Here is a 71,673-nt window from a genome sequence, read left to right on the forward strand (position 1 = left end):
ATCACAGGAGACCAAGTCTCATCTAATACAACCTGCCTACATCAAATACAACAATCACAACAAGTGCTACAACTTACAGTCATTAGATATGTCCCAGAAATTAAAAGTACAAAGCTGATATAAATAAATTTTAAAACAAACAAACGAAAACCAACACAGCCGTGGGGAAATTACCTACTTCCCAAGGGCTCTTTTGACAGCTGAGGACAAACTATTCAGATCCTGAAATGGAACCTCATTTCCATCCCAGTACTCTGTCCTCATGAGAGCTTGGGAGAAGGGGGGCAAGGGGAAGAAACTGAAAAATGACACTCACACAGGGGGGTAACCTTCCAGAGATAATCAATGGCTCTGTAATGAGCAGCAGAATCTGCTGAATATTGATTAGCCAGTGCTGGCAAGGCTCTGCGCTGGGGAGTCAGCACTCCTGCCAGCTGCCTTGTGTGAACACAAAGGAGGCCTCAGCAAAAGGCAAATCGTAAATGGCACGTTTTGTATGAGAGGCACCATTCAGGCCCTAAACAGAGGAAAAAAAAAAAAAAAAAACAAGAAGTATGGCCAAAGCACTAGCAAGCACAAAGCATCAGCAGTCCTTGTAACTTCTGTTACTGCACTGTTCTATGAAGTGCATTCCCAGGTGTGCCCTAATAAACTTGTTTTAAAGATTACCACTTGCGAATATGGCTGATCCCATGAGTTGCCACAGGTTCCTCTTCCCTAAAGTTTCTAGGAAATAGGGTGCTTCCTTAGACACCCCCTAGAAACTCTGTCCAATGTTACACCTGAGCACATGCGTGGTATATTTATACATTTTAAGTTAATACTATATGCTGATACCTAGGCTAGCTCTAAGCAGATTTCATACCCTTGGAGCAGCACAGCTGTGCGTTAGTACTCCAACCCTCTCACAATGCTTTTTGTTGCTCCTGTCCCACTCAAAAATTAGATTTTAGGATTTTAGTATCTTTTTTCTCTATGTAGTTAGCTATTAATTTTTTGATTACAGACACTGGTAGGTACGCACTGTTTACTGCTGAGCAAATTAGCTATTAGTGACTAAAAGGTTATCCTACCTTTTCAGAAGCAGAGAGTCTTTTCTCACAGGCTTTCTGTGGAAAGAGAAATTGTGACAGTCAGGGGAAAGAGATCTGGCAACTGTATTCTTTAAAAAAGAAGAAGAAAAAGGAAAAAAGCAAAAAGTTCCAGTTCCTGCCTGGTGTAACTCATCTGACTTCAGCAGGGCTGTCCCAGGGTAGACTCGTCCCTCTGTCTTTGCCAAAAAGAGAACAAGAGGAGCCAGCCAAAGGCATCTGCTTTTGCATTTCCTTACTGAATCTGTTCATTATACTCTCGTGATAGAGAAGCTGTAAATAAAGGCGCTTCATGATGTTGCATTGTGCTATCCATAATTACATTGTATGTGCTTCATCAGTATACATGCTTCAGGGCACATTGCAAAAGCTTTTTATGTATTCAGGACTCTCCAGGAGGGTGGGTTAAATGAAGAGGGGGAAAAGCCAGCAGTTAGAAAAAGGAAGTTGAGCAGTTACCTAGAGAGGAGCTCTGCGTAAGAGGGAGGAGTGGAGGCTTTGTAGACACACCCTACAAAAAGACACTAGAAGTCCCTGCGCAGCAGTATCCCAGTTAGTTTGCATGTTGTAAGCCTTTCGCTTACCCTTTCTCTTTAAGATTATGAGCCCTCTAAAAGAGCAATCATGTTTATACAGTGCTACCACATCAAAACCTCAGTCTGGATGGGGACTCAGAAGAATTTTTGTAACACAAGAAGTTCAGTTTGGAAGCTCTCTGAGGCAAATTTTATATAACCATAAAGTACACAAACTTCAGCAGATTCATGCAAGAACGTCCCAAAATGTCCCAACTATTCCCTGATTTCAGAGTGATTTGAGTCAGGCGTAACTCCCTTATTTGGAACCAGCATTAGAAAAATCTAGTGTCAGATTAGAAGTGAATCCTAAATTCTTTAATGTTTTGCAGATTAGTTTAGAGTGATTGGCAGTGTATGGTGCAATCTGTTTTGCCTCTGTGAATAAACTCTGTTATCCTGCAAACATTTAATGCTCCCACTGATACTCTTAGTTTGGATGTAATAAAGCCTTGTGGAAATATAGTGCTTCTGGTAAGAGCTTTGCTTTCACAGGTTGAGAATCTGCCTCTGGATTCATGTGTATAATCTACGCCCTTTTAATATTTGTGTTTGAAAATAACTTGGAAAAAATCCTTAGTTTAACCAACACCCAGATGGGGTGGGGAGGGAGGCATTTGACAGCCAGAAGCTGAGATTGGTCTGGGAAGAGAAGCACAAACAGAGGTAGGATGAAGACAAGGGTTGGTGGGAACACAGATTTTAGTGGCAAATTTTCCCTTGCATTACCTGCAGGCACATACAGCCTACTCTGCTGCAAAATCACAAGCCCAGGTTGTCTGTTCTTTAGTAGAAATAATTATTTGGGTTACCGTACTAGTAAAAGGCACTATTCAAAGTGAAAAGAGATTACAGAATGCAGCCTATGTCCAAATACACTAAAAAGTGGCACTCCACAATGTTAAATTGTTTTTAATGCTAGATTTGATTGTGGAGTGTAGAACAAAAGATGTTCAAAATGCATACATCAAGGTAGCAGTGTTTGGATAGTTTACAACAATCTGAAAGATGGCTGTGCAACCCCACTTCAAAAATAAAATGAAATAAAATGAAATAAAGTAAAATAAAATGAAATAAAATGAAATAAAATAAAACAAAATAAAATAAAATAAAATAAAATAAAATAAAATAAAATAAAATAAAATAAAATAAAATAAAATAGCAGAGATAAAAACTGCCTCACCTGGGCCCCAGGGTTCCTACGCAGATAGCATATCCCAGGAATTCTCTAACAGGAGCTGGCTCGGAAGGAAGTGATTATATGACATCGCTTTAAGCCCTTGCCAGAAGAGTTCTAGACTTATTCCTAGTGCCATGACTTAACAGGTTCTTGCATTTACTTCCCAGTCATTTTATTTACAGGCTTGCCCTTCACAGACAGGAAAGCAAGCCAGCAAAGGATGTGAACAAAAATTACCATGTCAGAAACCTCCCAGCCAAGGCATAATTATCCCATGCAAATTCAGAAAAGTTTCAAAGAGTTTCAAAGCTGTGCAATACAGCTGTAACAAAGAAGGCAGGATACACAATGTAGTAAAATAATAATATATTACTACTATTTTACAGCAAAAAAGTCACTCCATAACAGTTTTTGTAAAAGTCTTCCCATCATTTAGAATAATTATTACATTAATAATTATTAATGAATAACATCTTGTTTAGCTCTTCAACTCAACAAACATCAAGGCCTTTTACATAGAAAGGCCCATGATTTGCTCACTTTGCGTTACCTAAGATGCAACCCTGCCATCAAGGCACATGGCTTTACTGTGACTGCTGGCACAAAGACATCTCAGAGCTGCAGGAGCCAACACAGGGCTTCTTCGAGAAATTTCCCCACCCTACACACTACGCAGAGAACTGAGAAACCTGTCACACGTATGTGGAGAAATCTACTCCCATAGGGCCAGAAAGTATGTAAGGGATTCATTCCTTGAAAATCCCTTTCAATTAATTAAATCAGAAGCAATGCTGAGGGAGAGTGCAACGCACACCATCTGGAAGCAGCTCAGCCTGTCCTAGACCTTTCTCCCCAGCCTTAGTGTAGCACCAGGGGTGAGTTCTGAATAAAACTATCTGTGGAAAGCTGGATGAGGCCCACACATCACCTCATCAGCATCAATGTTCAGACATATGGACATGTCCATGTTGACCATCCAGCTCAACTGAGGATGTATTCTCTAGGTGCTAAGGCAGCAAGGAGCACAGCAGGCTCCGCTCACAGGGCTTTAAGCAAAAGCTTCATTCTGGGCAGCTCTAGGTCTGGACTGCAATGAAGACTGAAATACAAAGCTGCACACAGCCAAAAGTGTTGTGTTTCAGGCAGCTCGGGATCAAAACCATCCTGATTTGCACCCAAAACCATATACCATTTCAGGCTTGTTTGAAACTTATCCAGCTGCTGCTGAAGGGTTCACAAACTTTACTGCACTTGCCCTGAACTTTGCATTGGAAATGAAAAAGCAAAATAAAGCTCTCAAGTTGAAGGTTTTGCTTTTTTTTTTTTTTTTTTTTTTTTTTTTTTTGACATTTTGGCAATGCTGATACCTTAAATAAAAATGGTATCCTGTTCTAAGCAGTGATCCCAAACCCCATTCCTTATATGTATTTTCCCAGATATTTTTCCTATATGTCTAAGGACTCCGTTCACTCATCAGCTTCACAGAAACTGTGTTCTTTAAGATGAGAAAGATCAACAGTTACAGAAACATGGTAGGTTATGCGTATTTTTTTCACTCCCTCCATCCCCAAAAAACTTAGCTAGGTAAGTAATGATAACACCTTAATGGCGTTCCAAAAACCAAATGATTTTTTTTCTTATTTAAAAAAAAAAAAAAAAGTCCTAAAATAATATAGAAGAACTTTGCAAATTGATCTTGGTCCTGTCAGTGGTAGTACCTCTAAGATCAGATTCACAGATTGTGAATTCATACAGTTTGTGAATTGTCTGTGATTCACACAGTTACGTGTCTTTATTTATTAACCTGTTGTACATAAAGCCCTTTGCTATCCACTGTAAGTTATGGTGGCTTTGAATCTTTTCAGAAGCAAGTGCCCCACTGTTTTTCTGGATGAATTCATGTTTTTCTTGATCAGGTACTTCCCCTCCCTTGTAACATCCATTTTTTAAATACTCACTTAAAATCTCTGTCTTAAAATGAACACTGCAGACCTGGGGAGCTTTAAGATAAATTGCAAAGCAGTTTAAGATGAGAAGGGAGAGTGAACCATCTGTCAGCATATACAAGTCTCAAAGCTCCAACTGTTTACATAAATAGCATTCCATTTAAAGCAAAATCAGCTTATCCTTGAACAATGAAGCATACAAAAACTTCTCCTAGAATAGCTTTTAAAACTACTCATTTTTCTTCCATGCTCATTTTTAACCTGTTCTAATTATCAGCTCTTTTTTGAGATAACTCCCTATTTTTTACAAGGAATTACCATTTTTGTAGTGACAGTATTGAACCATTTCAAAGGTCTGTTTACACAGATTTCACTGATAGTGTGAAAACAAAAAAAAAAACTTTAAAAGCCAAACACGGTTGTAAAAGCTTCTTAGAATGTTCTACCATTTTTTATTATACAGCTCTAAAATAAACCTGAAAACCCAAAATATTCCAATAACTTTTGATGCTTTTTAAAATACAAGTTGTAGATGTCATTCAAATTTCAATTCTTCTTTCCAGCTAACAAGTAATCCTGCTCTTCACCTTCTACTTGTCCATACTGCAGTGATAGTTACTGTCAACTTCCCAGACTGCAGACTTGCTAGCCAGCAAGCCAACATCCTTTCTCCAGAAAAGCTATAAACTTCCAGGTGGGAATATGCCAGTATTTCCTCTAAGATAAAGAGCTGACACAGAGATGAAGTGTTTCTCCAAAGCCCTATAGGAAGTTTCAAGCAGAAATAGGAATGAACAGAGATCTTCAGTGCTTTCACAGAGCGTTGTGCAAATTTCTCAGTCTGGAAAGAATGAAATCTACCATACTGGAAGCATAGAGCTGGTTTGAGCACTTCCAGTAATATAATGCTGTTGGGATGTGTGTAAAACACCAGTGCAGGGCTCTGGAGAACAGGGTTTGCGCACACTGGTTCCAGCCAGCCTGCTGTGTCCCTGCGGATCCACCTAAGTGGTCTCCAACACAAGCAAATGTCACTCCCAACAGGATCTCCAGGCACACGACAAGCAAGTCAGGGGTGCCTGGGCTGGCTGACACCTTGAAGAAAGCTGGATGAAATTGAGCACATGTCCACAGAAAACAAGATGTATGCAGAGCCCTAGTTTCAGCAAGATCAGAAATGTCAAGAGATCACATTGAGATCACTTTCGTTTATTGTTTTTTCCACGTGCTGTCTCCCTTACCTCTCTAACAAAGAGGTACTCCAGCCAGGACATTTTCTGAAGTGCACTGGTGTGCTGTAAGAAAAAGGGGCAATTCAATAGGCAGCTGTCCTCTCCCCAGGAGAGAGTGGTGTATCCAGGACTTCTGGACAATGTGAAACATTCTACCATTTATGGCTGCCAAAGTTCCCAGGATGTCTTTAGTGCAGCCTTTGCCTGTTTCCAGCAGCAGCTTACGTTCTTTTTTTCTTTCTTTTTTTTTTTTTTTTCTTTTTGGAATCTTTTCCATGCTTTCAATGCATTTTGCTGATGTCAGTCCCCCTACACTCACTGCTGGGCATCCTAGCTGGTTATTTATGTGGGCTGGGAAATGAAAGGCTGCACTTTTCAAATGAACACTTGCAGTACTTATGCCATTTACAATTTTTATCTGGGCTAAGCAAAGCACAAAAGTCAAACCAGCAGCTATTATAATCAGCATTTGTTACAAGCTGATCCAAGCTCTAAAACACTTGCAAGATGACTGACATTTCCAAGCATGAAATATTCATAGCTTGATAACTTTCCATTGTAAACTAATATTTCAGTTTTCCTCTGCAGTTACAACACTTTGTTTTTTTAAAAAAAGACCCCCATTCAGCTACTTGCTTCCAAGAGTTGAGACTTTCAGGGAAAGAAATCCAGTTTGAAAACTTTTACTGACAACATGATGAAAGCTATTTTCTCCTGAGTATTGCCATTAATATTTACTTCACATTCTAGTCTATCTCCCCCACGCTTCTCACCACACCTTAAGGGCCTGCTCTCTTTTTAGGCAGGGAGAGACTGGCTACCACACTGCACTGTGGTTACTCATTTTGCTAATAGGATTATAGCAAATAATACCCCTTAAAAAAAAAAAAAAGAAAAAAATATGGAAACAGTATTAATCCCTTTTGCCTGCCCCACCCCATAACTTTCTGCCTGCACACAAAAACTATCTGTCTGCTTTGGCAGCAAAGAAACATTTTTGAATGTTTCCAAATACTAGGAGGTGAGGTTTATTTCTGCATTCTTTTTTTTTTTTTTTTTTTTAGTTCTGCAGGAAAATACAGACAAGAAGTAGAACAAAGACTATGACATTCTCTCTTGTGTAATTAATGCAGGGCATTTATATTCCTTTCTGGAGAATAATATCACATACAATTACAAGGAAAAGATAAAGTCAATACAGAAGGAGCTGTAAATAAAGCTGTACCTTTTATGCTGTTCAGTGTCTCATGCAATGCCACCATGGTGTGTTACTAAGCAATATATAAGATTTTAGTAGCTAAGAGTGGAACACAACATACTATCCCATTTTTCCAGATGATGTCCAAGTGACAGATTCATATCACCTGTATAATATAAGTGGATGCAATACTGACCTTGTTTGATTTAAAGAGTTTCACTTACATTAACACAGAGAGTTAGCTGTAATGGTTAAAGAAAGCAGCGATGCTGGAAACTGGTTCAGGTGGCAGATTCACATCCTACTACATTGCCGCTGTAGCAATGGCAGTATCCCCTGGCAGAGTGTCAACAGGAGAATTCGGAGTGGTAAACCTAGACAGACACCTCTTGGAAATCTGCCTGTGAATTGGCTTCTCTGCCCACAGTTTGCACCAGTACCAAAAAATGTTACTGTCTCGATTCCTCTGTTACCAGGAAGTTCTCTGAACACCAACACTACGATCACATCTCGTGCACAAGGAGTTACTAAGGTTTATCCCATCCTTTTGTTTTTCTAGAATCAAAATGATGGTCCACATGTAGTCATCACAATCAGAATTACACAATTTTCTCTAATCTATGAATAAATTCACTGATTCCATCCAAATGCAAAGCTGAGACTTAAAGGAGAGTAAAACCTGTTTTTCTCCAAGGAAAAAAATTGACATATCTATTAAAACTCGAAGCAAAGGGACAGCTTGTATTTGTTTGTCTGGTTGGTTGTTGTTTTGTTTTAAATTATCCGTATTAGTGTTCATTATTTTTACGGGAAGTGGGGAAGTGTGTTTGAAGGGCAAATAGCCTTAAAAAAGGAGCTTTTCCACACTGAGACACATTCTTCCTCAGCACAAATGCAAGTTTCCAAATAAATCAGAGAGGAGTGTCTGGAAAGGATACATTTGCTGATATTTAGAAGCTCAAATTTGATCTTGTTCCTTGTTACAAAATGGTAGAGTGATCTAGCTAACTTTTAATGCTGTCCTGCCCAAGCATTTTTGTGGTTACCTAGATATTGTGCTAGCTGGCAACATCTTGTTCAGGGCTTGCTTTTATTGTGCAGTTGTCACACCTCCAATTCTGCAATCTTTGCCAATTTTCATCTAGTTCTGTAAATTATCATAGTGCATTTGGAGCACTGTACTTGAAACCTTTTTTGTTTTGTTTTGTCCAACACCTACTCTGCTTTTATTCCAGCAGAAAATACCAGGAGGAGAGAAAAAAACACAGCACTTTCTTAGATGATTATAATCACGAGAAACTTTCTAGGAAGAGCTTAAAATATTTTGGCATGCACAGGAAGGAATCACTCGTTCTCAGTCATCAATTCACAGGTACTCAGTCCGCCTTGTGTACTGTACTAGACACTCAGGATTTCAGTCATTTTTTCTTACATGATTAGAAAGTAATAAGTGAGAAAGAAAATTTTCATAGAATGGCTTGGGTTAATAGGGACCTCAAAGACCATTCAGTTCTAACCCCCCTGCCATGGGTTCCTCCGCTGTTTTCCATTTTCATTGCTTTGTCTTTCTACAGCACTAGGTCCCACCCAGCACTGCACATACCATTTCAGGATAAGACAGGCTGTTTAAATATTTCTAGCCCAAATGAACCCCAAATATTTGGGCATAAATGAAAGGAAAACTGCATCAAATAAGGTGAGAAATATTTCCCTTGAACAGAGTAAGTCCCATAGAACTATTCATGATGTTTTAGGAGTTAAGAGTGTGTCTGATCAGACTGCTCACCCTAACAGCCTGTGACCCTAAACAAAATATTGGCAGTTTTGATCAAATACGTGAAAGGAGATGGAGCATTCCCACTGACACCTCTGAGAGAGCTTAAGAATCCAGCATTCCAAGGGGGTCAGAGAGAATGTTTAGGGCTTCCTGAAATATATCCCTCTTCAGTTGTCTCAAGTTGCACTTCTTAAAACACTTGGCTTTCAGTCTGAGGGCTGAAGGCTAACAGTAAGCTTCAGTGGAGTTCCATTAACAGCCAAATAAAAAACGTTTTACAAGGAAAACACATATTTCTGCAAGCAGCTGAACCAACACAGTCTGGTTTTCTATGGATCTGCAGTTCTCCACAGTGGAGATGGAATCATTTACCTTTCCTTCAGGAGGGGCATTAGTTAAGTCTCTGCTTCCAGTCCCTGCCTACCTACTTCTGCATCCCTGATATGAACTCTGCAGCTTCTACCTCAATCAAATTCTGCTGAAATTGGCCACTATTCAAAAGTTAAAGGAGTTACAGACACAGCAAGGTCATGTAAATCCATGAAATAACTAAAAAAATAATAAAAAAAATCTTACTGTTTCCAACAAACACTTATGTTAAAACAGTTGGAAAATAACTATGAAGGGCCTCAGCCAGGTCCCACTGCCGTGTTTTTGGTATCAGACTGCAACCTACCAGGACAGGGCAGGAAGCACAGTCCACTGGCTAAGCACTACAAGGAAAAGTGAAGTGGAAGAAAGTGTCTGTATCTGCCCCCTAAAGCAAGGAATTGGTACCACGTGGTAAACCCTACCAGCAGGCACAGGCACTACAAATATGGAATACATATGGAAGCAAAGCTATCTAACAATCTAACAGATAAAACTGTTAGCACTGTTCAGTTTACATTTATAACAGTTTTGCATAGCTATGCTGGAAAAAATGATGCAACTGCTGACACAAAACTGCCACACAGTAGAGGAGCCTGTAGGAGAAGGTTTGCTGCTGCTGAGGCACCAAGTGGTCCCACACCTGTGCTCTGTGCCACATCATCATCATGTATTTCCTGTCTGCCACATAATTCTGAAACAAGCAAACAAACAAACAAACAAACAAATAGGAAACGTCGCTTTGACATTTATTTTGGCCTATCTGGTGATCTTTCCATTGACTAAATACCTACAACAGTAAGTCTTGAATGCAACAACACAGAAGACAAAGGAAGAAATAATACACATTCCAAATTTGTTCATATAGCATTGCTACACATAAAAACACCAACATGTTATGTCCAGGGACTCAAGTGTAAAGTCCTTCTCTGATTTAATCTAAAACCTTAAACCTATCACATGGGTAGGAGTGAATGTTTCATATGTAGGTCTGCAAATCCAAGCAGCTTTCTGCAAAGTGAAATGGCCTAAACTATAGCATTTATAATTGGTTTGATGCCTTATTTTTTCCTTAGTGAGCAGCATAATAAGCAAAAGCATTTTAATTAGATGTGCTCAGATCACACTTAAAATAAGTCCCACCACAGCCTCTACACTAATTCCCCATTATAACTGACAAAATATTCCAACTCCCCATTTTCTGACTTTTATAATGCTTACATTTTCAGGCCTGAAATACGTTCTGTTGTATTCAAAACAAGAGGTGAATGTAAGCCAATGAAGATCACCACAGGAAATTTACACTTAGAAAAAAAGCCAAATTAATATCAAATCCTTTGCAAGCAAGTAATAGAATATAGAGATAACCTGGTTAGCAGTTACTAGTGTATTGCTTTGTATACTACTGCACTAGTAGTCCCTACAAGTTTTCCCTTGTTAGATGACCTATTTCTGGGTACAGCGTCAATATTTACATGCTCCTTTTACAATAAAGAGTGAAGACAATTCTGTGGTACAGTTGTCAAAACTGTATGGTTCATATTAACAAACTATCAAATACTTTAGCAGAGACTTTGCTCAATTTGCCTTTTAAGCACATACACAGTTAACTAAAATATCATGCATTTGCACTAAAATCTCTTACCTTGTAGAGTTCCAGCAATAACCAGCACATCAAGTATGCTGCCCCGGTGAATTTTGCTTTCATGTATCTTTCAGGCAAACAGGTAAGGTACATTTGTACCAAATCCAGCTCTTCATGGACAACACTACTGCCAGCATTGTTAATATCATTGTCCCCACCCTCTGTTCTTCCTTCTGCTGCTGCTGCTGATGCACCCAAACATCTGTTGAATTCCATTTTAAGAATGTTTTTCCCCCTTCTAACAAAGCCCTGATCTTTCCAGAGACATCTCAGTAAAGTTTTTATCTCCTATCAGTAACAATATTCCTTACTCCTCTGAAACTATGTAGCCCCCAATCCAAAAAGTTAGCTTATGGTAGAACAAAGTTTCTTTACACTGCATTGGCTCTTCGCCTTTCTCTTATTGAACAATCTCCTGCAAGCCTGCATACAGCTGCAAGATAAATATAGCCCCAGCTAGCCTTGTCATACAGCACAAGAATACTCCTGCTGTTGCCAAGAGAGAAAAGAAATATTCCATTTATTTAAAGAGCAAGTCCGTAGCACCACTACTTCCTCATTCATTTGGGATGGGAGTGGGGGAGAAGATGAAAAATATGTTTTTTCTTTTTTTCTTTTTTTTGCCAACTGTGGCAAAAAAAAATAAAAAATAAAAAATGTGCACAACAAATTAAAATTCTGTTAAAAAAAAAAAAAGTTCTTATGGAAGAGGGTTTTCTTTCTTTCTTCTTTTAATTCTAGGGACTTCTAGTCACAGTAGTTCATTGTTTGTGATGCTGTAGATGCCAAGTTTGTGAAGGCTACAAATTTCAAAAGGATAAATGAGGTCTTGCAGATATACTAGGGCCAAGACATTTTGAAATAACAAATAGCCCTTCCAAAGGCTAAAATATGAAGAAAATATGCAGGAGATCAACTAAGCAATTTTTTAGCTAAACATTATGCAGCTCATTTGTGCTTTGTGGCAGCTCGGATTTGTATGTTAAGAACAATTCTAGCCTACTCTTGATGACAGATAGAAAAGACCTAAAGGTTTCAGCTTAATTGTATCAGTTTTGAGAATTCAACACCATCAACAACTAAGTCCTTCATTTTAATCAACAATGTTAATTTTCCAGATAATTTCATGTAGCAAACTATACTTTCTGCCAACTTTTTTTTTTTTTTTTTTTTTTTTTTTTTTTTTTTTTTTTGGCACTGTGCAAGCACTGTTCAAATAAAGGAAGAAATTGTTGTGGTTTGCAGAAAATCTAGTCAAGTGGCCTGGTATCTAGGAACATAGCCCTATTTAACATATTGAAGATCAGATACCCAAAGCTTCCATTGCCTTGAACCATTCCTAAGCAACAGCCATAGCAGTTATTAATGCTTAATACTGAATTTTATAGCTTTCAATCATATAAAATACAACCTTAATCTAATCTCAATGATTTTTACAGGACTACCTGTGATTTTTACATTGTTTTAACATTAGAATGGGTGTTTCAGAACATAAAAGGTAAAGGCAGTTACTACACAGCCATATACAGTGTGTCCATAATGAATGGCAAATGAAATGCAGAAAACCTAACACATTTCTTCTGTCTGAGACATTCTGTGAGGTATCCAGCTCACCTGGTTCACCTGATGGGTTCAGCTGCCACTATTTCCCTTTCTTTTCATATTCACGCCAATCTGAGAAAGAGAAAATACACTGAATTCCGAAGCCAAACCTTGCTGTGATTGCTTGCTGTTATAATGCAGAACACCATTTCTACTCCCGCAGTACAGAAGTTGAAGGCAAGCTGGTTCTAGCAACCACAGAGGAGTTGGATAGCATCCCAGCGTTCACTCCTCCTAGCCATATCCCTATGCTGCCAACAACATGTGCCTGCAATTCCCACATGATGCTCACTCAGATATAACACAACGTTTGAAATATCCTCAACAGCAGTGCCTATCTTTTCCTACCTGCATCTGCCTAGGGTGCTGCTCATGGAGCTACAGATGTCAGCAGGCAGCGACCACAGCCTTCATGGTAGTCTTCTCTGCACAGCAAGCTAGCACTCCTCTCTCCTGATTGTGAGAGCAAACTAGTTCATGCAGAGGAAAGTTTCACAACTTTGCTTGCTTGCTTGTCTCTAGAGGTGAATAAGTCTATTATCTTTGTTTGAAAGTAATTGTGTTCATGCCAAAAGCCTGTATCTCCACTGCTGCCAATTTTACACGTAGTTAAGGCACACTTGACAGACTATGACAGGAAAGAAGTCAAACCAAAGAAATGTCAAGAAGCAAATAGTTAAGCTAGCTTTCAAATTTCAGCACACACTGACAACTGAGCTTGAAATTACAATAGTGTATGCAGATTTGTTTTTAAAATTAAAAATGATTCAAAGCAGAAGCATGATGTTACACTCCAGAAGGGTGCATGTAAGCTCCTGGCAGGTCATACCCAGCTCCCGGTTCCCTGTTCAGTTCTGCCCAGTCTGAAGTACAGCTGCTCACAAGAGCTCTAGATAGGACTATGCTTCCTAATCCCAAGATTTAAAAAATAAAAACTATTTCAATTACCCTCCCCTCCACCTCATTTTTTCGTGTTTTTCTAAGCATATTGCAAGACTTTCTGCAAATTGGAATCAGAAAGTAGCTGATATTCTTCAAATCAGTATTTTGCTGGTATACTTAGACAATCCATCCCTGACCTGTTAATAACATTAAGTAGCTCTGAGGTATTTAAGAGGTGAACAATGTTTGACATCACAAGTATTGCATGTCCATCCTCAAAAGTAACGAGAGGCTGTATAGAGGAAGACAAGGAATTTCAGAGGAATGGGATTTTTGAAGGGCAAGCAGCTAGGAGCTAATGAATTAAAATACCAGGTAATGACAAAGAATTTACAGAGACAACATAATGAGACATAATGCAGTTGATAAGCTGTTCCAGTTAGGAAGGACATATTGGCAACACTACTGTGATGACTTAAATTAGGTGGTGAGATAAACTGATCTCATACAATGAGTGAATGGAGCTGTTTAAATCTCACTCTTTGCTTGCCAGATTCTACACTGATATATTTCTGAAGCACGGAGAACTCTTAGCTCAAAGGCTCCAACAATTTTATCTAACTAAATTTAAAGCCCCAGGAATGCAGTTAACCTTGACTTAAACAATAAGACTGCTCAACCCTGATATTTTCCCAGAAGGCTTATATAGCTAAAACAGGTATCCTGTCTTTGTGTATCAAATTAAAGCTCCAGTTCAGAGAGATTTCTATCAAATATCTAGTTGCATACAAAGTACAATCTGAGTATATACATAAGTTAAGGAGTATATACATAAGTTAAGTATATACATAAGTTGAGTATATACATAAGTTAAGGAGTGTAAATTTGTATGTAGCTGATATAATCAGGTTTTAGATGAGCAATTGATGGTCATGGGCTCTAGTAATGCACAGTTGAATGGTCCACTGAAATGGCAATAAAGAGCATTTTAAACTCCTACAAAATGCTGACAATCTATATAAATAAAATTTTTAAATGATGTATAGCCCGTATCAGTCCTATCATGACTGATTACTTCTTTTATCAGACTTAGTTGTAGCAGTGACAGTAGTAAAGATACTTGTAAGCTGGCACTAATATTGATGGTACCTAGAATGTTTACAAAAAATAACTGGTTAAATCATGCTACCTTTAGTTACTCCATGACAGCACAATAGTCATTTTCTACTGTTTTGCTTTCTTTGTTTAAAAAAACAGAAGAAGCTTTTGATTTAATTGCTGTGATAGGTGTACAGGGAAAGACAGGAGTAAATCCTTCCAGGATGAGACAACTCAAGATCTGAAACAGATGGAGATTTCACTTCTTTACTAAACACCAGAATATTGCCCTTTCCCATCCAGAGTCAGTGGCCAGGTACCTAGCAATTACGAACCAAGCTTCAGCACTGGGAGAGTAAGGCTTCTCACTCTCCACCTACCACAAGAAGAGAGTTTCTTGCATCCATACTTCAGAGCAGTTTTTCTCCGGGGTTCTGATGGTTAGAAATCTGTTTAAAATGAGAGTCCTAGTTCCTTATAAATTACTTGACTATGAATAGGATGGGAGTAATATCCCTTGACTCTTAACAGATTCTGGGACCAGCCATCCTCCAGTCTTGTCCTCTCTACCTTTTCATTAAGGGAACTTAACATGCCTTAAGGAGAAAGGATGAAGCTAACTTTCTAGAGAGCTATCTTCTTCACTGCCCTTTTCACTGCCTTTTGCTAAAAACAAAAGGTTTGTTGCATGTCTTACTCCAGACTGTTGTGATTCTAGCATCTTGGCTACCAGAAATCCTAAAAGAAGCTACAGTATTCTTCAATACTTATGATTGTTTTGAACCTGCTGGCAGTCCTGCATTAGTGCACAAAGATTTACTCAGCATATAACTCTGAAAAGTCTCTCTAATCTGCAGTGACCGAGTGATGCACTCTAAGTGCGTTTCTTGTCGTATCCAATGGACTGTTTCCATCTGGTTGGACTATTTCTCAGCATATTTCTCTGAGCTTTTTAACACTTCATACTTATTTGCAAAAGTACAGTAGAATCAAAACTTAGTTTTTTTTTTTTTGTTTGTTTGTTTGTTTTTCCCCACGAGTGAGTCATTGACGAACTGCCATCCATTGAAACCTCCACTGAGATATACACAGCATGTAATTGCACTGGAACTGAAGGTATGAGTACAGCACGTGTAAATGCTCCCAGGCTAGTGCTAGTTAACTGGTTTGCGTACCAATAGCAGTAAAGCAATTTCAGCATAGGTTGTACAAAAAACACTGAGGAGCTTTGGAATTAATCTAATCACGCAGTGAACTCAGCATCAGTAACAGGAAAGACAGGATGGGCAGATCTCTACACACTGTCTTCTGGGGAGTATGCAGCCTTTGTGCTTGGTAAAGCAGCATTTTACCTCATATAAGGCATGAAACTGGATCATATGAAAAATATGAGGCTTTCTCACATAAATGCCTAGATTTGGAAGAATTCAGGACTTGGTTTAGCTAAACTTAGAAAGCCAAAAAACATAGTGTTTATATGAACCCCACAGACCACCCAAGCATCAGAAAAAAAAAAAAAAAAAATCTTTTGAGAAAGCATCCTTTTTTAACATACTCTCTGATGCTTGCTGCTTGGGATTGGGTCAGCAGTGTCCCAGGAACATGAGTTTGCTGTATTCTGGTACATCTGGTCCTTGTCCCAGCCAGCTGGAAAGGTGTGAAAGTGAAAACTGTCTGTTTCCAAAGTTAATGGAGCTCCTCTGATCAGCAAGTAAGTTCAGCTGAGGTTTCAACCAGCAGCTTGTGGTCTGGCATGAAATAAGCTCATAGTTTACAGCAGGATGTAAACACCCCGTGCAAGCGTTACTCTTCCTTGGGAGAGCTCTGGCCACCTGCTTGAGCACTCATCTTTACTCCTAGCTTATTAGAAGTGCCCTGGGATTCGGTGCGGAGGAGTGGCAGTAAATGCATGTTTTGTTCTGTTTCTGAATCTCTGCAATATCCCAGGAGAAAGGGGAAAAACATTCAGGATTCTACAGACACACACAGACACAGACACACAGACACTTACCTGAGGCTTTGCCCAAAAGCCTCGCCCCCCTTTTTACCTCAGAGATCTCCCAGCCTGCACCACCGCGGGCTGCACCATGCAGCCTTCCCGCCCCGACCCTGAGCATGTTGGAGCAGGGCCCTGCAGGCTGCCATCAGCTTCCTAGGCCTCTGAACAGCCATGCCCTGCTCATACCGCTTGCACCTTACCCCAGCCTGGCTGTTGCATCCTCCACATACATTCTAGAAGGAACCCCCAGGCATGCCCAACACCCCCCGGAGGGATCTCCCAGCAGATGTCCGATCTTCCCCTCCGAAGGGGTGGCCACCGGGGCCTGCTTCTCCTCAGCACGATGGGAGGTTGAACAGCTCGGCTGCGGCCTCCGTGACGCCTCCATTTCGGGGCTGCAGCCTCTCGAGGGCTGGGCAGGAAGAGCAGGTCAGTGCCCTCAGGCACTCCCACAGCCCCCCACCAGCCAAGGGGATGCAGTTGCCGTTTTGCCCTCGTTTTTGTGCAGGGCCAGCATGAGAAAATCATAAGGTCTTGGGGGTTGTCCCTGCCACACAGCTGTCCGCAGACTTTAAGGCCTTGACGTTGTTCTCCACAGCCTGGTGAAATGCTTCTAGTTGCAAGCTTTACGCCAAACCAGGGTAAGGCCTGCCTGAGAGCCACTTAATAGCTACCTGTACAGTGACAAACACTAAAATCAGAGGTACAAGGTAACTGAAAATATTTGAGGCTTTTGGTTTGTTTATACTTTAAGAAACAAAGTGTGTGCCTGAAATTGTGTCACTCACTGGTGTTAATTGTGCCTGTCATTATCTTGTTTTTGATAAGGGTTCTCTGCTTCTATTGAAGGCCCACTCATAGGAATATGTGGTTTGGTACTTTCTAGATTTGGTTTATTACTTTGGTGTTTCAAGTTATACCAGCTTTTGTTGTATTGGTGTTCCATCATAGAAAGATGAGCTTCTTCCTTCCCTTTCTGCAATTTTCTTCATATTAGAATTAATACATGGCTATAATTATGTTAGCGTTAAGCAAATTGTTGCTTCAAAAAGCCCTTGTAAATGAAAGATGCTTGTGTCTAAATCCATTTTAATACTCAATATGAACCAAGTGAGTACTCAGCTTAGCATCCTGAGTACTCACCGACTTCAAGGGGAAATGCGGTACTCTGCACCACACAGCTGGTTTGGAGTTCCCTGGTTAGCAAATATAGTTCGAATCAGCAAATGCTGTGGAAGTTCAGACGGCACCTGCACAATGTGTGTCGAGGTGTAAATGAATCTGAAGCTAGGGTGGAATATAGATTGACAATAGTTTAATAGTAGTGTAACAATTTTATTTTAAATAGTCTGTTTGCAGTAACAATTAAAGGAATGTATCTGCTAGGTCTCATTGTATTGTTCTGAAGTATTTAGAAACTATGAGAGTTGTACAGATGTATTTAAAATACTACTACAGAAATTAAACTGATAAAAGCAGTTTTTCAGCTTAACAAAATGAGGCATCTTCAACTTGCTGAAATTCTGAAATGTTTGTAAATATACTTAAATGGTTTCCCACTGTTAGAAAGACAAGTAAATATAACATGCATATATACTTAGTTTGTGTTAAGTTTTAAACTCCAGTCTGTGCTCTCTTGTGACAGATTTAACCCTTAATTTATTTTCCTTATTTCTTCAGACAGTTAAGGCTTATGAAGATGGGACACTTAAAGATGCACCTGGAAATAAGTAGTTCCTTCCAGGAGTCAACCAAGTAATTTGTAAAGCATGTCATAGAAGGTAAGGGTGATTCTTTGTTAAACAGTTAGATCGGGAGTAATTTCTCAGAGAGGCCAGAACTTCCATTCCTCTTAAACATGACTATTCTTAAAGCAGTAGCTGGCTAAGTTTAGAAACTAATCCACTTTCCAAATGACTTCCTCAGGATAAGATTAGAGTACATAGTATTCTGATCTTAGTGTTCTGATTCTACCAATGGTGATTGACCTGGCATATTATGCCAGGTTATTCTGTACAGAGGAGAAGAATTAGAGGGCTAGTGCCTCTATAAGCCTCTGTTATAGGCTATAGGTATAAACTCTTCATAAGCAGTAGATTTTTTTCCAAGTGGTGAATTTTCAGTGCTGGAAAATAGCGATTCATTAATGTCATGTAAAACAATGCAATTATGTTGATTGGAGACCAACTGTAACATAGAATTCAAGTGACTTTAATACCTTTAATACATAATGTAGAATATGGTAACTAAAATATAATACATGAAGCATATATATATATATATCAAATATGACATATTTAAAAAATAGTTAACAAAATATGTTAAACATAACATATAAATGCATGTAAGTATCATAATTACATAATAAATAATACGTGCATGGTAAATTTTATTAATCTGCTAGTTGGATTTTTTTAAATGGTACATGCTTCCGATTTCTTCCCTATTCTTGAACTCAACAAGTTTGCATGAACCCTCTTTTTCGGTGTGTATAAATATATAGTATGCATGCGTATTTCAGCCTCCAAGAGTACCACAGGTCTATATTCTTTTAATTGAGTAAAAGTCAGAATATGCAACATTGTTCCCTCCTGAATATCCCTTAGTTGACCTACAACATCATTGTGCTTCTTGTGCCTTTCCTGCACAGTGTAAGCATTTACAGTATCTTCCACCAAACACTCTAACTTACTTAGGAGAATGAAACATTTTAAGTGAAGCAAAAAAATGAATCTTGAACTTTTTGCTAATTTCACATCACTCATCTTTGACTGGAATACCCAAACTTCATTTTAGTAGTCTGCTTTTGGAAGGCATGCTTACTTACCCGACAGTGCATGTATGTTTGAGATCTCTTCATACATTTTTTTCTGGATGCTTTTACCTGTATAAGATTATTTACACTCTGGTTCTCTAAAGTGGTAAGTGTTCTGTCCCTTCACAGCAGTAGGTAGTGTTTTATTAAGGGTACTCAAGTACCTGATACTTCATATCTTAAATTTAGGTCTATGTGCTGGAAGTTCCCAAAACATTTCTGAAACTCAAATGAATGCTGCATTAAAAGAAGGAATGTCAAAGCTTGATGTCCTTAACAGAAAAAAGCTTTTTAAAAATATTATTTTTCAGAATATTCTTCTACATTTTAGTGATCCTTGAGAGGGAAAAACCTTCTTTTCCTCTTTCAAGGTTGTCCTTAGCATGTGTCCTTAACACATTTTTAAATTATTATTCTGATCTTACTTGTGCATTTAACTATTCACTACTTCCATTCATGTAGAAATAGGACAGGAAACAGATGAGCAGTTTCATAGAAACTTATCTGAAATTCTGTAGTTACAAGTCTGCGCAACTTTTTCATCATTTATCTTAATTTTCTGTATTATCTATTTTAAAGTTTTAAGTATTTTTAAAGACTTTTAATTCTGAAGGGGCATAGTACTATGTTAGGCTCTTAAGCAGCCTGAGGGAACTTGTTCTCACAGCTACACCCCATATATGAAATTGAATATTCCCATTTATGGGTTCATTTCACCAGCATCTCTTTCTTTCCTAAGATGTTGTTCATCTTACTTTAAAGTAGTTTGCAGCCAATCCCAGTAAACACATGACTCAGTATGATCTCAAGGAAGTGGATTTTCTGTTTGTTCTTCAACTGGAGAATGATTAAGCCATGAAGATTTTGTGCTTTCCCCCAGCATTGCACTGGCATTCATGCAGCTCCGTGGGGAGAATTAGAATAGACTACCCACAGGCATTTTTTTCCATGGTATATAATGCAGTTCCACAGTTGTTCATTTGGTAGCATGGACCGAACCCAGGACCTTTGAATTTCAGAGAGCAATATGCTTTCTGCTACAGCTAGATGTGCCCATAAACTCAAAGGAGGAGGAAAAGCAAATCTTTCCTGTCTGCACTTGTAATATCGCAAGGGATCAGTGGCCAAGCATGTGCCACACAGCCCAGCTTTAAAGTGGGGAGAGCAGAAGCACTCACTTCCCTCTGCAGTAAGGGCAGAGATCACAAGAGAGGAGATGTGAGTACTTTTAATGTGAGCAGCAGCAGGGATTGGGAAGATCTGACAGATGATCAGGCCTTGCAAGGCGAAGAGCAGAGAAAAGAAGATGCCAATTTCAGGGAGAAATAACGTTAGGCAAATCTTTTGTTGTCCTGTTGTCAAGTGTGTGAAGTTGTCAGGAACTCCTGACTGTATTGGTTAGTTAGACAGGCTGGCATGACCTGCTTCTGCGAGACCTCAAGTGGGATCTCTGGAGAGAAATCCTTGCTGAATCTGACATCAGTGTAGTGTTGTGGTAGCCTGTCATGCTATATAATGTGTGGAAGGGGGGCAGCATCCAGGTCTAGAAGTGGATTCTTCAGCGTTGCACCTGCAATATAAACAAAAATAGCCTAAGTTCACATTTATGTGTGATTTTTTTATTTAACAATATATTTTTGAAAGAATGAACAAAGAAATAAATAAAAATGGGAATAACTCAAAATGTCACATCTCTGTCTCTGCTGCTGGCTTTCACAGTAGTAACACTAAAACACATCAAATAGGCTTGGATGGATCCAGTTGTTTTCCTCTGGAGTCATTCATGTGTCTTCTTTCAGAAAGCCAGGGCAGGCTTAGCAGAGTCCTTTGCAAAGGCTCAGCAAGGTGACTTGCTTCATGTGTGGGAAAGCACTAACATAAAGAAGGCCGGGGTTAGATGCAGCTTGAGGGAATTGAGTGTAGCAATACTCCAAGCCACAATTCCTAAGTCTCTGTATACCAGTGAAGTCCATCCCGACTGTTTAAAAAAAAATAATAATAATAAAAAAATGGCTGGCCAGCACAGGAATTTGGGATATTCATAAGCTTTCTGCAGTTTATTTTCCTTGACCTAGGGGTGTGTTTCCATGGTTTAAGTGACCGATGAACCAATTTCTTATCTACCACTGTGCAATACAGCCCTGACACCTAGTGGCTGATCTTTTAGCTTCAAGACCCTGGGAGGTAATCTCTGTGTGTCTGCTGTAGCAGCCTCAAGCAGAGGGGCCCTTGCTGCACAATTTTTATGTAATGAACGTTTCAACTGTTGGGCTTCCTACGCCCAGATTGATGAGGCCAGATCGGCTGCAGTTAGGAATTTACTGGGTATCCTCCCAGGTTCTATCACTCCTAAGATTTTTTGCTAACAAGTACATTTTCTTTTCTGTGCCCCAGTCATTCAGAGTGCTTACCAAGGATGAGAGGGTTTTGGCACTTGAAAATCCTCACATAACCTGAACGTTGGCAGTCTCTGAAAAATAGGGAGGTTTAACATGTGTCTGTAAAACTGACCTGAAAAGCTACTAAATGCAAAGGCATTCTTCATCTGTTTGGATTCCTGTGATTTCTTTTGGTTAAATGTACTCTGCTGAGCTCCCAGTGCATGGACTATCTTCAGGGAGGTGTTTTTGTCAGCTTGCAAGTAGTGTGGTTTGCAGATCTCAAAAGCATCTTCTGCTCTGAAAAATCTCACCAAAGCCCTGATGCCCTGGTGAAATAAATGTCATATCCATTTTACAGTGAGGTATGTAAGTCTCAGGGTGGTGATGTGCTTGTTCTAAATACTACAAGTCAGCCTCAGATATGTTAATGGGATTAATGTGTGTCCCCTGCTTGGACATGCTTCTTGAAAGCCCAGAAGGTGAGGACAGAGAATAATACAAAGCCTCTAGTAGCAACAGTGAGAAGTGTACACCGTGCAGATTTTTCTTGATGATCTGACTTGCAATGAACTCAAAACTATGCCAGTAATCACTGAAAAATCTGAAAACGTCCATTGTGGCCTTGTCAAGAATACAGAAAGGATTTTGCTGGTACAGCATTCCAGTACTCATGTTTCCTGTTTATAGGTGCATCATATGGCACAGACTGGCTAATGCATTATTATAGACTCCAGCTTTAAGCCAGCAGGACTGTAATGATCCAATTGGGCAGCTAACTCATTCCGTGAAGCAGTGTATTGGCAGTTGGCGAGCACAAGGTGGCACAGCAAAGCAGGAATACCAGCCGGGTGAGCAAGGGCCGCAGATCAGACAAGCTGGGTTTTCAGGACCCGGCCGCAGCCTGGCAGTGCAGGAAGGCTCTGCAGCCTGCCATTTCTGAGGCTGCCATCTTTACTGCTAAGTCCAGTTCTGTGTCAGAGTGTTGGCTTCTTAATGTTCCCTTGGCAGTTTAGTCATTTCATCTGCAGATGCACATTCCCTAGAGTAATGGGTAAATATCAGCCCAGCCTTTATTGGCACCTAATTAATCAGCTCCTCCTAGCAACTCCCTTTTTGTGTTGCAGGTTTTGTGGTATCTCAGCTGTACCAGCAAGTTAAAACTGTGGGATAGTCTCAGTGATGCCCTGACTCTCAGTCCTGCCTCCAACAAGCACATTTGAAAATTTTTCTTAATTCTCTTGTGATTTCTAAGCCTCATTGTATGTACTTGGATTTTTGTAATTATTTTTCTTTTCACATCGTATAGTTTTCTAGAGGTTTGCTAAGAAACATAACATGTTCTAATCTTTTGTTTAATGCAACAGAATACTGTCCCTTTAAGGCCAGAGGGGATGTTTTGCAAGACTGGTTGTTCAGGTGCCTAAGCAAATCTGTTTAAAAACATGTGATGTATCCTTTGCTAGAGAGAAGAGTGTCTTGGGAGCTATTCATGTCAGGGCAAGTTAGACTGGAGGGTCACTGATCCCTTAAGGGCATGGAATTAAGCATCTTGTAGTAGGGCAATATAAAGTTTCTCTTTTTCTCATCTGGGACAAAGATATGCCAGCATTATGAGCCTCAGAACTCAGGTTAGATGAGTGAAGAGTTAACCATACATCTGAAGGAAGATTGGGCTAATGTGTACTCCCCAAGCTAGGAGAAAAGCCCGCTGATAATAGTTGAAGGGGAACAAGAGGGTGAGATTCTAAATCAAAGTCAGGATTGGAATACTAATAACAGAATCAGTTAAGAGATCAGTAGAGACCCCAATGCCTCCCCTCCACCCTTAAAAAAAAATAGCTGATGAACTTAATTTAAGAAGATGCTGGAAAGGGAAATTGAAGCAGGCCCTTTGCAGGAGTTGTTTCTACCATGAGGGAATGCCCTGAAGCACTCTTTGTCTAGCCTTGCCATTTGAATTGCTGTAACCTTGATGTCAAGGTTATTTAATAGCTCTGCTTTAGCGTTATCACACAGAGCTCATTGCTCCAGCTGGTGATGTAGATTAGAAGTTAGCTGGGAATACTTTGGATGGAATGATTTGCAGATGGAGAATGCATTACTTTTCAAAAGTTTTGAATTTTGTGAGAATTCAGATTTACTGGAACAACAACAAAAAATCCTTCCAGGAAAATCTGAAAAATGCATCATTGCCTAGAATTGCCTAGAATGCCTAGAATCATTTGCCCATTAATAGTTCAGAATTGATTAAAAGCAGCAGATCCAAATCACACAGGGAAACTATTCCAACAGACTGCCATGGAGATATTCAGAAGCTCCTCTTCAATGAAAGATATGGTTTTAAAATATGTAATCACAAATTGGCCCATTTTTTGCAGGAAGAGCTTTCATCTCCCACTCATCTCGCTTCCTCTGGGCATGCACCATTTCTGAATAGTACCTTGAGCACACTATTGCACAATAACAAAAATAAGTACAGTGATTTCTATTCAGAAGCACATTTTCTAGGAAACTTCCAATACTATTGGTAATACTAGGTTGGATTTCAGTCTTGCTGAAGACTCACCATCCAAATAGAAACAGCCCACAGCCATCCTGGCACCCCATGAGTTAAGAGAAACTCTGCATAAGAGTCTAGAGGTATTGATGATGTCAATCAGTCCTTTATATAATGTTATAGCGCTGAACACTGCATTTTTGTTTCCTTGTAGACCTCAAATTCTCAACTTGAGTTAGAATGAGCTTTATGACAGGAAAGAAATAGAGTGCAAGCTCTGCTCCCTTTTTTTCTCAAACCTTTAATATGTTCCTCCAGGGGTCTTAAAAAGTGTTTTCTAGGTAGAAGAGTAATTCATCTATAGCTCAAAGGCCAGGATTGTACTACAGATTTTGCCATGACACAGCTGGGCAGAGATAAACACGCTGGGGTGTGACCTGTCGGTAATGTTGCCAGAAGCAACCTTTGTAAGAAAGCTGATCTGTCACTCCCAAGGAATCAAGAAGCTATACTGTAAAAACATTTTCTGCTGTTACAAGCTACATCTTCCTGAGAATGCTGTGCCAGCATAATATACTGCATATTATAAAGCATAATACCTATGCTGACAAAGCACTCCCAGTCTGGACCTCACCTAACCTGCTAGGAACAGCTTCCTGTTCCCCAAGCTACACAACAGAAAAGGCACAGAAAGGAAAAAAGAAAAAAAAAAAAAAGAAAAAAAAAAAAAAAGAAAAAAAAAACCACCAGCCTCTTTAACTGTTTCTTGTTGGAGAAACATAGTAATGTAGCAGTAATGTGGTCCCTGGTTGTGCTGCTGGGAATCAGGTCAGTTTCTATCTGTGCCCATAAGTCAGTGACAGACTTCAAATGTTAAGCAGCCACTCTTCATTTTCCTTGCTTTTCTTAACTCTATCACATGTAGTTTCCCTGAGGTCAGTAATTTTCTCTACCTTCATGACTGTATTCCTCCTTTGAATCTTTTATTTTCTGCAGACACATCCTAAAAAATTTCGGACTAGAAGGTGAATTAGTAGAAGTATTCCATGAGCAAGTAAACAAATGTGATTATCACAATGTGATAACGTAATTGATATATTGCCTAGAAATCTCTGTCCATCCATGTGTCCGTGTCCCTCCCCACCCCACACACACACACGCCACCCCTTTCTTACCACGAGTGACTCAAATGACATCCTTGTAAAGTGTTATCCCTGGGAGGAATAGTGTCTGAACTCAGTTGTGCTTTCATAGGTACCCAACTGTCCCTGTAAGTTAAAGTATTGTCACATGCTTAGTGCACATGATTTCATGGGCAGGATCAGGCTGTCAGAATTTGTGTCTGTAATCTCTGGTTCCAAAGGAAGTCTGCAGTTTTGCTGTCTGCAGCTTGTTCCCATCCTCATTGTCTGCTTCACAGCTCACATTCAGCCTCTGAGTCAAGGTCACAGGCAGTCTGAAAATCAATTTCCCTCCATTCCACCTTCCTCAACCTTATTTCTTTTCTTATCTCTCTCTATGAAAGAGCTGCCTGCACAGACCTATATCTGATGCACTGGGACAAGTTCACATGTGCAAAATCTTTGCCAAATAGGAGGCCTGTAATAAAATTGCCTGTAAATAATCTCTTCTCCTAGCTATCATGAGCCTTTCAGATTATTTATAGTGAATACTCATTCAAATCTTGTCAGTGCTGCATTTTGCTGCAGTTGATTGAAATGGTAATGAAGGCAAGAACAGCCTCCCAGATTGTTCAGTTTTTCAAAAATATATTTACAGGCAGTTAGCAGTGTTACAATTGCATCTGGCTCATCGACTGTTAAGAGCAAGCTAGCTGTGTCTGCAGGGCACAGTCGGCGTGGATCACAGTGAATGCTCTATCATCTTTGCCTTGCAGCTCTGCAGTATGCTTGCTGATTCGCTTAAGTTAAGATCACCGAAAAAGCCCCTCGCAATTATTGCAGCGGGTACCAAGCTGTACTAAGTGTGTTTGCAATTAATTTTCCTAAGCCAACTCCTTTTCTTTTGCTGGGCATAGCCCACTATCCTGCCTGTCACCGCAGTGCGCTGATACTTTTTTTGGTAGGAAACAGCCGTGGTATAGGCTGTTTATGTGGGCTTTTACAAGTTTCATTGGAATGGAAATCTACATGAAATAGTGATGTGACACACAGAGGAACTAGCTTAATTTCACATGTGGAACAATTCCAGATTTAAAATGGATGCTTACACTTTCAGGAACAAATGAATTTCGCTCTATCTTATTGAAGAAGGTCAAACACAAGGAAATAGAGCTACAGAGAAATTGCCAAGAGTTACATATAATTGTAGTGGCTTCATTTTGAGCTATGATAAATAAAGGCAAATCTATCACTACTTCTTTCTAAAAAGTGTTGGGTCATGTCAAGTTTTCAAAGAGCAAAAAATAAAAAGAGGTCATTTCCAGTTCAGAACTTCAGCTAATTTGTAGAACCTTCAGCAGAAGGTTGAATCTCCCTGGGGCAGCCTGTTATACTGGGAGACAAATGTTTTATTCCAGGAACACTGGGGAAAAGGTCCCATCTTGTGTACCAGAACCTCCATGTTCCACAAAATGGGAAGGCATGCAAAGATAATAGCAGCTCCTTAATGCCATGTTCATGTGCACTGTTTCATGGAAGAGGTCTGCAAGTTCACAGATTTCTCTGGTGTCAGTTCCAAGGAGCTTTTTGTGCCACCCTTGAGAGGAGATGGTGCCTGTTTGAGCTGAGGTTGTGCAGCCCTCATGAAGAGATCTCATGGCATACTAAACTTTTCCACAGGAGATAACATTTATCAGAGAAAATTACACCCTCAAGGGAGATTATCAGCTGATGAAAATGCCTTGCAAACAAATTTATTGTTCAGCTTGCAATTATCTGATTTACGTGTTACAGGAAAAGTAGAATGAGGAAGCCATGTATATTTCTAGAGCTTCAAAAACTGTTCCGGTGTTTAAAGAGCAATTGTCTTCAAATGTCCCTCAAACCATAGAGCTAAAGTTACGACTATAAAGCCATAAATGCCAAGATCTAGGACTGCCACCACAGCACAGGCAGTTTAGGATTCTCTGAACTTTATCTTTCTGGTCTCCAGCAAAATCAGGCATTGAGGACCCTACTGTGTGGTCTTCCTTTCCATTCCTAAATTCTAGTTTGTTTCGTTGGCAACAGGAATATTTTCTTCAGCTGACCTTCCCACACCTGATAACTGTGTTTCTAATCACAATCCACACATTTGACCTCCTAACAAACAACCTAAGCATTAAAAATGTATGAGACTAGTAAAGGGGGGATAGCTGAATGGCTACATTAGCACTAAAGCTATGGTGGGCCTGAATTATTGATAGAAAGGGCGATTTATACTTTTCTTTTAGCTATTGAATAATAGATTAAAAGCTGCACAATAAGATTATTTTCATTACTCACATAAATAATTTGTTCAGTTAAAAAGAATGAGGAGAACAAATGAAAAGTGCGCTGGGGTGGCAAATAGATTTGGCTTTAAAATGTTATGTTCTAGAGCATATATTCATTTTGGACTTATTTTCTAATAAATGTTTTGATTTAACAGATAGATTAGGGAATGCTTTCTCTAATTTAGGATTTATGAATAGAATTTGTTTTCCCTGAGTGTAACTGTGATACTACCGATGAAGTTTATCAACAGAGAAAAAAATGATGTATTCTGTATTAGTGGGTGCACCTGCTAACCCAAATAAAACATGTTATTTAGCAGTTAAAATTACCAGACTTATTCATTCCTGCATATCTGGTCTTTATAATTGTTATGTTTTTGAATCCCTCATTCTTGCTATGTGCTGTATGCCACACTGAGAGGTCACTATCTAGCCTGATTGCAGTAAAAATAACCCTTATGTAAGTGTTTCCAGGGATTAATGGTCTGTTTGGCTTTCTAGATTGCCTTTGGCTATTAGATCTCCTGTCTGGTTATTAATGTACCCAGCAAGAGTCCTGTTGCAGATTTCTGTTAATCAGCAGCATTCTTACTGCAGGTATTAGATGTCATGGTTGCCCTGAATTGTGAATAGACAGTTGCCTCTACATTTCCACTTCTTCTACTCTCCTGCAGGGTTGGGTGATGTTGAATTTGAACTGGATAGCTCCTTTTCTATCAGCTTTGAGCTTTTTTCAGCACAGTCTCAGCAAGTATCGGTTAGGCTGCCTGGGCAGCTCTCTGTTTATATCCCTGTGGCAACAATTTTGAAAAGAGAAAGAGCAAGCAAGTTTCCTTTAAATGAAATTATTCAAACCCATTTGTTACAGCCACTATGGAAAACTGGGACTTCCAGAACAGTGTGTTTCCATTCTTGTGTTGGTATTTCCTTAGTAAAAGAACCAAAAGTAACACAGCTATCAGTATTGCTTCATGTAAGTATCTTAAAATGTTATATTTCAGTCATACTATGTAATGATTTAGAATCCTCTCAAGTTGCTCAAAAGATCTGCAGGGATTTGTGATTCTTTTGAGTATCAGTGGATGGGAGGCTTTCCATTTAATACAGCAAATTGGGATCGAATTTAAACATATTAGTACCTTCTAGAAACCACACAGACTTGTTTCCTTGTACTCCCCCAGCTGACACAGAACAAGCAATATCAGTGCACTTATTGACACAATCTTCTGGATGACTCAGCCTTCAAACTACCCAGCTTCAATCCCCATGCATGTTCAGATGACAAGTTCTCGACAGGGATGACAAAATTTGATAGGTTTTGTGATGCTGAAGTCTGTCTGGTGAAAGCAGAAAGCAGCCAGTCGGAGTTCAACGTGAGTAGGCTGCTAAGTGACTAGTGGTAAAATGGAAACATGTACCACTGACCTACTTAGTGCTGGAAGTCTTCATATTCCATTATTGATGAGATGATCTACTTAATGCCCCCCTTGTTGTGTGCAGTTAGCTCAGCGTCAGGGTGATTTTAACTTTCTTACATTTCTGGACTAATGTAATTAGAATGTCCCTGTTTTAGAGTCTGATATTTTCACCCAATGGAATAAGTACAGCTGAAAAGTACAGGCTGAGTCAGAATTTTGGATCTGCTTTTGAAATCTAAATTTAGACACACAAGACTGTAAACTTTAGTCAGATGAATGTGATAAGGACTATACGGAAAAGTGCTGATAATGCTAGAGTTTGGGGCTTTTTGCAGTTTATAACCAATCGCTTTGGAGTTGTATTTTTGTTTCTTAAATACAAACTCCAGCAACAGACTATGTTTATCACTGTTAAAGAAACTCAGTTGCCTCCAACAAGCTAAAAAAGGAAGATGAGATCCCAACAAAACTAAGATGTTATTCTAAGGACTTTTTTTTTAAGATATTTTCAAGACTTACTTTTGAGTTTGGTATATGTCATGCACGTAGCTAGCGATTTGAATGTAGAGGTACATCTTAGCTAGTATAAATAACTCCATTCATATTGCTGAAGGAGAATGTTTTAATTTTGGAAGCTACCTTGTGTTTTTTTTTAACTGTCAGGGCTGGGAATCTGATAAATGTAACTGTCAGCCATGCATAGGGTAGGGAGAAGGAGAGAAAGAAGTTTTCTTGTGCTATGTTTAGCAGTGTTTATGATGTAAAACAGCAATATGTCCGGACTGTCATAAGTTCTTTAAGTGTTACAACCTTGTTATTTAGAAACTGTCCGTATGGCTATTTGGGTTTAACTTAATAGTAGCCTCTTAGAAAAACAGGAAGGCAAAGAAGTGAGTCAGTCCAGGACACATCTTGGTAAACACTTCAGGGTAGGGAAATGGCAAATGCCTAAATTATTTCCTTTGAGCTTATAACTTCATCTATGAAGGCTGTTCTGATGCTCTTGTGTCAGATCCTAGAGAGTTGCTCTGCCAACAGATTAGCCAGTATGAATGTGTGACCCAGAAACGTTGCTGATTTTTGATAATATGATAATACTGTTGAAAGTTTTTTGTTTGTTTGTTTGTTTGTTTCTTAGCCATCCAGCTAGTCCCTTTCCACAAAGGCACTCTTTGGAGAAAGGAACACTGGATTTACAGTCCTTAATCAAACCTAAGGTTATGGCCTGTGATTTACCATCTTCTTGACTGCCTGTTAAGGTTGCTCACCCACCACTTTGTCAGAGAACATTGAATCACTGACCTATTTTCATCTCATAGCTGCAGAGCAGACTGTTTTGTTGCCTCTCCCCAACATCGTCCAAAATGAGGACATGGCCTATTGTAAACTTGCATGTCCTTCAAATGATGTGAATATAGTATGTGTTGGAGTCTATGGGAAATTAAGTCCAGGGGTTCCCCACTGCAATAAAATCAGCTGAACATGGCTTTTTTTTTTTTTTTTTTTTTTTTTTTTTTTTTTTTTTGCTCCTTCTGGGGAAATGCAGCACTATTTGATAAAGGCAGATGACTAACACGGTTAGCATTCCTGTATGGTAATTATTTGTATTCCTGCAGATGAATCAATTAAAAGGTCATTACATCTGTACAGCATTAGTTACACAGCATATGGACATCCTGTTTATTTAAAAGATGAAAAGTGGCAACTTAGACAACCTAAATGAATATTTTGTTGTGTTATCAAGTTTTTATTTCCATTGCCTTAAGAAAGCCACTTAGAAGGTTAGCGGGACACAGTAGTCAGGGTTTTTCTAAATTTCATGGGTAAAATTTGTAATAAGAAATTGTAGAATAGAAAATGAAGAGAAAGCAATGTCATATGACCCCTCAGCCCTGCTAATACATAGCGTACTGCTGAGATTTCATCGCCTGATGAAAAATGTTAAGAAGTTTGTATAATCTTGGCTTCTGTTATTTCAAGAAGAACAGTTAATATTCCAGTTGTGTACATGTTTCTGAATTACTTTGGAAAGGTGGTTGCTAGAAATTAGAAAATAACACATAAATGATGAAAAGGGAATGATTCATTTTGTCATAGAATACAGGGCCTAATAGGCTCCCAAATACTGTTCAGGCAGTAGTGGTAAAGTAGAATTCATTAGCACGAAATATCATGGAAGCCAAAGTACGTATTGGTTCAAAATGAGATTGAATAGTGGGAGGTAGATCTATTTATTATATACAGTGGCATGAATGTTGTTTGCCTCTAGCTTAAATAGCTTAATGCCACTGATTGCCAGACAGTGAGAAACACAAGAGAATGTGGATTATTTTTCATTTGCCCAACTTCTATTCTTTTTCATAAGCGTTCTCGCTTGGTCACTACTGGGGAAAAGATAAATGGAGCCTTCATCTGATCCAATATGCATGTTTTGCATATTCATATAAATGCAAATGTGTAGTGTCAAATCTATTAATAAAAGTATCAATCCTAAAAATCCGTCTATTTCTGTCTGCTGTAGCTGTCTGTGTGTCATAACTGTCACTGTGTCTCTTCTTCTGTCACTCAGGAGTACAGAATTCCTCCGGTAGACTGTTGAATTATGGAAGGTGGGAGTTCAGCTTTGCGAAATACTGCAGAGAAGTTAAAGAATCTTGTTGTTTCCATTGCAATATTTTGTTACAAATTGAATCTAGGCCTTCATGCCTCGCTCAGTGGTAATACCCATTGAAGTGAACGTCATTGATACTACAGCTGAGCTGAGCAGTGCTTTTCCAGATTTGCAATTTAGATAAAAACGCAAAGATTTTTTGTTCTTTTTCAGTTATCTACCAGGGTATAAAAAGCACAAGGCTTCCAGAAAATAGTGAATGATATCCTTTGCACCGTGTACTCTTAGGTATTTATGCTTGTGGAAATAGTTAGGAAACAATACTAAGTTATAAATCAAGGGAGAGTTCAGAGTTTTGACTTTGGAAGGTGTTTGACAGTAGTGTACAAAACAGAAGGAAATCAGTCCTGCTAGTGATCCCTCCCCGTCTTAAGAGATTGTCTTTGAAGAAGGACTTGAGCCCTTCAAGCAAAGTCAGATCCATTGCTATCTATTCTTGGTTGGGTTATGCTTTTGCCTAACTTTGGATTGATCTTCAGCATTGTTCAGTAGAAAGGAGGTTAGCCCAATACCATTAATATCTTTAAATGTGGAAAACTAGGTGAAGAGAAATAAAACAATAGTCACAGGAAATTGGAACTGAGTTTTCTTGAAAAGGCAGATGTGATGCCACTGACCATCAGACCGCCTACCTGAGAAACCTTTAATATTCAGTTGCAGCTGGTAAAATGGCTGGTTTCGCCAGCTTGCAGACTGGAGATTTGAAAACATACCTCAAAAATTGGTGAAGTGTTCATATTCCCAGCATGGAAACTGGACAGGTAGAGAAGTGAAGAAAGAAATGAAAAACATGAGGAAATGTACTATGTACAGATCTATAAATTTTTAGAAAAATTGCAAATTGATTATGCTGGTTTGGGGGTATTTATATTATCATAGACTCATGTCCAAGAAACTAAGAAACTATGTCCTGTAAAATGTTGTGAATCTCCTGTCTCAAAGCATTGTAAATCAAGGTTTTCAACATTCACCTCACTTGACTTGATAATAGTCAGGTCCTTAATCAAATTAAGAATATTTTCCTGTATGCTAGAGAAAGTTCCCTTTATGGTAGGATTTGTTTTCCACTCTAAAATGTTTTGTATTGGGCTTTTATTCATAATTCAGTTGTCCCCACTTTGAATTTCTTATCTTCCATTTCATTGTTATACTAAGTGGATTGCTGAGTGATACAATGAGTGATGAAGTCTTGTTAGGTGAAGTTTATTGATTTCTATTCTGAGGATGATTATCTTATTAGAAATCAATACTTTTTACAGATTTCCTAGGTTAATTAAATAAAATGAGGACTGAGACAACATTATATGCCTGCAGTCAGGTTAAGGGTAAGTTGCTCTCTCTGCTTTGAGTAGAGTAGGGTCTGGAAGTCCGTTCCTGGAAGTCCTGCAGCTTTGTGTCCAAACAACATGCAAGAAAAGATAGAGGGAGGTGGATAAGGAACTGCTCTCTCTGCAGCCACTTTCCTGGGGCTAGCACATCAAGATAATGCTTCTGGAGATGTTATCTTCTGGTCTGCATCTCTTATCCCCCCACAGAAAGGAATCAGTGCTAAGTGAAAGAGGCAGCAGAACCAGGGCAGTAATGCAGAATTATGAGAGGCTGTGTATGAAGATTAGAAATAAAATCTGGCACCCCATCCTTATGGGGAGTGCTCAGGATATGCAATTGCCAAAAGGCAATTTTCTTTAAAAGGACTGTTTTGCTGAACTTCCCCCCCCCCCCGTAAAAGTAAGTAAGGAGGCCACTCTAGGATGCTTTAGGAATCCCATCTTTTTTTCTCTGAACAATAGTTTGGTACCACAGGGTTGTAAGCACTCATCTATTCTAAATGCAAGCTCTCCTAATTTAAAATATCTTTTCTATAGCCCTTTCCAAAAGGTTCATGAATAATTAAAAACAAACTAATAAGAGATCAGTGGTAATTTACTAAGCAAGTAATTCTTGTAACTCTACATTAAGAGGTGGTAGTCCCTTGCTAACAATGCTACTGTTGTCTGAGTCCTTCTAGGCAAAGAACCAGAAAACATCTCCAAGCTAATTGGAAGCTACATGAAGCATTCATCCTTTCAATGCATGTAGCATCCCATCAGAAATCCCAGTGACTAACAGTGCATTTATTGATAGAACTGGCCTCACACACTAAACAAGTCAGCTTATTTGAGCATGGCGGTTCTTGGGCCAAAGTCATCGCCTAGTTCACAGACATGCTAGCGTAAAGAAACTCTGTAATGGCTGGGCTGTGAAGCAGATTGTGAAAAGGAGATGTGAAAGGATGTTATATAGCGTGTGCACTGTAGGGAGGGTGCTTTTCGGTAAATCGCTGCATAGAGTCAGAGGTGACCAGTAGATTTGCAATTCCAGTTAATGCTCCATGATCCATGGGCAGTTACTCAAACTGTTGATTAAGCAGGCTGTGCGTGCAGGGCTGGCTAAGGTGCCTCATGATGCAAGTGTGTGGAAGCATGGTGTACCTGATCTGCTCTCCCAGAACATAGGTTTATCTGGATTTCTGAACCCCTACAGCAGGTCAGGCCAAATGGAAACTGTTCCATACAAAAAAATAAAATAAAATAAAATAAAATTTGGTCCTACTGCTGTGCCCTCCTGAGAGCCCTTGTTATCTATGTTTTTCCACTATCCAGGTCTTCCCAACCCACTGAAGACTCCAAAGAATGGAGATCTGTCAGCACTTGAAGAAATCTGTTCCTCAGGAACACAGAAACAGCGGTTGGGTTGATTGTGGAGAAACAACTGTCCTTCCTCACTGCCTGTGTATCCTGGGCATCTGCAGGAAAGAAGTATGTGATTTTAAAAGTATAACAACAGGAGTGCCTGTAGGATAGCTAACTGGTGCCGCTCAGGTTATTGCCAATGTTTCACTAGCAGATTTTCAAGGTGCTGGTATGTAATAATAATTTTGGTTGCTCTTTTGAAGGTTATACAGAATGTTTTAATTCCGTTAACTTCCTTCTTTGGAGTTAACACAGCTACATTAACTCTAGCACAATGTAGGAGGTCTGGACACCACCTCCATTTTGGAACTGTTCCAGTGGCTTCCTGGATTGCCAAGAAGTCCATCTGGTGTACAACATCCATCCTGCCCAAGCCAAGTGGCATTGGCTTATAGAGGATTGTGTTCCTGGCTTACTTGCTTCTTAGTACAGCTGAAGAGTAACCCAGCTGTTCTATTTGTCTCCTGCCGTAATCTCCTAGGCCTTTTCTGGGTGATAATAGAGAAGTAAGTAGTTTTAGAGTGTATTCCTCCAGGAGACTGGTATTGCCTCACAAGAAGATGTCTCTAAACTTTAAAATACATTACCACGATACAAGTCAATTTATTATTCATTGTTGACTTTCAGAATAAAGATTTCAATGTTTGCTAGATGAAAAATCTTAATTATAGTCTACATTCAGCCAGGTACATTCATTTGAATTGCTTGATTTTCCATTTCTTTTGGCAGACTGTAAGGTGTAACATTAGCTAAAGAAGTGGAAAAACTGTTTATTAGTTTCTTTGTTTATTTTTGCCAGTACTGCCTGACAATGTGAGCAACTTAGAATTTCAATGACCTCCCTGATTACAAACCCAAAACAGCTGAGGTCCCTCTGCTACTCAGGATTAGGTCAATAATAGTTACCACCCAACACTATTGTAGACTTTTTCTTTATTTCTTTAGTTAATAAAGGAAGATAGCATACCTCCAGACATATGACAATTCAGTTCAGGGAAGAATCCTACCCTGCTGAGCTGAAGAGATAGGGCACAGCTCAGTGAAGCACAGTTCACATGAGAGGACAAATGACAAGGATTTGTGACATTGATTTCTGAGGAAATCCTGCAGGTCTTAGGAGTAGTGTGCTATCAGTTTACCGTTTGTTATACTGGAAATGAACTATAGGATTTGGCGCTGCAAAAATACAGCTTCCCTAAAACATGATTAAGGCATAGAGAGGAAAAGCAGGATGGAAAGGTGTTACGGTAGATGATGGTGACTGATAAGGACTATAGCTAAGCTGGAAGGAAAAAGCTTTTATTGGAAGCTGACTAGAAAGGTGGAACCTCCCTTTTCTGGTTGTGACTTTGGGAAGGCTCAGAAAAATGCTCCAGATGTCTTTATATCTTATAATATATGAAGTGTAAGCTCCAGAGGTCAAGGGAGCAATAGATAACATTTGGGTTCCAAAATGTAATCTGCAGTAGGCAGTAAGGTTTGCATTTAGTGTCTTTCTCTCTGTTATTTATTTGATTGGTGCAAGCTCTTAGTTAACATGAATCTCTATCTTGTTTTTATAGATTAGTCCCACCAAGGAAGTACTAGAAAAATTTCCCCTAAGGGCATGAGGCTATGTACAATATTACTGGGAATGTTAAAAGTCCTTTTGTTTGACAGAGTAATCAAATGGGTCCATTTAATTGGGGATGCTTTACTAGAACTTCAAAGAGATTTGCCTAGAACTTTCTGGAGGGAGAAGGAAGAGAAAAAGAGTATAGTGGGACATGGACATTCCTAATTCTTAAAATTCCTTCTGAACTTCAAAATCATAGATTTAAATTCCAATTTTGAGGTCAGTCTGTGGGTGCATTTTAGCCTGGAGTAATAAGAATGTCAAACCAACATTTCTTGAATGCAAATACTGCCTTTTTCTTCCTTGTAAGTGTCTGTACATACGTGTGTCTCTATAAAATCTCAACATAAATCCTTCACGTTTCTACCACTCTCATCATACAGCTCTCAATCGACAGTAACTGTCCTTTTTAAATGAATCTCATCCATGCTTAATTTGTGTTTCAAGGATAGCACTCAAGCATACAGTGTAGCTGTCATCCCATTTAATAAACACTGAAGGAAAAACTAACATACTTTTTAAAACATTTTTTTAAATTAGCTTTATTACATGATTTTTAAGTCAAATGACTTTTGAATTGTGGAAAGAAGTTAAGGGCATTTTTGTATTTGTAAGTGTGATTCACTACGTGTTCCAGTTTTTTATAGATTGTAGTTGAAGAACAGTTTTGAGGTTTTGAGAGCTGAGTTCATTCAAGAACTGTCACATTATTAATTGAGGCTTTGAGGAAGCTAGCAAAAAAAAAAAAAAAAATCATTGAAATCATTGAATTTCAACCCTGCTGTTTCATGCCATCTTTTCTGAGATACTTATCAAGCTACTTCCAAATAGCTAATCACTTTTGCAAACTAGCCTAACCAACCTTGCCCTGATGAGATAGAGTAGAAGCTGTAAACTTATTTTAATTTGGTTTCTTTTTTGTTTTTAGTTTTTTGCAAGATGTATCCTGTAGGTGGTTAGATCACCATCTTAATTATAAATGGATTTGAAGGAGTTGGTTGTTATAGCAACAGTCTATTTAGTGCTTTTTTAGAGGAAAACCCAATTTGCCGTTATGTTTGAAGGAAGACAGAATGGCTACGGGAGGGAGATTGAGCTTGCATTTCCCTGAGCCGCAAATTGCAGCAACCCTGATGTCAAGGATGTATGTGGGAAAGCTGCTGCACTTCCTCAACATTTTTTCCACCGCTGACAAACCCCTTTGCTGTTTTTATAAAATACAACCTTATGTGGTTTTAGAAATGCAACTGCGCCAGGGTTACTTAAGGATAACACCTAACTGATTAATTCTTAAATGTGCGGCTGAAAACAGAGGGCACAATCTCCCTTAAAAAGATGGAGCTCTGCAAATTTACAAGGCTGTGTCTTGTCCAGAGTTTCTACTGCCATAAAGGAGGCTCCCTCTTTATCCTTACTGAAGTCAGATGTTTTTAAAAAAAAAAGTATTCTGTTTTGATTCCTATGCAAACTTCTCTGTGGTTGTGTATCACAGCCCAGAAGCCTCCGTAGCTTGATTCTTTTCCATTTATTGGCTGTGAGATGGAAAAACATAACAAAGGTGGGTGGTGGGACAAAAATACTTAATCCTGTGTAGTCTCAGGTTGTGATCCTTCCCTCCCTGTCACCTTCAGTCACTGTGCGCCACCTGCGCCTCTGTCAAAGCGACCAAAGCACAGAACCCAAGGCTCAGTTTTGAGGCTGCTGTTGGAGTTAAGCAGAGCTTTTGTAGGCATGGCACTGCAGGTGCTGTGCAAACCTGGTTGTTCTCGTAGTGTGCTGAACACTCGGTTTCATTTTGTGCATAACAATTTATAACATGCTGCGCATTGGGATTCTGTAGAGTCAGCACATCTCTTTTTCAGAATGAAAGAGGGAGGAGAGAGGAGCCCACAGTAGTGCAGCCTTGCTGGAGCAAAGGACTGCTTCTAAATTATTATTGCTTCTTCTGTGTGCAACTGCTTTCCCAGGGCTTCCCCACCTCTCCAGTCACAGCCAGTGAGGTGGGGATGCAGGCATCTTATGAGCCTGGGGAGCAGGTCATGTCTGCCTGCATAGGGTTTCCAGGCTCTTGGTGGGGAGAGCTGTCTGGGAGGGACACCAGGCTGCCAGGAGGTGCAGGCTGGGCAGGCAGGTGGGAAAAGGGAAGGGGGTGAAGTAGGATGTGTCGACCAGGAGGGAGCAAAAGGAATGTACAGAATGTAAGAGGAGGAAAGAGAGGAACCTGTGTAAGGCAACTTGGAGGGAAAGTTGTCCTGAAGGAAAAAGGAGTAAATTTGGGAAAGAAAATTAACACAGTTAGACAAGATCAATAATAGGGAGACAGACCATTAAAATCTGCATTCTCCTACTTTGTTCTCTGTTGTGAAATGAGAATCATTCAATCAGATACAGGGACAAAGAGGGCCTTCCCTTTTCTCAGGTCTCAAATAATCTCCTTATCCTGATCTGCTGCTATCTGATGCTGTCATTTGAGCAACTGTCATCACCGGCTGCTGCTGTCACTAAGTGAGCTTTACCTGAATAGGCCTCCCACGGTGCTTGGAGAGAGAGGTTTAAATTTAACGCATTACTCAGCTGGAAGAATCTAACATGCAGCACCTCTTCGCTCCTTCCTACCCTGAGCTGTATTGCTGTCCAAGTACTGTGAACTTCTTTCTCACTTTCAAGTGTTGTAAATGAGATGCAGTCCCCATGACTTGAATGAAACAAGAAATTTGCCACACCTGATGTATGCAGTCTAGCCTTTCTTGAAGAACTGAGAAGGAGAGCTGCTTAAACAAAACAGCCTTCCACGAGACCCGATAGGAAACTATGCTCATTTGGGATATTTCCTTAGACAAGCCCTTTGAAATGCAGTTAATTGTGCAGGCTCCCTGGACTATTGTTCATTAGAACTGACTCACCACAGCAGAGCTTCATGCCTTTCCCTGTGATGGTCAAATTTGTTGCTTTTCTTCCCACCCTTATGTCTTCCTATGCATCACAGCAAAACAGAACGGAAGCAGGTTTTATTCACGATAGCAGAAACTGATTCATCCTCTCATTAAAACAAATGGGGCAATATTCAGCTAAATTCCATGCAGATATTATAATGCCATAAACTTCCATAACCAAAGCCTGATTTGTATTTTTGCAGTTGTGTCACACCCCCAAATAAACAGTTAATGTGTTTGTATTCTGCCGTGGTTTCTCCCCATGTCTCCTACAGAGGTGCTGTGTTTGTATACTATGTCCCATCCCTCAGCCCATGCGGCTGCCCAAAGAAACTGTTCTCCTTTTTTTCCCTTTCCTCCATCACCACCCCCCTCAAGATCTCAGATGCAAGGCTGCAGAGACTGGGAGACAAATTCTGCTCAGTTTTAAATCTGAGAATCATTCCCCTGGCTTCACATTCATACTGGTGCAAAGCAGAAGAGAATGTAGCTTTCTGTACTGTTGTCAGCAGGGGAAAAATAGAGTCCCTATAAGACTGTATCCATGGAAACCATCCTACTGCAATAGCAAGTAAAGCAGCAAATCAATCTCTTCAATTTTAAAATGAAACCCATTTAACAACATTACAGTGCATCTGCCATGTAAGAAATCATCTGTGCTGATAACTCTGTTGAAAAACCTTTCCCTAGCAAATAAGCTGGCAAGAACATTTCTTCATCCCTATAGAATTCTGATTTGGGGGGAGAATAAGCAATGATGACAAGGTCCCATGAAGACAGTATGATGAGACAGAGCCAAGTCCAGCAGCAACAGTGTTCAATGAAGGAGAAAATTGTTTAATTTAGCATTTAGCCAAAGTATCTGGGCACATGGTGACTAACACTTGAATGTATTAGCAGAGGCAATGACCTGTCACCTCTGTCTCTGTGCTCCTTGGTTATTTGGTACCATATGTGACAAACAGTATGTTTGTACATCACAACACTTTCCTCTGAATGGGAGTGTGTGTGTATGTGCTTGCACATGTGTGTCTGCTTGTGTGTGCGTGTGTCTGGCTGGTGGACTGTCAGATGAGATTTCATTATCTGGTTCAGTGCAGGACGATCTGGGCAGATCACACTATAAAGGGGTATGTTTCCGAGCCAGGGGCATTTCCAAGGCAGTGCATGTGCTGGCTGTCGATGTGTTTTATTGTTTTTACATTTCATTATGTGAGACCTGGGAGAGGACCTCCTTGCTATGCCATGGAGAAAGCATAGGAATATATGGATTTATTACTCCAGGCTTTGAATGTGTTACCCTACTCTTTCTCTGATGTGTGCACTTCAGAGGGATTCTGCCTTTATTTTTTCACCTATTGAGGCATCTCTGTGGCCATTTTGAGAAGTAATACTGTAATTTATCAAACATTTGCCTAAATATATATATGAGGCACATTCTGCGTTGCCTTTTTGTTTAACTTAAGTCCTGCAGTCTCTTCCTTTCCTATGTCTGGCTGATAGAGAAATACCTGCCTGACAGAAATGCAGCCTTATTTTAGACAAAGGGGATAAAATTGAACAAGGGGGCAATTAAAAAACACTACAGAAATTGCCTAGACTGCAAGTAGCCCTGCTGTTGGTAAAGATCAGATACACAATCCTGTGTCACTTCACAGTGCCTGGGCTGTATTTTATCAGCTTCTGAATCTCAGTTCCTTGATAACAGCAATCACATATGCCATACTGTCTTCTTTCATCTACAGCTGCCCTATATATTATGACAGCCCCTCTTTGATAGACAGTTATCTATTCTTTTCTGACCTGAGGGCAAGCTTATTCCAATGCACTCCTTTTAGTGCTATTGCTAAAACATAGCCAAAAGCATCAACTGGCGCATAATGTGGCTGCTCAGCATTCAAATGAAATGAGCACATATTGGTGGGAGCACGTGTGGTTTTTGTCACTCCACCACATTTACCAGTCAATGGAAGATGCAGTTTAAACCACCTTAAGTGGTAGAAATGGCTCAGTGGTCTGAAATGCTGTTGTCTGCAGAGAGGGCTTTGGTCTGCCTGTGTCAGTTGCTGTGATGTGCAGAGTTGTCTGCCTGTTCTGCCTGATCCAGAGATTTTCACTGCCAGAAGAAGAGATCCCAATACACTGCTTTAGGACAGGGGTCCCTTGTTGAGGCTGAAGAGTTTCCTGCTTGAAGACAACTAGCTGGTAATTTCTGACATCTACATAACCCTTCTGTATCCCCATATAATGGTGCTGTTTACTATCAGGGTTCAAATTCCTGTTGAGCCCAAATATAAGACATCTGCAAATTTTTGTCGAAAACACCAGGGAAGAGAGAAACAGGAGAGGAGCTGGGACTGCCACTTCTTGCACTATTCATCACTGAAGTTGTGCATCTGTGTTTAGCAGGGTGGAGAAACCCAGGAGGCCAGGTGTGGTTCAGGGAAAAACACCACACTAGTTGCAGCAGAGAGGATGGGTTCATTTGTTCCTGTATGTATGGGGACGTGTGGAGATGGGTGGCAATAGCTGGAGACTTCAATGGCTTTTTCCATCAGCTTCTCCTCAGCCTGTGTTAAATGGTAAGAAAGTTGACTTTCTTCCCCACCATGAGAGTCTGTGGGAGGAGCAGGGGCTGCACTGGAGCTGCTCATGCAACATTTGTTTTAAGGGACAAAGCAGGGAGCTGGCGCTGGCTCTGTCACTTTTCACAGCTCCGAGTCTGTCATTTTAAAGCAGTGAACCTTAGAGCATTCTTTGTGTATAAGCTCCTGGGGTTTACACAGTCGTGTCTGAAGTAGGAGTGTTTCTTGATGATGTCTGTCTCCATAGGTTCAGAGTTGGTACCATGTTTGTATCTTGCCTCATACACCACCACCCCCATGGTTAAGGTAAAGCTCCTGAGCCATATTCCAAAAAAAACCTAAGATTTCCAGCAAACCTTTAAGCCATCTGTTAATGTGGGCAGGCCAGAAGACATTGGGTAGGCAAACTTAGTCATATGGCAATGTTTATATGTGTCACCATAGCCGTTTCTTCTAATAATGTTAAATGCCATTTTAATTATTATGTAAATTCATTTTCTGTAAGAAATTTGTAACAAACAGCAAGCCTGTAGTGAAATGATTCCTCTAGATGAGGCCTTTTCTCAAAGTCTCTCAAATCCCATCTATATTTCAAAATGCCATTCGTTTTACTGTTAGAAAACCTCTATCAAAAATTGGCAGACCCCTTTTGGAAAAAAAAGCCTAAGTTATCACTCTGGGACACAGGTAATAGGGCACAAACTGCGTCACATTTCTGACAGCACAAGTATGAGTGCTGACAGGCGGTGACAGACAGCAGCTGCCATTTGATACAAAGCATTAGAAAGTGCCCCGAGTGCAGTGATGTCTAGTCGCCATACAGCGTCTTGTGCAGAGCAAGGACACAGCCAGTTGCCACGTTTGACAGTCACAGCAGCTCTGACTCCATTCTCCATTTCTACCACTAAGCAAGTGAATTCTCAAAATTAGAATCTCTCTGTGAATTCCTAGCCTGCAAATGCAGGGATATTCTTAGCAGTACCCTGTGGGTTAATATTCACAACAAACTGAAAATATTGGGCCAATACATACACCGATCTGCTGTTCTATCCCAAAAAGCTGTGCTGAGCACTGGTATCTTGCAAATACTATCTGTGACCACAAACTGCCGAACAGGTTACAAATGGATAATGTATTAGTAAAGGCTATTGAAGACTGACAGTCTCTGGCTCTTAACTTCACAGACACCCCTGAAAAACACCTCTCCCATGCATTGGAAGACTTGTCAGTGGTGAAGGGCACTTTCATGGAGATGTGGATAGCAAAGTGGGTGGCTGAATCTCCCAGGACTTGAAATTTTAAGAATGCTTTGTGCTCACACAGAGAGAAACACTGTTCTTTTTATTTTGTGCTTCTTGGGAAGCCTTTAGAGATCACCAGGAAGCAGTCACAGTGCTGTGACAAGAGCCAGAGAAGTGCTGTGCTCTCTGGGTCTCTCTATTCAATAATGAGCTGTTCCTTAATTCTCTGTCCTGGCCCTTGCTACAACCTCTTCTCCACCTTCCACCACCTCCAAAGGCTTCCTTCTTAGGACAGATTCTTCTCAGCAGCTGGAGGACAGAGGATTTCTCAGCTGGAGTAGAGTTAGAGCACTATAGATAGTGTCTGCTCTGGCCTAAAGCCTTGTGTGATGGATGAATCTGAACGAGCACAGTGGCTGTGTCCTTGATGTGCCTGTTGTACTGCAGAGCTGTTTCTTACCTCATGTCAGAGACCAGCTGCTGGATGTCCCTCTGCTATATAAGTGTGGTGCAAGGACTTTCAAAAGCTAGAGGTGCAGCACAGACCCTGTAATGCCTCTCCTGCACAGCCTGTCAAGTCGTGCTTGCTAACCATGAGGTTGTCTTAGCCCCAGCTTCCACACTGACCAGTGCTGCTTGGCCTGAGACCAGCTGCACGTGCTAGGGAGAGCCTTCCAGCCCGAAATTCTGGTGGGAAGAGCCTTTTGGTACACTCAGCAGCAGCAGAGGACCATTGTGGGCTTTCCCTTGTGCCTGAGGGTGCACCGTATGCACACATCTGTAGGACAGGGTATGTCTGACTGCCTGTGACAACACTGTCAGTGCTTGGCTTTCTCAAGTGACCCCTCTGCAGCAGCTCATGCATAAAGACACCAGCAGAGAGCTGTCTGATGTCCAGTTGTTAGCAAGGAGGGGAAGCAGGGCATAATTTTGAAGCTGTCATTATGCAGCAAGAGCATGTCATGACATGGTGGTGAGGATCAGGCTGAATGCTTTCTGCAGTCTGTGGCCTGGCAGCCACGTCCCCAGTTTTGTTCCAAACACAGCAGATCCTGGAGAAGGAAAAGGAGAAAGTTTCCCTGCTTCAGCTTGTGTAAAAACTGCTGAAGATTGGGCTTCAGCCTTTGCATGACATTCATAAGATTCAGTGAATGTGATACCTTCTATACCTGGGCTCTGGTATGGAGAACTGTGTAATTGAAATTCTGATCACTCTTACCAACCACACTAACGTGACATTTATTTTTTCACATTTATTGTGTATTATATGTTTGACATTCACATTTCACATTTATTTTCAGACTTCCCATAAGCACTCACCTTCTCTACACAGGTGTGTTATTGCTGGTTCCTCCCCACCACTGCTGTGTCCGGGGCTGCTGCCTCTGGGTGAGGGGACAGAGCTGTCACCCCCAACAGGCATCTGCAAGGGGACTCTGCATAATGCCAGGGCCCTGGGCTGCCGTGCTCGGCCTCCTTGGGCTGCAGTGACTCAGCTGGAGGGATGGCAGTGCTGTATGGATCTGATGAAACAGTAGCAGGTATGTCTAAGCAGACGGAGTTAAAGAGAGGTAAAAATGTTGGCCTGCTGAGCATTGTAGCGGGAGCAGAATCACTTGCAAACGTGAAGTCTTGTAAATAGGAGAACGCTTGATTATTTAGTTGGGCATATTCAAAACCGATCTTGTCTCTAGCTACTTCATCTAGGATTTTTGCTCTACCTTTTTGGTCCTCGGAGCAAATTTGCTCCCCATTTTGTTTCAAATGATATAGACTGCTGGCTTGGAAACTTGTTTCATAATTGTATTGGTTTGTGCAAGCAATACTGGAGTATTCTGGTGTTTGAGCAACACAATTGCATTCATTCAGTAGCTTGTTTTTGTACTGAGACATCTTACAAATGATATTGTTCATTTCATTCCCAATATATTTGTCTTCCAGGTGCTTGTTTTCATAGCTGAGTTTTAGTGATGCCACTTGCGTCACGCATCGCTCTAAGAGCTGCACTATGTTAGTACTGTTCTCCCTTGGCGTGGGGCTGATGTAGCTCTGGAAGCCTCTGAGAGTAAGAGGCTGCGGTGGTTTGTCACAGCAAACAGACAGAGAGTGATACATTGGTTTATTTCCGTCCTCCCTCTCAAGGGCATCCAGAGGTGAGGTCGCAGCAGTCTTATAGGAGTAACATGACTCTACTTCATGATTATCATTTAACAAAGGGCTTTCAGAGCTCTGTGAGCCACTCTGTCTGTTCAAGTTCTCTGCCAGCAGAATTCTATCTTCAGATGTCTCGTATCCTTTTGAAATTGTTGCCTTCTCAGTTGAAGATGTCTGCAGATTGTCTCCGTTTCCCTGTGATTGTGGTGCATAATTTGATGCACCTGTGGTTTCCGCAGTCCCAGGCACTGTAGATGAATGCTCATGGTGACTACCTTCCCTTCCTTGGGAATCCAAATTAGATGTATTAGTGCAAGAGTCTCTTTCAGCAACATTTACTGAAGACGCCTGGGTTGCATCTTTGCTTTTGTCCAAAGACACCCTTCGGTTAAATGTATCTTCCTTGCTTTGTTTCTCCTGCTGTGCTGTGCTCACATTGTGCTCAGGACCGGGGCTGGGAGGGATTGGTGAATGATTACCCTTTTCTGGCTGTGGCTGAGGGCTCTGAAGAGAGTCTGGGGAGGAAACAAGTCCTGAGTGTTTTCGCAGCCAGTTTATTATCCCCATGGTTAGTGAAAGCTCAGTATCACAGAGCTTTAGCAAACATTCTTTGCCTTTCCATGTGCTGTGGAAAAAACCCTGGCTGATGATGTCTACAGCTGGTTGGGAAGCCGTGTTTTCCTCAGCTCCAACATGAAAACTGTAGATGGACAAAGGGATTTCAATGGCTTGTTCGGAAATGCTTTCAGATGTACACAAGTCATCATCTAGGACGGGGTTTATTTTGACTTCACTTGAGTCATAGAAGAGCTCATAAAGGGCATCTCCACTGTAGCTGTCTCTTGGAAATCTGCCTGGGACCCCAGGGGTCTGAGCTTCCTTCACTTCATCGTCTTGTCCAGGAGAGAATGAATCGTAGTAGCCTTCATCACTCGTGGATATGGATTCCTGGTTGTCACTTTTTGGTGTTTCTGTTTCTGTGGGGTTCTCTTTGGAATTGTCACCATCTTTACCAGGTGACACCTGGGGGTCTGTCGCAGATGCAGCAGCTTGGCTTCCAGCCTTTCCCATGTCAGAACCAGGCATCGTCAGTAACTTCTTATCAAACAGCATGCTCTGATGTAGCCTCACTGATTTGTTAATGTTGTCCCAAAACTTCCCAAATTCAACGGCCTCATTCTGCCCTGGAGAGGCCAGCTGCTCCACACCCCCTTGGAAGGAGCCCATGGCAGGGCTCTCTTTGTGCTTGCTTCGTCTCACCAGAACTTCTTTGCTGTTCTCCAGCTCCAGGTGAGCAGAGCTCTCGTCAGCAAAGATTTCCCCACAGCCAGTAAGGGAGTCAAAGCTCTTCAGTGATGCAACATCTTCGCACAGAGGGTTGCAGCAGTCATAGGAAGAGTCAGACTGCAGTTCACTGTCTGAGCAGTCTTGTGACAAGCAGTCGGCTGCAAATGGTTCTCCAGTTTTGAAAAGGTACTTTGCGAGGCGCCCAGGCAACTCACTCTTGCAGCCTGGAGAGGACAGGTTCTTGTCCTTCTCAACCAGGAATGCGAGGCTCTCCGGTTTATTTTTTTTAATATGAAATATATCTCTGAGCCCTTTCTTTGATCTCTTGAGGGATATCCTCTTCCTGGGGATGGTTTTTGCAACAGCTGGTACAAAAGGCATCTGTGGCACAAAGTTCCTGTAATCAATCATCTGACTGCTGCAGGCAGACTGGCTCGGGCTTACTACACACTCTTTCTTACTGCTGGAACTGGACATCCCCGAAAAGCTGATGCTATTGACGAGTCGCCCCTTCCCCTTTCCAGAAAAACCTTCCTCACAAGCCCTGTTGCTGGGGCTGCAGTGCTCTGTTTTATCTGCTTCACTAACACAGTCATGGGTTTTACTCTTCCTTACAAGTTTGTAGGAAGACCCAGAGGATTTTTCCAGGCTGTTGTCACCAGCACCATTCCTTGCTGCTCTGGTGGAAAATCTGTAGTTCTTGTGTGTGGCCAGGTATGCCAGCTGGACTTCAGCTATGCTTCGGTTCCCCTCCAGGGCTGCCTTTTTGTCTTTCCCTATATCATTTTTGTTTGTAGAAGCTGTGAGCTCTGGTAGCACTTTTTCGTGTTGCACACTGGATTTGATGAAGGTTTTTCCTCTCTTGAGCTCCATGCTGTTTGCTCACATCTGTTTCTGTAAAGGAATCAGCAGAACAAGAGTACTTTTAGGTTGATGGCTGGCACTGAGCAGTCAGCTACAAGTCTCTGAAGAGACCAGCTGGAGCAGGTGCTCATCTGTAACTGGGGAACAGAGGAGCAGATATTAAGCACTATAGCATTATGTAATTGTTTTGTTTGCAGCCTGAAATTCCCATCACTGGTATTGCACGAGAAACAGAGCAAATGAAAGAGAAGTTGAGTTTGCAGAGGCAGGAAGATCCCGCATGGAGAAGACAGAACATGTTGTGTGTTGGAAAGTGAGGCCCCAAGAACATTTTGTTCATTAGAAAGAAGGGGTATTCGAATTTAGGATTAGGACTGTGGGCATTGGCAAGGTGAATCTGCATTATGCCTTGCTTAGCTCTTTCTAAACTTACTGTGTTACTTGTATCAATGTCAAGATTGGTCTCTGCCTAGATGGTGTAATATTGAACCTGTTTCATGTTTTCATACATCTAATTATTAATTATGCTAGCTGTGACCTTTCCGTTTTGCAGCAGTTATTTTATAGACACAGCTGATTCTTTCCTGCCTTAAGTAAATTTGAATTGTAAGTAAGACAATAACAACAAATACTTCCTGAAAGATTTTAGAGAAACCATTTTTTACTGGATGGGAAGCAGAAAAAAATTCTAAGTCCTGTTCTTGAAAGAGTCTGCCTGGAACTTTCTTTAATGAAACCTCAATCAAAGATTTGTCTTGTTTAAAATTGTTTAGACATAACTAAAACTGCCTAGAGCCTTGAACTCTGAAATGTGCACAAACAGAACAGTGCTATACCCATCGCTCCTGGACAAACCACCTGTATCAGCTCTGATGAAATGAATATTGCTAATACAAGAGAAAAATCTCATATAAGATCCTTGGACCCAGTATGAAGTAAGCAAGGGAATTTTTAAATTTAGAACCGAGACAAGCTTTTGCATATTTCTAAAGTAAAAGTTAAAGCTGTCTTTAGGCTTCCTTGATCCTCAGCAGCTGTCTGTAGCCTCCAGATGCTTACCAGTTGCCAGGGTTTGCTGGGAACAGCAATACTGTGACCAACACCTCACAAGATACAGGTCTGTGTATCTGCCAGCTCTGTTCCCCCCAGCACTTCTCCAACAGGCCGATGAGTGACAGCCGGCTTCTCATCCAAACTGCAAACTGGCAGGCGATCAGCGATATTTACAACTAAATGTAGGTCAGTGACAACAGGTAGGAAATATAAGGGTAGGGTGGGAATATTCTACTCCAAGAGCATGAATGCTATGGAAAATGTGGTGGGTGGTGTAATGGGAGGTCTGTCAGTATGATTGGGATGTTGGCATATTTACTTGCATTTGGGGCTGCATGTGAGGATTGCAAAGCATTCTTAATGAAAGCCAGTAAACATTTTACTACGCTGTCTGTTAGCTGAAGTTCACTGGTGCTGCGGAAAACCTGGTTTGCATATTTAGAAATAGGTCACTGGGACACGATTACACTCCTTGTCTGAAAAGCAAGGTGCAATTGAGAAGAAATTCAGTGCACAGAACTCTAACAGAGTTGTGAAAATAACCAGAAACAGCCGATACAAGGCCAATTAATAATAACCCAGAAATAAAGTGTCTGACATTTCAGTTCCTTGCAACAGCAGAAGCAGCTACTGTGTTCCTGTGGGAAGTCCTGCTGCTGAGAAGTTTCTTAGAGGCCTGTGACTTGTCAAATGCCAGCATTATAGCAATGTTATACTTAGAAGGGCTCTTTAAGTGTCTTCCAGCTGTTTCTACCCATTCTGAGTATTAAGCAAGGGTAATTTTTGTAGGAAATTGCGTATTTGGGGATAAATACTTTGTTGCTGTCTTAAAAGGCTTTTTAGAGATGGTTTTGTTTTATTGTCAAGTGTGACAGTTGTTAAAGCAAATAATTCAGTATGTTGGTCAATAATCTTTTGAGAAAAGAAAACTTTGATCTGCATTGTATCTCCTTGATAAGAGAAACAATGGACTAATGGTTTGGTAGCTGGGTGTAGAAACTTCAAGTCTTGTTTTTCTTTCCTTTTTTATAGATTAGGTGGGCAGTTGTAACATGAAATCCCAAATGTCCTGAATAACATCTGTACTGAGAATACATACAGTATGCCTGCGCTGCCAGTGATTCTGACAGGGCCATCCTTCACTATCACGTGGCATCAGTTTTTAGTCAGAAAGTCATAAGGCAGAAAGGCAAACATTTTTGAGAGGTTTTTGGGTTTAATTTTCAGTTTCCTCTGATGATATATATATATATATTTAAATGATCTTCTATGCATTTAATCATCATCTTTGCACTATGATTGTTTAATGTCTCTATTCAATTCCATGTATTCTTTTTCTCATTTCCCCTGGGATTCATGCCAGGTTAGTATTTAGTTCATTGCATCATCGTGCTTACCCTATTTGAACACTGGTACAACTTTGGGAATCTTCCCCATTAAAATGTTAAAAATGGTCTCTTTTCCATGGAATTACATGCATGTAATTACTTATGGAACACATATTCAGATAGAAGGCATTCTTGAGTCTTCTATTGGGCTGCAGATTAATTGTCATTTGCAATGGTGTTAGGTACAGCAGTGCTGAGGCTTCCAATCTCCCGTAACATGTATTGTCTGTCTTGGTCATACTAGCTGCTCACCTTTAGGATTTTACAAGTTTCTAAGCATGCAATTCGATCTGAATGTTGGGCTTATATGGAAAAAATGATTTTCTTTAAATTTGGATAACGTTGCTCATAAAATGCGGATATTTTGTGCTCAAATGTATACCATCTGTGCAGGGTGTCTGACAGCGTTCTCATAAACACAGAAGGGTTTACTGTGTCTGTGATGCACCTAAAAGTGAATTGAAGTTTTAGAATGAGGAGGTAAACACGTGTGTGGGCTGAGGAGACTTGTTTTTAGGGCAGTCAAAGCAATTGCAAATAGTCCTGGGTTATAAGGACTAGACTGAATTAGGTAAGTGTTCTGGTTAATATGACCCATCTTCAGATGGCCTACATTCAACCTCAGTGCAGGTCAACAGACGAGGAGACTAGAGAGGAGAGTGGTATGCCTGGTCTGGAGATTCATTAGGAAGCAGGAGGAAGATGGGTGGGGGCAGGATTCAAACTGTCTGAATATTACGTCCGGCATGAAGAGTGGAGAAGAGATGGGCCACATTTGCCTCTGTCCATGGACCACAAAGCCTTCAGGCAGGCTGAGACATGGGAATTTTCTGGGATCCCCCCTCTCTGGAGGAATGGGGGAAGACTGTTTTTGACTTTTGGGCTGGTGTCCAAGTTATTATCTTATACATTAACAGCTTATCTGTCTGTCAATGGAAAGGTTAGGTTAAGTTGTCTTCTAAGAAATGGTAAAACAGATTGTGCTTTAATGTGTCAGTACTTAAAATACCAGTCCTCTTGTGTGTAATTCAAGGAAGATCAGCCTAATGGGAAACTAGGAATATTTGCTCCATTGAGTGCACAGATAGAAATAATAGGATTATGAAGAGGAAATTTAGATGAACTCTCTGGCTTCAGTAAGTTTGGCTCAAAATTAGTTTTGCTTTAAGGAGGGAAAAGTATAACTAAGGTTCATTTATTCTAAAATCTTATCAGCTATCTGCCTTGGACACTCTTACTTGCTTGTTCAATGTGTAATTTATATATAATTGTCTGTCTTGGAGACTAGAAGTTAGCAAAATTCAGAATATAGATGATGTTTTTCAGAGTAGATAGGAGTGCCCTTTCCACTTTTTTACATGTAGTTGATTCATAAAAACTGGCAAGTTGAGGAGGTGGTGCCTCACTGCCTTGCTGAGCAGAATGCTGCTTTCCACTTGGGGTCTAATTTCACCTCCCTCCAAGCATTTTCTTTTTATTAAATAGAAGATTTGATAAACCTTGCATACTCCTCTACTTTGTTATTGTTGTTTAATTTAAAAAGCTGGGGAAAACTGTATTTGCACTGCTTTTGTGTTTTATGATAAAAGTTTGGAATGAGTCCAAAATCCCTTTTCCACAAGTGGCTTCATATCAATGAGACTGAAGATCCTGTGTATCAGTTACCTCTGAAAAGGTTGCTCCTGCTTTCCAAATGAAAATGGTAGCATAATTAAATTTCCTGGCAACATTTATCTGGTTTAGGCATTTGGACATATATTATGCTCTAAATGGGTGCACTTAAAAATTAGATTTATTTTAGAATATTTCTTGACATATTGTGCAAAGGGAGAGGGAAAAGAGCTGAGCTCTCTGGCAGGCTCTCACTTCCTATGGCTAGTTAACCTCGAGAGGATTTTTTGCTGGGCACCAGTTGGAAGTCCTAAAATGCATAAACAAATAAGCCTGGGGAGCTGAAAACCACAGCCACCTTTACAGTCAGTTCGTGGATGATACTCATTTTTAATGCTTAGGATCCAATCAATTAGCAATGCATGAAGAAGAGCTTGTGTTCCCAGTAAAGCGGGGCTTATTTTTGGAATAAGATCATTTATTTACTGTTTAAAAACCTTAGCTCTAGCTCAGAAGATGAATGTTAATAATGGAAATACGTACTAAAAATAATGAGTATACATTCCATTCTGTTAATTGTGTTTTTAATTATAAATCAATACAATGCTTGCTGGTAGGTGGTGATATCCTGTCTGCAGTCATTGTACACTGTTTCTAGTGAGCAAATAAGCATAACAGTTCCTATGGTGAAAACCAGAGGATTTTAAAGCAGTGTTCATCTTCTCACATTAACTGATTACTCTTGGTAGTATCTCATCTCCATCAGATAACAGAGAAGAACAGGGTGGAACCAGGGTGGAAGGGATGGAGGATGTAACCAGGAGAGTCTTGATTCACAATGCAGAAGAATGTTTATTTTGAAAGAAACCTGTGTGACACACAAACCTGGACTGAGATCACACTTCTTGTTAGGAGTCCTCCTTTCATCGTTGTTCCTGGCTGTATCTTATCATTCCTCTTAATCATTTGTCTCTCTAGGGTAACCCAGGATGCCTAATTATTTGCATATATATTTAGGTCAGGCGGTGGCTTTCCCACAAGAACCAGGAAAAAGCACATTGGCTTTTTTTCTTTTTTTCTTAAATCTTAATTCCACAGAGCACACAAAGTGAAATCTTATACTCCCCAGCAGAATACCAGAAGGATGTGTAGTTAAACGCTTAATCTTATTAGCTATGTACTGTAGGGAAGTCTGAACCTTCTTTTAAGCCCTGCCAACTGTTCTGTGAAGCTCAGGCTTTTGCATAGTAAAATTAACCACATTTCTACTCCCAACATAGTATCCTGCTGTGTGCTGACAGGAGGGATCTTTTGGGGAACAACAGCACCCACCGGCTCCCCAGCCCAGTGTGAGGCACTCAGAAGGAGGGTGAGACCATGACAAAAGGAGACTCCTTCTCTGATAAAACCTCAGCACCTCTCCTTCAGTTTTCTTCTGCACCTGAGGCTGAAAGAAATGTAACTGCTCAAAGCATTCTTAAACACACCATATAAAAGGCACCATAAACTCCTGCACAGGGAGCTATTGAATCATCAGTCTATTGCTAGGAGAAGGCAGCTGAGCAGAAATTTCTGCTGTGTACCTGAAAGAGAAACAGAGCATCTTTACTTGCCCTGGCCAGCAGCCTGTTGTACCAGGCAGCAAAGTGTTAACCCTGTCAGCTTTGGCCATTTTCAGTAATTTATTGCTTAAAAAGAAGGTGTACATTTATATAAACACAGGCATACACTTGTCAGATGTATGGAAGAATAATTAAAAAGTGATGCTTCAAAATCAAGCAGTCATCCCTAAATAATAGTCCCTTGGAGTCTCTGTCAGAGCAAAGGAAGTGCCATTGCACCAGAGCAAACAACAAGGCAGATCACAAAAATCCTACTCACCATGTTTTATCACTGAGCAGAAATCCTCTCCCTCCTAGCTTTGCTATGCAGCTGGTCTTTATCCAAAGGCTCTGGTGATGCTTTTCAGATTCAGAGGGGCTGGATCACTGCTGCTCTCCAGTGTTACTCTCCACCCCCCGTCTTTTCCTCCTCCTTCTTCCTTCATTCCCACCCCCTCATTCCTCCTGCTTGCAGCTTTTTCATACCTTACATAGATTCTAGGCTTCCACATGTAGCTTGATTTAGGAAAGATGCTTATTTCAGCCATCTGCTTGGTGTCACAGAAATGCCTCCCTTGTTAAGGAATAAAAACCCAGAGGATAAGCCCGGGAGTTCTGAGCCAGCGTTTTGATTCCTCTCTATATGACAGCTTATTAAATGGGGAGGAATACATCCAAATTAATTTCATTTCTCACAAAGATTTTTCTCTCTGATAGAATTCTGGAAAAGCAGTCATAACGTGTTTCTAGGTGAGTGAGATGCAGATTATTGGACTGTGCCACACTTTGAAGAAGTGGTTAGTAAGGCTTTTGTTAATGCTGAAGTCAAAGGGGGTTTTATGTGGGAGCAAAGTGGCATAAGGGGAGAGAATAAGTATCTCAGCTGCCCAAAGCTAGAAAGCCCGGTGTTAGCCTCATAGTGCCTTTGCTGATCATCATTTATCAAGTTCTTCTTACAGTATAACTTCTGCTTGAGTGTGCAGTGATGTAATGACAATAAATTAATCTCTGTAACAAAGAATGATGTCATCACAAACACCACAGCTTTAATTTCACAAAAGTATAATGCTGCCATCCTTGCCCCAGCCCTCTCTCCATGAAGTGCTTCCAACCTGATCACATCTTGATTGTCCCTCCCAATTAACTCTCTTCAAATCCCTTGTCTTCTCCTTCTTGTTTGTTAAAGCATGTCTTCTGGGGGTGTGAAAGACAGCCTCTTAAAAGCAAAAGTGTATGTTACGAAGCAGTGGCTTAATCCACTGCAGTAGCTGTCCTTTGAGCTGGAGTTTCAGAGCTGTGCTCTAGCATCCTGCAGAAGTTTGTGTACAGACCGGTGTACCCGTGGGCAGCATACCCACCCAGTGCAGGGGCTGGCATCACTGTTGGTAGTGACTGGGCAGCTCTCAGGTGACTGAGTGAAACAGAGCAAGTTCAGACAAGCCAAATCTGGGCAGGTATTTAGCAAATCCTCCATCTGCCTAAGAACCAAATGTGAGTGTTCCCTTAGAAACTGGAGAGGGTGCATCATTCATAGCTGATCTCTTCTGTCCCCCATATGACAGCAGAAAGGGGACAAAAGCATTACTTAACCTGTTACCTGTTCTCCCGGTTTTGGCTGGGATAGAGTCAGCTTTCTTCTTAGTAGCTGGTACGATGCTGTGTTTTGGGTTTTAGGACGAGAATAATGCTGACAACACTCCTCTTCTGTTTCTACAGTGTGCTTTAGCTGAATTTTGGAGACAGGGAGAGGAAGGAGCTTAAAATTTTGTGCTGTCTAAGCCTCCAAAGCTAAAAAGTCAGCCAGTGAGCATTAAAGGAGGCAGATCAGAGTGCTCTTGCTCTGAATGCCCATCAGTAAGCCTCAAGTGATGGTAGAGGCTGGAAAGTTACATCTTGGAAAACACCCCAGGGTCAGTCCAACTTGTGGAAAGTAGAAAGTCCTTGAGTTAGTTCACCGGAATACCGGATGGAGAAGGGAAAAAGAAGTGGATGAATCCTAGTAGTTCTGGCAAGAAAATTAAGAGCAATCATTGTCCAAGCAAACCTAAAACCATAGTTTTAGAATTTTGACCTGAAAATTATGCATGCACATTATTTCTGAGCTGAGTTTCTGAACTCTGAAGTGTAGTCACTAAAGTTAAAGGTGCATCAGAAAAGGTATACCTAAATATGCCACATGGAGAGGGAGATAGACAACAGCGAGCACTTACAATTGCAGGTGAGGTCTAATTTATATTCAGTTCGAGCTCAGTAAGACAAGCCTTAAATATCTAGAGAAGAGAATCTGGGCAGGAAGAAACTCTTAGCCCCAGTTGCATTTCGGGTAGGTCCTGGGCCTACTGGCTGTAGGACAATGTATCACTGCTGCTCAGACACTGGGATAGCTCTTGCGTAGATGTTCCTGCTTCTAACAAATAGTACCTGTTGTCACTTTGCTGGGCCTCTTAGAGGAGATCACTCTAGACATGGATCAGATACCCAAATCTGTTCATGGTGACTCAGGTAAAGCAGCTCCTGTGATGAAAGAACTCCATATTTTAGGATGTTTGTATATTTTATGATGTCCCCCTGGACAAACATTTCCATCTTCTGGAACTGTTATTTGCCTTCTGCAATGGAAATGGCTTAATCCATCGCTATTGCCATATGTAGCGATAGCTATCCATGGCCTTAGCCATCTATGGCCTTAGCAGACCATAGCCTTAGCATTAAAAAGCCTAAATCACAATCTCATTGCATGTGTCAGTAAATATGCAGTGCATTGACTGGCAGCTGAGCCACGGTAGCCTTTATATATTGCAGTGGAGCTTTTTTTTCTTCCTAAATAGTTCTCAACTTATAGTGAACTATGCCTTTTTGCTGTCACTTCATTTCAGGCTCTTTCACTGTGGTTATTGATCAGCTTGGTTCAAAAGGTTATTTCTTGGAGAATCTAATCCTCTCTGATTAATTCAGTCTGTTCAGAATTGTTTTGAACACGTTGGGAATGAAAGAGACGGGAAATCAGAAAACTGCAAATGAGGGGCATGTGGAACAGCTGCCATCTGTTTAGCAGAAGCACACAGCCTTCGGCACAAGGAGTAAGAAGAGGGCCCTTGAGAGAAGAGGGACCAAGGAGCATACAGTCCCTGTCAGGGCAGGAGGGCAGCAGAGATCCCTGGTATCCAGTGAGGAGGACTGGGGAAAGGAGGAGGAAAATCCACATGAGGACAGGTATGGAAAGACAACGAGGGAGTCTTTAGGTGAAGCAAGCTCAGCCTGCCCGAGCTTAGAGGCCTGCATCTCCTCCGTGTGGGCAGCCAATGGTTGCATCAAGTGATTGAGGACAACTGTTAGCATGAGAAACTCACAAAAAGCAAATTATACTATTTTAGAATCTTCTCTCATTAAATAATGTAACTGATTCTTTAAACCTGCAGAGACTCAGGAAAAAGTTGTTTGCTAGACAGCTGTACTTGTTTCCAATGAATTACTTCAGAATGAATTTGACCCAGGCTTTTTCCTGCTAGTCAGCCAGTGAAGAGTCTAGTTGAATTTTCTGCTAACATCAGCTTAAATTTAATTATTCATGAACTCCTATCAGTATTTATTAGTTCTGCATGTTGTAGAGAATTGGTAATGGGCTATGTAGGTTTTTCTCTCCAGTTCATTGGCAGAAGAATCTCATAGGTTGAAGCAAACAATCTTTGCAACTTACCTGACTGTTTCCCAGGGCTTACATTAATTGCTACTCTCTTCTCAGTTATTTGGTGAACCAGTGTCTGCTGCAAAATTTAGGATTGTTATTAATAAAATCAATACTTAAAAATAACATAGAAGCATTTTTATCCACAGCTTTCTGCAAGTGTATTCCACCTCACCATCTCCTGTCTTTCCTGTGAGGCAGCGTTGTTGCCATAATTGCTGCCAAGAGGATGAGATGGTGCAGGTAGGGTTGGGAGAACCTCTTTCAGTACCAGTATTAAAGAGCTCGGCCTGCCAGCCATTGGAGTGCCAGCAAGGACACCAGTGAGGACACAAAGGAGTGCTGAGTGCCTCCAGCTGGGACTGCTCACGTTCTCAGTGTTGCCGTTCTGGGCACTATGGATGACTGACTGCAAACTGCTTATTGCCTTAAAGGAGAATGAAAAGGGATCTTGAGGGGGAAGAAAAAAAAAAAAAAAAAAAAGGAGGAGGACATTTCACTAGCTGCTCATGTTAAAATAGTGGCTGCCATTAAACTTTCTGCTTTAAACAAAAAGCTCTCAGGCAATAAATGCTTACTTATACATTCAGCATAAGAAAAATTAATTGCATTAAATGCGGTAGAGAACTACTCCAGAAGAGTTGTTTCACCAAACCATGAAGAATGCCAAGGCTCTAGAGAACAGAAACAACACCTAGGAGGGGCATAACACCTTGAGGACCTGACTACAGAAATGTTTAAATACAAATATCCAGTGCACATATTCAAAAGTTTCTCCATTCCAGATATGCCTTCATAGATATCTGTCTAGATGAGGCAAAAATAGCTCTGTTTTATTGATCTGCTACTGACGTTAATAGACACTTGCTGTCTCAAATGCAAAATAATCATTCAGCATAGAGCATGGGGGATGGCAAAATGCACTGTTCCACAGGCATCCCAGTAAAACCTATAAGCAAAATTTTCTGTTGAGGAAGGTGCTGGTGTGATGACTTGAGGGAAGATTATAGGAAATTTTTAATGACTGTTTTGTGGGACTTGGTTTCCCTGCTTGATTTTGTATTGCTCTTTGCCAGAGCACATATAATTAAGTGCTCTGATGGCTTTGTTAAATGCTCAATCAGGAAACCAAAAACAAAGATATGGATGAAGTAGACATAGATACACAGCTACAAATGACAGAGACGGGCTGTCAGTAAGGGACAAACTGTTTCAGTGGCTCTAACGGAATCGTCTTTCAAAGGCTGAAGCTGGGATCAAAGGAGGGCAAGAACCAAAAAGGCCTCGATGAGAAAGAAATGAGCCGTTGCATAAAGTTTCTGAGGCTAAGCGCAGATGCACAGTAGGCTGAGATCTGCATGCACAGATGGGGATACTGAACAGTGAGTGACATAGGCTGCTGCTCCCATTTCTGCCTTTCATTGTCTGTAGGCTTTTATTTTGTATCTGTGAAAAAAATAAATTGTGTTGCACAGGGACTCTGGCTTGGTCACACTGCAGATACTGTTCTTTTCGCAGATCTTGCAAATGAGTCCTCACGGGTGGTATGGGGGCCATAAGGCAAATCACAATGTCTGTCCTGAAAGAAGAAACCTCTGGGCTGAATGTATAGTTGGTGGGACCTCAAGGAAAACAAGCACTACAGATGCTAATTGCTACAAGGAGACCTCTGCTTTACATACAGACCCACTTGTCTGCCAATCAGTGTTTAACAACAAGCAAACAAAAGAAAAATTGAAAGGTAGATAGAAAATGAAGCCTTTGAAATAACCAGCAGTACAGCTGGTAATAATGCAGTTACAAATGCTTATGGTTGATTATTCGATCAAACATACATTTTGGAAACAGATCTGTGTGTCGGATTTGTACTGGTGGTGGTAATTAATATGTCAGAGAGAAAGTTTATTTTGAAGTGACAAGAGGTACATCTTAGAATAAAATACTGGCTTTGAACTGCTGTTTGCTAGCAGACCTAGAAGTGATGTTTGATGATATGCATCTGTTTTGTTTTCTTGCCTGCTGTGAGTTCAGGAATGGCCAACACTAGAAGCTGGCTGCCTGCCACTGCCTCAGCTGCCTTTGCAGTTGGAAGGTGAAACTTCTGAGCACGGTCCTTGAAGTTTTTAAATGACATTTGTGGTAGGAATATGGCATTCCAGGTAAAGCTTTTATGGTAGTGAAATATGACTATTAATATATTTTTGCAGTTGCAGTAAATAAAACAGTAACACTGAAAGAATCCAGCTTCTGATGGAATGCTTCAATAACGTATCATGAGTATTGACAATGCCAAGGTCATCGTTTGGTTTGGAGCCACACTAATTACCAGAAGGTTTAAAAATACAGTATGTTATGGGTCTTCAATCTGTCAGGCCATTTAGAGAGGGGTGATTTGTCAAGAACTATTCTTTGGGCTTTGTGCTTTCATGGCATTGGCACTTCCATAGCTCTGGAACAGAACGATCTCTCCCAGCTGTTTGATTTTTCACAGAGGGGTTATTAAAGTTTCTAAACCAGCTGATACACCTAGGCAGTACTCAAGCATATTTAACTGTTACATATTTCTCTTACAAACGTGCAGTAGCCATTTTCCAACCAGTAGCAGAGTGTCAGTGCAAGCCAGGATGGTGTGGTGACTGGAAGACAGGAGCAACATGCTCATGGGCAGGAGACTGGGAGACAAGTGCAAGCTGGGGCTATGCTGGCTGTCACTGTGTTATGGTAGGGTGGGTGCTATGTTCTTTGTTCCTGTGTGCTGGCAGGTGTGCCAAACCTGTGAAACAGGACACATTCATTTGGGAAAAGCAATTCAGAAATCATTCTTGAACTTTAAATACAGAGATGGCATTTTCGTGCCCTGCAGAAGTATTACAATGTATACTTCTAAAGAGGACTAGATTTTTTTTTTAAAAAAAAAAACAAGTCTGTTCCTGGATTCCTGGTTTGAGACATCTTATAGGGAGTTCAACTCTTCCTAAAAAAAAAAGGCAAGCAGAAGACTGATGAATGCACAGAGCCTAGGTGTAAAGGTGTGTAAAAATGTATGGAGAGGAGACTGCTGCTGACCACATTGTGACAGCTACACAGACTGCACCGTCAGCTCCATAGGCAGTCATGTGGGGCCTGACAGGATTTCAAAGAGCCTGGTGTACTTAGACCTAACTGAGAGTGGTAAGCCACAAGGGACAGAAGCCAGCCACAAAATGAGTTAACTTCTTCCTCAGCCCACTGACTGGGTTACCCAGCCAAGAGTGGAATCTGGGTTGACACGTAGGTACATGTGTCGTCACAGAAATGGTATGTGAATGGCAGGAGGACAGGGAACTTGATTTCATCATTTGTTCCTTCAGCCTGAATGGCTGAGTACAAGAAACATTGCTGCATCTCCTCACACCCTGCAGGGCAGTTGCAGGAGCCATTGCTGCTGGCTGGAGCTTGACTCAGGCAGTCTTCTCTGCCTTGAGCTCGATCCTATTACAGGCATTTTCCCTAATGCCAACATGGATCAAACCCAGGTTAGCCTGCCCCATCTTGGGAAGTATTGCTCCAGTAATTAGAAATTACCTAAAATAACAAGGTGCTCTGATCCCTAGCTAGAAACATCAGTCAGCGAGGAGGCAAGCTGCAGCTGCCGCAGGCCTTGGCCTGCCACAGCAGGGGACGCAGACTGGAATCGCCTCTTTCGTCTGAGCAGCTCCCAGGTGAGTGCACCCACTGCAGCTCCTCCTTTCCCCATCCCATCGAGGTCTTCATCATGACCTACATGTGAATTTGAAGCTGTATTTTTTTGACCTATTCTGCCCGATGTGTGCTGCTGTCTCCACCTGAAATGTCTGACTTGTTTCTGGTCGTCAAGGTGCTAGTCTGTCACGTCCCTTCAGCATGCAAGGGGCTGGGCTGAGCAGAGCAGCAACGTGTGTTTTATTTCAGAGTTCTCATCTTTGACTCTTTTTTCAACCTCTCAGTTTGGGCAGAAGCCTTCTGTGGAGGTGATCGGCCTGTCAGACTAGGGCAATCATCAGCACTTTCTGGAAGGAGAAGGAGACCGGATCCGCTGCTGAAGCAGATAGGCTTAATGACACTGCATTTTAGCACCCCAGCACTAGGCTATCTTTGTGCTCTGGCCCGCCTCCAGCACTGGGGTACCAGGCTCAGTGACAGCCTGGCTGTGCAGTGACATGGCTGAGGACAGGGGACAGGGCAAGGGAAGCATGGTTGCTGCAGAGAACAGTCCAAACCATACTCTTAGGTTTTGCGTGTTCTTATTTAATATATTTAATGTAACTGTGTCTGAATTTCCTTTGTACTACAGAAGAAGTAAGTATCCAAAATCATATTTAATGGAATGAAGCCACTGGTTGCACCCTCTTACAGAGTTTTTAACAGGAAAATTTATATCAGTATTGTCATTTCTTTTCAGCTTGAATTTCCAGATGTCAGATTCTTGCAGTTTTATACCTACCTACTTGTCCCTGCCTTTGAATAACTTTGAATAACTGCTTCTATTAGCCAGGTTTTTCCTAACTGAAGGGCTAACCAACAGAGCTCTTAAAAAAATACCTTTTTTTCAGTTTCATGAAATCAGGTGGCAAGCTAGCAGAGATGGGCCATGTCGTTGCCTCAGCTGGGAAAAAAGTCTGGAAAAAAAAAAAAAAAAGAAAGAAAAAAAAAAGCATTGCAGGTAGATGAACATCTTGGGTACCAAAAGCAGTTAATCAATAACACATTACAGGATCCCAGAAAGGTTTTGTTATAGTGCCTGAACTATTAACTTTATATGGATATCAGTGGGGAAAAAAAAAAATATATATATATATATATATATATATCTGTGAAGCATCCATTTTTTATAAGCTTTAATGCAGTAGAAATTAAAGTATGAGAAAATGGTAAAAACCTAAATACACAAGATTTCTCCAGGCTTTCAGAAATCCTAGGTGTTTTCATATTTGTGATGGAACATACAGGTAACCCTACAACTGCTGCACTACCCACCTCACCCTCCTCACTGCCCAGACGGGCAGATGGAAGGATGAATCTGAACCTCTCTGAAATGGTTCCAGTATTTTCTGGGTTATTGCAGTCCTTTAACCAGAGAATCTTGCTCAGAACACTCGATATTTCTGTGGAAAATACAGAGTAGCCATCCAGTGAATTCGAATACCAAGGTTGCAGCAGTACATACGTACTAATGCCTTTCTGCACTATCCCAGTATGCTGCCTGATAGTTTTGCTGAGACTTTTTGAACATGTATTACTAACAAAAATCGAAACTAGATTGGTTTTGGTTTGGGGGCTTTAGTTTGCTTGTTGGTGGTGGTTTGGCTTTGGTTTTGTTTTAGGGAAAGCTTCCTGAAGTGATTAGCCAAGGGGAATTAATTTTAGGAAATGCACATTTTATTGCAAATGGTCCTGCAGCAAGACAGGCTTGATTTCTTGTTTCGCAGGCTCATCTGTGGATGCTGTAGGGGCTCAACAGGGGAGCCTTCCGCCTGAAAAGGAAAGCTCATAAATTCATTTCCAAGATGCTAACAAACAATGCCTTTGTTCAGACTGTGCTGCAAAACACATGTAGTTCAGGCTGTTGCAAACGCAGAGACTTTCCACTAGATGGCTCTCTACATCAAGCACTGAATACAGCTTGCAAACCGCAGTTTCTTGGCTTTGAATTTCACATTAAGCTTTGTCAACAAGAGGTCCAAGGAGATCCAAACTTTCTGCCCCATGATTCTTATAGGCCAAACTCCAGCCTTCCCCAGTCCTGAAACTGGGCAGCCCTATTCCTACAGCCCCATACCTACATTAAAATACCCTGTGTTTTTTACTGTCAACCTATACTCAGAATATTTGTATGCTTAAAATCCTGTCAGTTATATATGGGAGCTATCAACAGAGTTATAAATATAAGTAGCTTTTAATTGTTCTTGTTATCCACGTACAACAAATTGGGATCTGGGACTTCAGGTGGCGAGGTTGTTGTGTGTGTTGATGAGCACAAAGAAAGCATTGGTGTCACAGTCTTGTTATTTGTCATGCAGCACCCATTCTGCTTACCATTTTTACATCTGACAAGGTTTCCTAAGGGAAAGAAAGAAAGAAAGAAAGAAAGAAAGAAAGAAAGAAAGAAAGAAAGAAAGAAAGAAAGAGAAAGAAAGAAAGAGAAAAAGAAAGAAAGAAAGAGAAAAAGAAAAGAAAGAAAGAAAGAGAAAAAGAGAAAGAAAAAGAGAAAGAAAGAAAAGAAAACACTAAACTTTCAGAAGATGTAAACTGACTTTGCTCTATTCACATTTAAAGAGTTGCATTATTCAACCTCAGCTTTGGCTTTGGTTGAGAAATACTAAGAGTTCCCCTCTGATAATCTGCCCATGACAAGTCAACAGGAAGCTATTTTTGGAGGCCTCTTTCTTGGAGTGGGGCAGAGAATACTTCCTTATATTTGTTGCTCCAAGTCACAGCTGTTTGTCCAAACGCCTTCCTGTGTTTCTTACATTTTACTGCTGCTGCCTACTGTTAAATTGCAGGATGCTTGACACAAGTCTCATCTTCCTGCCATGAGCTCCATGTAGGTAAACTCCTTGTACACACAGCTCTTTCCAGTGCTGCTTATTCCCAGAGGACAGCTCACACATTGCAGTGCTACACAGCCCCTCCAGAGCTTTGTAAATGGGCCTGGGGGATGTGTAGCAGAGACTGTCCAATTCGGCTGCTTTGCAGGTGGTTACAAAGGGACTTTCACCAAAGAGCTGACCAGAAGTTAATGCAAAACATCACTGGTGCTAACTTGATGTTGTATGCACAAATGGCAACTCACAGCACCTGCAGGAACCACACACCAATTTAAGAGATGGAAACAGGCCTGAGGAAGAGCATGAGACTGAGGATAAGGTGTTGTTGAGGCTGGGTGTATTTTAGGTTGGCGGTAAGGAAGGGCTTGGAGACTAGGTTTATGGGTTGCAGACTGCAGTAAAAAGATGGAATAGAAGAATTTTGCATCCTTCCCCAGTGCAGTGCACATAGCCCATTGCAGAGCTGGGAGCTATTGCTGTCCTCTCAGTCACTGCAGCCTACAGGGGCACCCCAGCTAAGCACGTTTGGAAATGTCTGTACTAAAACAAAAGCAAACATCTTCCTTCTCATGTTATGACATTTGGACTTTGGGTCTGCTGCAAAATATGAAATAGGCTCAGTACAATTTGGAATGGGTTGTTTGGCTGGAAAAGGGCAAACAGTGTTACTGATGCTGTAATAAGTAAATAAGTCACGAGCTGAGTATGTGTAGGAGGCATTCACCAAGCAATGCACAGAGGGATTAAAAAGTTGAAATTATAATTATTATCACTATCAAAAAAAAAGCATTTTCAAACATACTTTTGTGAGTAGGCAAGAACTGGTATATTCACTGGGAAGGAAGTGCAGCAGATTAACAAAAATGCAGCTGAATGTTGCCATGGGCCCTGGTGAGTTCTTGTTGTTTCACCGTACTGCCTTCAAGGGACTGGAACTGGTTTATCTTGCTGAGAAAGGTGATGTTGCCAAATGGTATTAGGATAACTTAAGGAGAAATCAGAGCAGGTAAGTCTTGAGAAGGCATCCATCTCTCGTTAATTAAAATAGAGAAGTCATACCATGCCGCCAAGGGGAATAGTTGAAGCACAGATGGGCAGATTTGATTGCTTGCTGTGGATTAGCATGGTTAGTGCAGAGGTCTTCAACAGACAAAGGGACAATCTGAACAACCTCAAGGCTGGAACCAGCATCCAAGAAGAGATGTAGATGTCGACATGTGGACTACAGAAAAGACAACTCTAAAAGGGTCACCACCAGTGTGTATTTGTGAAGGAAAAGACAAGCTTTAGTGTTAACCCAACTGCTTTGCAATTATGGGAGTAGAGTCTGGGAAAAAGGGTGCTTATACATGGTCATGGATCATCACGGTAAGTTGGCCTAGTAATTATCTTCATGCTGTAGCAGAGCCAGGCCCAAGCCAGAGCGGTGTAACAAAAGATCATCCTGAGCCAAACTGTTCCCAGTCCAAGCCAGGCTGGCCCATCCTTTTCAGCGGTACAAGGCAGAGGTAGTCAGAGGCACACTCCCAAAGAGCCTTGTGAGTCAAGGAGTTACCACAACTCTCCTGTGCTCTGGTAGCAAGAACCTGTCTGCCCTAACGCAGCAGGGGAAAATGCACGTCACACAGCCACAGGCTCCAGTGGCTCTTCTGTGCTGCTCAAAGTGGCCAGAATCCTCTAAGGTCGAGTCCTCGCAAGAGATCATAGTGCAGAAATGTCAGTGGATCAGATGAAAGCACTGACTGTGCTTGCTCGGCCAGAGAGCCCCGTCGTCATCTCTCCTCCTCTGCTGTGCATCCTCTCACACGAGCTTAATTCCTACATGGGTTTCAGAAGCATGGTACATCTGCTGACTGCATTGTTTGGTATGTTCAGTGGAACTCCATGGAGATGCAGGAGGCCTGAGCTGATCAGCTTCTAGGACTAGATTTGTACACAAGAGCCCTGGCCTTCCTTCCCCCTTCTCCCACACCCAGAAAATAAAAGCTCAGCGTCAGCTTGACGTTTCACTGGGAAGAGGAAAACATTACCTAGAGGCAGAAGGAAGTTCCAGAGTAAATGAAAATGGAGAAAAAAATCCAGATTAGGAGAAGTCCTTAGAAAAATACAGTGTATGAGTGTAGGAACATGTTTCTTCCCACCTTGAACAGACTAGATGCTGCCTGACTTCAGACCAAGCTCTCTGTCAGGTTAGAGATCTTCCTGTGCCTAAACAGAGCAGGCTGTTTGTTCCTAGGCTACTGTGTTATCTCAACACAAATAAAGTAACAGTAGTTAGGAGCTGGTTTTGCTGGGCCTCTGGCAGGAAATCAGTCCTGGTTATGCACAGATTGTCAGAGCTGCTGGTCATTTACAGCACGCTAAAACCAGAAAAGGACAGTATAAAAGGTGGGCAGGAGGAACTGGCATTCCCTCAGTGCCTTTACAAACACAAATCAATTTTTCTACTTCTGCGTCACTGCAGACACGCCCTAAGACTCTGAGGACCCTCTCTGGAGCCTGGCAGACAGGGAGCTGTCCTGCTGCAGCTGCTCTCGCAAAGGCTGAAAGGCTCTGCTCGGTGGGGGAAAGGCACGGGGCTGGTGTTTGCCGAGGGCTGCTCACGAGACAGGCTGCTCTCTATTTTGGGAACAGGAAGGGTGGGCCTGGGAATGTTGCCAGTAAACAACTTGAGGGCCTTTACTTTCCTCTGGCCTGTTCTTACTCTCTCACTCTGTGGCCGAGGTCACTGCTGCCGCAATGTTTTTAGCAGATGTCAAGATGAGGCGCTTGCTGTGAAACCGACTGCCGGCCTCACAACGGGCAGCCCCACTGTCAGCCCAAGCAAACAGCACGAGTTCAAGGACATTTGGTTGGTGTGGAAAGCCCGTGTGCTACTGCCCATGCTGATCTGAAGCTACCGGTGCCGAGGGGCTGCCCCTTAGGCCAACTGCTCAGCCCCTGGGGGTGCCAGCAGCAGAAGCAGCCACAGATGTGTTGGCTGTGACTAGAAGAGGGGCACGGGGACACGTATCAGAAACCGGCTCACAGAGGGCGTTCACAGGAGCTGAAGCGGTTTACAGATCCACAGTCTAAGAGACTTTAAGGTCAGGTAGCTGAAGTGAAAAGTGGTGTTGAAGCAACAGTGAAAATGAGATGTGCAATCTCTAGCGGACAGGAGAGAGAAATAAGCAGTAAGCAGGGAGATGTCGCAGCTCAGAGCTCTCAGCCGAAGGAAGTGGCATGATACTTGGCAGGAAGGGAAGAGACCTGAGAGGGAAGGGGCTGGTACTGGGGTGACCATCCGAACATCCGATGGTGGCAGTGCTCCCAGGAATGGCAGCTGCATGGGGGGGCGCCACTGAACTGCCCCAGACATCACAGAGGAGCTTCAGCTGGGGGACCAGTGCAGTTCTGAACCAGTTCAACTTGCAGCTTGTTAAAATGGTGCACATTTGTATCTGGGTTGGTAATTCATTTGTTTTTGTCCTGTATACATCATCCTGCAGCTCGTGTGATCTTGTACAACAGTTTTGTACACCTTGTGTTGTTCGTTTCTATCTGTTGTCCTGGGCTGGCACTCAACTCTTTCCTTTGGAGCGAGAAACTGCTGCTCCATGGGAGGAAAAAGCAGCCCAACTAAAGGGGCATAGGAATTCCCAGGAAAATGTCAAGAATTGGTTAGAAAAGTTGTTTGCTTTCTAGTTGACCCCAGTAGCTGCAAATATCAAGAACTCTTACAAGATGAGCATTTGCCAGTGGATAGATAGCTGAGCTGTGCCTGAGCTCCCAGGAGGTATTTTGGAGCTGGTGACCATGCCAGTCAGTTGCAAGCACAGAGAGAATGAAAAGGGAGTAAGATACATCAGCACAGAGCCAGAACTCAGCAGATGAAATTATAATTCCTGGATCTGCTGCTGCTTGTCAGTATGATTTGTGTTAAATTGCTGAAAATGCCTCTGGCATCAGTTCTTCATCAGGTAGCATCGCACCATTGTTCACAGGGCCTTTGTTGGCTCTCGGTGCTGCAAAGAACAGCAAAGGGAAAAAGGGCACGTTTTCCCTGGTGCTTCTCATGCACACCCTTTAATGAGCTGGAACTTGGATGGAGATTAAAGAAACAAATAACTAAACTGGAAATGAACTTGATCACATTTAGTGGAGATCTGAGCTTGTGGGCTGCCTTCAGCAATGTTCTCTCCAAGCCTCCATTTCTGCCTGCGGTGAGTGCAGCCCCGCCAGCTGGGCAAGAAGTTCGGTGCATACAACAGGCGACTGCCCGCTGCCTCGAGCCTCTGGTGGTCCCCAGGAGAGTCAGACTGGTGTGGACTGATGTAGCCCAAACATTGGTAGTTTTCTCTAACAAAGAAAATCTTGGTTTTCTTTATGAACCTGGAGCATGTGTCCTGCTGGCCACCTCCCTCCCTAACACCGCTTCCCTGCAGAGAGCTCTGAATCGCCCGCATGAGGTGAGTGAGGACCACGCATGGCTGTGGGAAGGAGAGGGAGCAGTTCAAAGCCGCTGTGATGAGGACAAGGAAAAGCAAGGCCTCGTGGAGAAAAATTTAATATTAAGCACCTGTGCTGGATCGGTAACAAAAGAACTGCTGGGAAGGAATGACAGAGCTTGTGAATGGCGCTGTGTATGTGACCCACAGCAAACCCCCCACTCGGCTAATAAGAGATGGTGCCTCTCACTGGGCACATGCTGGCAGTTAATCTCCCTGCCATATGGCGGCTGTGCCTGGCACCTGCTTCTTCCGTGTGAGATAAGGTCAGCGTCTCCCTGCGGGCACAGGTATTTCGGAGAATCAATGTCGCTGCAGCATCTCTGGCACCTGGGAAGCGCTGCCGCTCCTAGGCGCAGTGTGGGGAGCTGGAAGGGAGCGTGGTGGCCTTGGCACTGAGGCTCCTTCCAGCCCTGGATGGCACCGAGCCTCGTGCTGACCCATGCCCCGCACAGATTACGCCCCTTCATTCACAGTCTGTCATCAAAAGGCACAAATAGCAAGAGATAACAGTTGTATTTGCTTTCTTGCTGCTTTTCTCCTCCCTTTTATCTGTTTCTACTCTAATTCTGCCCTGTTTCCTTCCATGTTGCTTCCTGTGTTCTCCTCATCCCCAGCTTGTACAGTGGAGGCAAATGCTGCCTGGCGGGGAGGGAGGAAGCAAGGCAGCACTCAGCTGTGGCTGGGGTCCTCCCAGCTGCTGAATCCCCACCATAGCCCCTGCCTGTCTGCCTGTAAATGCAAACCTGTCTTTTCTACCCTTTTTTTCCTTCCGTCTCTCTTTGGGTATTTCATTTTATCTTCCACTTTATGCTCTCCAGCCATCTGTCTCCCTTCTCCTCAAATCATCTTTAAAGGAAATACCTTGTTAAACTTATCCTGTACTGCCTGGCTTTTTATATGAGACGAAGCATTTCAAGACAGGGACATAGCCAGCCAACTACTGTTTTTGCCTGCTTGCAATGGTCCTTCCCTGGCAATACTGGAGATCATTGCTGGCAGCAAATGAGACAGAGACAGAAGAATTTAGTTGCCAGCCATAACCACAAAGCCTGAGATGAAAGAAGCTTGGTGGTCTTAGGAGGTTGGTGGATGTATGTAGCTTCCCTGTTTGAGAAGCTTTCCCTCAGGAGAAGAAATTTTCTCCCTGACTTAGAGGACAGAGAGCTGCAAATTCAGACATATATTTCTTGTTCTGCTCCTGACCCCATGTGATCTTGAATATGGTGTTTATCTGACAACCGATAAATCCTTGGGTAAGAGTGCTATGGTATTGTTCTTCACCTAAGGCTTTACTTATCTGCAAGTAACTCCCATTAGTGCCGATATTGTATAATGTTTGAAATTATTTTAGAAATATTAGACTGATGAAGGTTCCTCTATATGAACTAAAATGCTTTAGGAAAGAAGACTGGTATTTTAAACACAGGCCTTATTTAGTAAGGCGTTTCTGCTGCTTTGCAAATGCATTGTTGTAAAGAAGGTAGGCAGGAGAGAACTTTCAATCTCAGAAACAGCCTAGGATGCTTCTCCTGGTCTTCTGTGAATGTGTCCATAAATGACCGTGCAGATGTTACCATAAATCCCTGGTCGTGTCTGCAGCTAGTCACATGAAAACACAGCAATGGATGAATCATACAGATCCTTTCAGCACAAGAGAATCACTGTGGCAGAGGAAGAAAACCTGTCTGGGTTTGCTTCTTTTTCTCAGGTTGTATAATTTCTTCACCCTTTTCTTGAAATATTGGTCATATATTCCAAAATCCTGTTCTTCTGACTTCCAGCTTAATTCTCTATATTGCACCTGAAAGGCAAGTTTGGTACAAAATCTGCCTTGGCTTTGTGATCGCCATGGCCTGATGGTATTTGGAATTAGAAAAAGTGATTCAGGGATTTAATGTTGAGCCTTCTCAGTCTCTCAATGCCCTTTTCTTTGGGAAAATCAGGTTTCATTTGACCTTTAAAATCATTGCAGTCTGAGATTAGTTTTCACACCCATTTCTTTACTTCCTTAACTTTAATAATTGATATGCCTGATTTGTGAACTTTGTACAGTCACAAGAGCAATGTGTGTGCCTCCTATCTATAGCAAATAGCAGGCAAGACACTGAGCAGCTTTCAATAATTCTGGAGCCAAGTGGACACAGATAGCTGACACATGGAGATACCTGGAAATAAGACAAGGACAGTCAAGCTGTACTTCTCCACCTGGGGCTCCCGACCCTGAAGACTTGCAGAAAAGCTTACAGGGAATCTTGAAGGTTTAGAAAAAAAATGTCTTTTAACTGACTTCCTATTAAAAGGAGAATAAAATGAAAAAGCTCGACCAGAAAACAGTATAGGTAAACTGTTCTGATTACTTTTTTTCACCGGCAGTCATTGCCCCATAGTGAGAATATGGATATAGACAGGAAGGAATTACAGCTGGTTCTCCCTGCCCTGTGGTGACAGCTGACCTGCTCATGGGCACTCAGCTGTGCACAGCTGGGAGAGCTTCACCAGCAGGTAAGGTGCCTTCTGGACCTTGATAAGCCCAGTTGAAGAAAAATTGAAGAAAATTGAAGAAATTGAAGGAAATTGAAGAAACTGCAATAGCATGTGAATGCTCCTGAGATCAAAACTCTGTTACTAAACCTGGCTGGAAATACCACCACGAAACAATAATCCTTCTCTTTCTTGTCTGGTTCTTCCTGGATAATGTCATGGCAGCAGTGTGGTTTCTGACCTGTTGGATTGGTTACAGTAAACACTTCGTGAAATAGGAGGCTTTCCTGTGTGTGCACACAGTTAAATCCATAGCAACTACTGTAAGAGGTAATATTCCTGACCTTTCTTTTTTTCGATTTAGCAATATCTGTTTATAGTCAGTACCAGCCTATAATAAAGTACAACCTTTGCTGGATTGGTAGTGCTCAGTATGGCTGGATGTGTGCTTTCTTAGATCCCCAAACTCAACAGATAAGATATCTAAGCTTAACTGGGATGTTGGTTGAAACAGAAATGAGTAAAGTAATTAACAGTGCATTATTTGGCTTTATAATCGATAACCTGTAAAATAAGACCCAGAAGAAAGGTTGCTAATACTATAGGTCTGGATCAGCAAGATATGTAAAAAGTGAATCCATCTAACATAAATTCACCAGAGAACATTTAAAAAAATCAATAGTTGGAGCATTAAGGACAGGTTTACAGGAAATTGCAGGAGAACCATTCTGCTTGGTACCACAAAATATTGAACATAATGGCAAGGCAGCTGTCCAAGGTCAATATCCTCTGGAGTGATCTTCAGGTTCACCTTCTCCTTGCAAGCAGTCCAGATGTGGAATGCCTCCTAAGCTCAAGAAAAGTAAAAGAAGCAACAACCAGATATTCTCCACAGCCACCTATTCTGTCTCTGTTTCAGTGTACCAAGGCGCTGATCTTTTGGATTTTTAAGTCTAGCAGAACTGTACTCAACAGTTACAAGACTCACATGGAAATCTGAGGGGAATGGCTTTGGGTGGACATGGCCAGGTCTGATGAGGTTTAATTTGTCTTGCAGTTCATTGTATTTTCCATTTCTGTAAAACTAAAGCCTACCTGCACTCCTAAGGCTTTTACAGTAGCACAACTAAAGTCAAACAAGGGAAGCCTTATATAAGCCTTAGGGCTTACGCTGCCATCCTCAGGCTGTAGTGGGTGAACAGCTGAGCACAGGATGTGCAAGGCTGTGAACTTGGGATATCTCCTGGGCACTGTGGTACTCTGCATGAAGGCTAAATGAGAGAACTGAGCATTTCCCACTTGCCGTGAGGATCTCTGGGCTCAGAGTGGACCTGCGGCCAGCTACTGCAGAATGGTTTGCAAGTTCATACCTTTGCTTACGCTTCACATTATATACCTGCTCGTGCTTTTATGGCCATAGAAGTGTAAAAGTGGCAAAAAATTACTGTTTTGGTAAAATGTAGACAATCAAATACCACAGCTGTACCAGAACTAAAGCTGTCTGCGTAATCCTGCTGTAATAGGTTGAACTTTAGCTATTGCTCTCCGTGGGGATTATTGGAGAACAGCTAGGCG

The 71,673-nt window shown here is 41.3% G+C and overlaps 3 protein-coding genes across 5 annotated transcripts in view; 1 reads left to right on the forward strand and 2 right to left on the reverse strand.

Annotated features, from left to right (window-relative positions):
- Window positions 1-11,504, reverse strand: part of ARHGEF4 (Rho guanine nucleotide exchange factor 4) — a 199,582-nt gene extending 188,078 nt beyond the window's left edge. The window contains 2 exon segments of the mRNA XM_035334173.1: window positions 1,074-1,109; window positions 11,014-11,504. Coding sequence (XP_035190064.1) covers window positions 1,074-1,109; window positions 11,014-11,229 — 252 coding nt within the window. The 5' untranslated portion in view covers window positions 11,230-11,504.
- Window positions 11,505-17,892: 6,388 nt separating this feature from the next.
- AMER3 (APC membrane recruitment protein 3) lies at window positions 17,893-53,312 on the reverse strand. Of its 3 annotated transcripts, XR_004753119.1 has the most exons (4): window positions 53,157-53,312; window positions 44,239-47,253; window positions 25,241-25,290; window positions 17,893-20,979 (listed from the first exon to the last, which is right to left on the reverse strand). XR_004753119.1 is itself a non-coding variant. In XM_035334176.1 (3 exons), exon 2 carries the CDS (start codon window positions 47,230-47,232, stop codon window positions 44,257-44,259), a length of 2,976 nt encoding a protein of 991 aa, XP_035190067.1. In that variant the 5' UTR covers window positions 47,233-47,253; window positions 53,157-53,312; the 3' UTR covers window positions 17,893-20,979; window positions 44,239-44,256. The 3 variants fall into 3 exon arrangements, 2 of the variants coding, with proteins under 2 accessions (XP_035190067.1, XP_035190065.1); XM_035334176.1 differs by lacking the exon at window positions 25,241-25,290; XM_035334174.1 differs by lacking the exons at window positions 17,893-20,979; window positions 25,241-25,290 and adding an exon at window positions 32,869-33,342.
- A 10,167-nt stretch (window positions 53,313-63,479) lies between these two features.
- Window positions 63,480-68,456, forward strand: LOC118171618. The gene is made up of 2 exons (XM_035334852.1): window positions 63,480-64,133; window positions 65,852-68,456. The coding sequence occupies exon 2, from the start codon at window positions 67,036-67,038 to the stop codon at window positions 68,011-68,013; it is 978 nt and encodes a 325-aa protein (XP_035190743.1). The 5' UTR covers window positions 63,480-64,133; window positions 65,852-67,035; the 3' UTR covers window positions 68,014-68,456.
- The last annotated feature ends 3,217 nt before the right edge of the window (window positions 68,457-71,673 follow it).

The sequence above is a fragment of the Oxyura jamaicensis genome, chromosome 9, assembly GCF_011077185.1.
Source record: "Oxyura jamaicensis isolate SHBP4307 breed ruddy duck chromosome 9, BPBGC_Ojam_1.0, whole genome shotgun sequence".
In the NCBI taxonomy this organism is placed as follows: domain Eukaryota; kingdom Metazoa; phylum Chordata; class Aves; order Anseriformes; family Anatidae; genus Oxyura; species Oxyura jamaicensis.

Bases quoted from the DNA above. Each gene is read 5' to 3' on its own strand.
- AMER3 (XM_035334176.1), bottom strand. From the start codon at position 47,232: ATGGAGCTCAAGAGAGGAAAAACCTTCATCAAATCCAGTGTGCAACAC.
- LOC118171618 (XM_035334852.1), top strand. From the start codon at position 67,036: ATGATTTGTGTTAAATTGCTGAAAATGCCTCTGGCATCAGTTCTTCAT.